General features: G+C 42.9%; 4 protein-coding genes and 3 pseudogenes across 4 annotated transcripts; all 7 read left to right on the top strand.

The window, feature by feature from the left end:
* The first annotated feature begins 3705 nt into the window (after positions 1-3705).
* LOC130022364 (olfactory receptor 18-like) lies at positions 3706-4635 on the top strand. The gene has a single exon (XM_056113110.1). The coding sequence runs from the start codon at positions 3706-3708 to the stop codon at positions 4633-4635; it is 930 nt and encodes a 309-aa protein (XP_055969085.1).
* Positions 4636-12784: 8149 nt separating this feature from the next.
* LOC130021937 (olfactory receptor 18-like) lies at positions 12785-13768 on the top strand. The gene has a single exon (XM_056112682.1). The coding sequence runs from the start codon at positions 12785-12787 to the stop codon at positions 13766-13768; it is 984 nt and encodes a 327-aa protein (XP_055968657.1).
* A 12206-nt stretch (positions 13769-25974) lies between these two features.
* On the top strand, positions 25975-27099 carry LOC130021936 (olfactory receptor 18-like). The gene has a single exon (XM_056112681.1). It carries the CDS (start codon positions 25975-25977, stop codon positions 27097-27099), a length of 1125 nt encoding a protein of 374 aa, XP_055968656.1.
* Positions 27100-37316: 10217 nt separating this feature from the next.
* Positions 37317-38283, top strand: LOC130022539 (olfactory receptor 18-like; annotated as a pseudogene).
* Positions 38284-40947: 2664 nt separating this feature from the next.
* LOC130022538 (olfactory receptor 7G3-like) lies at positions 40948-46914 on the top strand. Its single transcript, XM_056113300.1, has 2 exons — positions 40948-41069; positions 45969-46914. The coding sequence occupies exons 1-2, from the start codon at positions 40948-40950 to the stop codon at positions 46912-46914; spliced, it is 1068 nt and encodes a 355-aa protein (XP_055969275.1).
* Positions 46915-49801: 2887 nt separating this feature from the next.
* On the top strand, positions 49802-60191 carry LOC130022537 (olfactory receptor 18-like; annotated as a pseudogene).
* Positions 60192-68966: 8775 nt separating this feature from the next.
* Positions 68967-69913, top strand: LOC130022536 (olfactory receptor 18-like; annotated as a pseudogene).
* The last annotated feature ends 2176 nt before the right edge of the window (positions 69914-72089 follow it).

The raw sequence follows: 72089 nt of genomic DNA, 5'->3' as shown, positions 1-72089 counted from the left end.
ATGCCAGAGATCAGGTGCTGGTCGTCACATGCAAGACAAGCACCCTACCCACTGTACTCTATTTCTGGACCCCTGTCCTACTCTTTTAGGAATTCACACCAGCACCTGAGCCTCTCCTTCTCCCTTTATTTTGCTCCTTCCTTTCCCCTCCAGTCCTTCCACCTCTCTCTTATTTTTTATTATTAGTGGAGCAAACAGTTTAATTTAAAGTTTCCATTTATATCAAAAACATTTTTAATGAGTTTCAAATTTAGGAGGTCAAGGAAACAATTCAAAAGGCTAAGAAAATGCTTTGTGAGAGAGCCAGTTCAATCTCCAGCACTGCTGAGCACTGAGCCAGGAGTAACCTCTGAGCATCACTTGGTATAACCTTAAATTCAAAAATTAAATAACAACAAGAGTTTCCATTTTAGATTTATATAGCATTCCAAAAACAAATAAACAGATGTTACAGCTGTTATGGGTTTCCTTGTTCTAAAGGATGGATAGCTTCTCTAGAAAATGGTTTAGAATTGTGTAGTAATATATCATACTCATGTGAACATGATTTTATACTAGCTCAATCCACCCATGTTTGTATCATTGACAAGAGTGTTGCCTTCCACCTCTCTTTTCCCTCTCTTTTCACTTTCCTGAGGACCCATCCAGGTACCCAATGAACCTTTATCATCCCTCAGGATATATTCATTGTCCCTGAGTATCCACTGGGCCCCAAAGTGATCAACAAACAAAGGGGGGGAAGCTAAGATGATTTCCAATTTTCCCAGTGTTTGTCATCATTTAACTCAGAGTACAAATACATCTGATTGAGACACCAGACCCAGGGTCATATAAATGAAACCCTGATACCATAATCACATGCATCAGAGACAAATGTTTGACCTGTAAGTAAGGTCACTGATGTATGTGAGGGTAACCAAGGAAGCTCAAGGCTGCATACTACACGGTGCAGGTCACCAGCAGGCGACAGCTCCAAGAGGGAGGAGAATGTCAGCAGGAGGCAGGCCTGGCACAGACAGAGCAAAAGTAGGAAGATCCAAGATGGCAGCCCTTGTTCCAGCTCAGCCCATCAAGTAGACTCTGCCAAGGATAAAGGACCCACCCTCCCAAGTTAGCCTCATGTGGAGGCAGATATTGCCACACTGACAAGAGAAAAGAATCCCTACCGTGGCAAGCACAGCAAATCTTCTACAATTGTATGAAATACCAAGTGTGGAAATAAACTGCCTTGGTTTGTTTGATGGTGATTATGAAGATGAGAGTGCAGGGTAGGTCTCCTGTGTAGATTTACTGGCATTTACCACCAAAGAAAGGGCAACACAATAGTTCTTCTGTTTTTGTTGTTGTGACTTAAGCTAAGTCCCTGTTTATTTTTTTTATTCAAGGACTGTGATTTACAAAGTCATTGATAGTTGAGTTTGAGGCATATAATAGTTCAGCATCAATCCCACCATCAGTGTCCATTTCCCTGCCCCTGGTGTTCCCAGGCTCCATCCCCATCCCAACCCCCACCCAATTCCCACCTGTCACCCTGACAGGCCCATTACAAAGTTTTAGTGCTTTCAGCTTAGATGTCATTTTTTCAGTACTGTTGAATCTGTGTTTGGATATATGACTATACTTTACCCCTCACTCACATCACTAGTATAACTGAAGCCCTGAAGCCTGTTCGCCCATTACTTCCTGTTCTCTTTTTCCCTCCCCACCCACCTTGATTTCTTTCCTTCTCTGTTCTTCTCCTCTCTAAATACTGGAGGCCAGGGTGATCTAGGCATCCCTCTTTCACCACTATACATTTCCTCATCCAGTATTCTATATGCCACAGATAAGTAATATCATCCTGAAAACACAAAATTTCTTCTCAAATAAAAAAATGACTGAGAAAAAAAATGACTGAGATGACATCAAATTTTGCTCGAGGCCCTCCCGTTGTTGTCGATTTGCTCGAGTGGGCCCAGTAATGTCTCCATTGGAGACTTTGTTGTTACTGTGTTTGGCATATCGAATACTTCATGGGGAGCTTGCCAGGCTCGGCCATGCGGGCGAGATACTCTCGGTAGCTTGCCGGGCTCTCCGAGAGGAGCGGAGGAATCGAACTCGGGTCGGCCATGTTGGCTGCGTGCAAGGCAAACGCCCTACCGCTGTGCTATCGCTCCAGCCCGAGCCCGAGTTCAATTCCTCTGCCCAGCCCGAGTTTGATTCCTCCGCCCCTCTCGGAGAGCCCGGCAAGCTACCGAGAGTATCTCGCCTGCACGGCAGAGCCTGGCAAACTCCCCGTGACGTATTTGATATGCCAAACACAGTAACAACAAAGTCTCCAATGGAGACATTACTGGGCCCGCTCGAGCAAGACATCAAATTACTTCAGAAAATAACAAAGACTCGTTACTTCAATATAGTGCAAAATGATCAGCACTCAACTTCTTGTTAACATACAGCACCATAAATCATTGCAAAAAATTAACTACCTTGGATTTGCATTTATTGTGAGAATCTTTAAAAGCTATTTATATTTTGAAACACATTTACTGCAACACAGTAGTATTAATTCTTGTCCCTATGATGTCCATCTGTCCACATCAATGATTTATTTTACATATGAGGATTCAAAGTTTTTCTGAACTAGCTCAGGTGTTGGGTAGAGGGCAAAGTGACTTGGTTTAAATTTAAATGATACAGAAAATCACCGGGATGAAGCTCAATGCTAGAGCATTTGCTTTGCACATCTTAGGCCTGGCTCACTGTCCCCGATGTAGCACACACAGAATTGTTAGTGACAGTAATTTGTCAACAGTGTGATGGGTAAAATGGAACTAGACACATTACTATAATGTGTTCAAAAATATTCCACAGCAAGAAAATTAACTGCCTTGGATTTGCATAAAATCACATGTTCTTGTGAGTATTCTTTAGAGTTTTTTCTTTTAAGAATATTCGAACAAACAAAAAAAAAAACACTGTCCTTCCATTGTTCATCGATTTGCTCGAGGGGGCCCAGTAACGTCTCCATTTTGAGACTTATTGTTACTGTGTTTGGCATATGAATACGACACAGGTAGCTTGCCAGGCTTTGCTGTGTGGGTGAGATACTCTTGGTAGCTTGCCGGGCTCTCTGAGAGTGGCAGAGGAATCAAACCCGGCTCGGCCGAGCTGGCTGCGCACAAGGCAAATGCCCTACCGCTGTGCTATCACTACAGCCCTTTAAGAATATTAAGAATTTTATATTCTTTTGATTTTATTTAAAGGAGTATGTAGCTCTTTTGCTCTGAATTATAGTTTTGGAGATCTTTAAATATCGTTGTTCTTCAGTCTTTCCAGAATCAATGTATATGGCAATGAGATGGAGCAAAAGTCAATAACAAAAAAAAATCTAATAAGATTTTTGTCACAACCTAGAAATATAGATAAACATGTATAGGACTCATGCGTCATCACTGTATTTATTAGCTGTTTATGTACAAAATAAAGATGTAAGGATGAGAGCAATAGTAAAGCAGGTAGTGTGCTTGACTTACACGCAGCTAACCCAGGTTAGATTCCTGGCATCCCATGGGGGTCCCCTGAGCAACACCAGGAGTAACTTCCGAGCACCACTGAGCAAAGTCCAAAAAATAAATACATATGTATGCGTGTGTGGGGATGTTGATGAAGTCCTGTACATCTGTTATCCTTTCTCTTTAATTTTCCCAAAGGTGTCTCTGCTCCATGGACCCTCACAATGGAACAGGCACTGTGGAATTCATCCTCCTGGGGTTCTCAGATGACCCACAAGTCCAGCCTCTCCTCTTCTGCCTCTTCCTGTCCATGTACCTGGTCACCATCATGGGGAACCTGCTCATCATCCTGGCCGTCAGCTCTGACCCCTACCTGCACACCCCCATGTACTTCTTCCTCTCCATCCTGTCACTAACTGACATTGGCTTCACCTCCACCACGGTGCCAAAGATGATTTGGGACATTCAGACTGAGAGCAGAATACTCTCCTATGCAGGTTGCCTAATGCAATTGTCTCTTTTTTATCTTTTTGCAAATTTGGACAGTTTACTTCTCACAGTGATGGCATATGATCGCTTTGTGGCCATCTGTCACCCCCTGCACTATCCCATCATCATGAACCCCAAATTATGTTGCCTGTTGGCTCTTGTTTCTTTTTTTGTCAGTCTTTTCAATTCCCAGCTACATTGCTTCATGATATCACTGCTAACCTTTTGTACCCACGTGGAAATCCCTCATTTTATTTGTGACCCCCCTCAACTCCTAAGGCTTGCCTGTGGGAACACCTCCACTGAAAGCCTATTAATGTATTTTATCGGTGCGATCTTTGGGGGAGTGCCAGCCTCGGGGATCCTGTACTCTTATTCCCGAATTGTGTCCTCTGTTTTGAGAGTCTCCTCCACAGCAGGGCGGTCCAAAGCCTTCTCCACCTGTGGCTCTCACCTGTCCGTTGTTTGCTTATTTTATGGCACAGGCATTGGGGTGTACCTCAGCTCAGCTGTCTCTCATTCTCCAAATAAGCGCACAATGGCCTCAGTTGTGTACTCAATTGTTGTTCCCATGCTAAACCCCTTCCTCTACAGTCTGAGGAACAAGGACATCAAAAGGGCCTTCCAGAAGCTTCTCAGTAGAAGAGTCTAGTCTCAATCCTTACTTATATTGTTGATTTCTTTGGCTCTGAGATTCGAATTGATTAGAAAACCAATTGACTGGAATCAGCATGACTCCTGGACAGCTTACATTTTGTAGCTCCGGTTTTATATTATTTCTTAATCCATCCAAAATGCAAAATTAGTTTATTTAACCTGCTCTTTACTAGCAGTGGGGTGTATTCTGGGATATTTTAGGGGTCAAAATCACTAGAAAACTGAAATCTATGATCTCTGAGGATCACTGCATTTTTGTCACTTGTGACCCATATGTAGGAACATAGCACCCTATTCTAAAATACATAATTGTAAAAAGTATCATATTGTTATTAAACATCTTTTATATTGCTTATGAAACTATAGTCTTTGTTGAAATCTACTAATGAAAAGCTGTGGAAGGGTAAATATTACTGATACTGTTTCTTGACTCCATATAGAATCCTCGGGTTTATTTGAGGGGTACCAATCAATAGTCCTAGCCTGGGAGTATTGGGAGACTGTGAAGTGCCAGGTATTGAATTCAGACCTCCTGAAAACCATTGTAAACTATAGTACTTCAGTCATCTTCCTTGACCCCTATCAAGGGGTACAGGGCTTAAGGAACTTGTCTTGCAAAATATAGATGTAAGGATGAGAGCATCCCCAGAGTGGGCAATACATGGTTTTCGTCTTTAGTTTTTGCTTCCCATCTGCTCATTTGAGGCATTCAGAAGATTCGATTTCATGACCTCCAATCATGGATTTTAGTAGAATTTCCTGGGGAACTTTTACAAATATTGCTGAGTGGGATGTATTACTGAATATTCTGGCTCAGACAGTCTGATGTGTGATAACTTCTGTTGTTCGCTTTGAACACAGGGTTTCTTTTTCTTGGACTTCATTTTTTCATTCTCTAGACTCCCCAGGTGAGTGGTATTATTCAGTATTTGCATTTCTCATTATTTATTTGTAGAACCCCCTCAAGTTCCATTCATGTTGCTGCAAGTTCATGTATAGTTTCAGTTTTGTTTTATATGAATAAAAGATATCAATAAAATATCTGTCTGTGAATATTATCTGGCCATATTTAAAATTATTATGACACTAAATAATCTGTGACACATATTGTCATTTTAATCATTTTTAAGCAAGACAATATGGAACAATACTTTCAACATTACCACAATCAGTGAAAACTCAAGTGTAGTTTCTATACTTGCAGATTGCTCAATATTACAAAACAGAGGTATAGTGGGGAGATACTGAATAACCTGTGCATGCGGATTTATTTTTCAAAAAGTTGCTTCTGCTTCATGGGCCCACATAATGCAACTGGGGTCATGGAATTCCCCCTCTTGAGGCTCTCTATGATCTCCAAGTCCTGCCTCTTCTCCTCTGCCTCTTCCTGTGCATGTACCTGGTCACCATCATGGGGAACCTGCTCATCATCCTGGCCGTCAGATCTGACCCCCACCTACATACCACCTTATACTTCTCCTCCATCCTGCTATGGCTGATGTTGGTTCCATCACCAATGTCAAAGGGACTCTGTGTTATAAAGGAACAGAGTGAGGAATGAAAGAAACCCAAGTAGTGGTATGGCCACATTTCTGTTAGGGAAATACAAACCATTTCTTCTCTAAGAAATTTAGCTAAGAGCACTTCACTGTGATCAAATATGAATTAATTTGGGGAACAGGTCAGCAGAGTCCTGTGGGACTCAGAGATCAAAGTTTTGATATGGGTGAAGTCTGTATAGAGGGGAGATTCTAATTTTTCCCCATGTTACCCCTCTTCTGTGTCCTGATGAAGGCTCTGAAAGGGTTAATATTACTGATACTATATCTTGACTTCATATAGAATCCTCAGGTTTATTTGAGGGGTATCAATCAATAGTACTACCCCTGGGAGTACTGGGGGACTGTGTTCAAGGAATTTTGTAAATGACTCCCTGACTATATAATGGGTCCAAATATTCCAGAGAAGAAAAAAATAAGGGAAAATAGTTGAGATGATTCAGTCTCTCCCCTAACCTTTGAAGGTACTAAGAATCTCAGGCAGACATTTTTTTTTGTTTATTTCTTGTTTTTGTTTTTGCCTTTTTGGGTCACACCCAGCGATGCTCCGGGGTCACTCCTGGCTCTGCACTCAGGAATTACTCCTGGTGGTGCTTGGGGGACCATATGGGATGCCGGGGATCGAACCCTGGTCGGCCACGTGCAAGGCAAGCGCCCTACCTGCTGTGCTATCGCTTCAGCCACTCAGGCAGACATTTTTAAATAAAAGTACTGGGAGATGCTTTGGTTTCTTTGAGAGAAAGATCGGCTCTACGCTGGGGAAAAAAGGCCACATATCTTGACATTATATACAAATATAAAGGAAACAATTAAAATTGGGGTGTTATAAATAAGACCCTCTTAAAATATAAGTATAAAAACATTCTCTTAGAAACCAGCAGTCATTAGGAAAATGGAGATAGTTTTAAATTGCAGAAGAACACCTGTGTTTAAGTTTTTCAGCATGAACACGATTACTTTGTAGCAGCAACATCAAAAAGTCATAAATTTGCCTTCTTTTCAAGCCCGTATTTCCCTTTGCAAACACATCACTCTTGCTTCTTTGCTTGCTTATTTCTGTTTCTTTGCTTGCTTATTTCCAATCTGGAGAGGATTGTGTTCTCTTTTGAACACACACTTTGCTCTAAGTTGCAAGAAAAAACTTTTCTTGCATCCCAAAAGAAGCCATAAATGCAATTTAGGAGAGAATCACAAATTAAATTTGAGCGGTCTGAAATTGCATCTCAGAAGCCAACTTTCTCTGGGAACTCAAAGAACTCAAAAGTTTTAATACATTATTCACACCTTTCCTCCTCTGCATCTATCGGGGGTCCTCAGGGACTGGACTAAGGAGAAACGATGACTCTCGCCAAGAATCCTGTGTATTGATCCCTCATGGCCATAGGGAAGTAATAATAAGTCAGCCCTGCAGCCCTTGGCAGTATTTCAGTGAGGCTCCTACCTGAGTCCCCTATCACCACAATCACCTGTGCGGGTTCATGCCTGACTTCGCCTTCCTCCCTGTCCCAAGCACGGAGTCTCAGCTCGCATCACTCACGTGGGAGGAGAGAGCCGGGGGCCCCAGCTCCAAGCATGAGCCAGCAGAGACCAGGCAGAGAACAGTGAGTGGTGATGGGGGTGGTGGGTGGGGAAACAGGTCCTGACTCTTGTCTCCTCACCCGGACAAATTTGATAGAGACAGACATGGGTGGAGGAGGGGGGCACCACATGCATCGTTTCAATGCAGATACACGGAGAGCTCACGTTTGCTTTACCTGTTAGGGGAATCAACTCTCTCGTGAAGCATTTTGCTTTCCCAGCTAGCATTTCTAGCCTCCATTGGCTATGCAGAATGGAAAGGAAAGAATCTCCCCCAGACTATTTCCAAAAGTTTACAGGTAAGATTATGGTCATTACTCTGATCATGAAGCGAGTCACTGTCACTGTCCTCCCATTGTTCATCGATTTGCTCAAGTGGGCCCAGCAACATTGTGAGACTTGTTACTGTGTTTGGCATATCAATACAGTGTCAGGTAGATTGCCAGGCTTTGCTGTGAGGGCGAAATACTCTTGGTAGCTTGCCGGGCTCTCCGAGAGGGCTGGAAGAATCAAACTCGGGTCAGCCGTGTACAAGGCAAAAGCCCTACCCACTGTGATATCTCTCCAGCCCCCATGAAGAGAGTAACAACATAAAATATTAGATATTAGGGATGTTTCTTTGGGAACATCCTAACAGACAATGCTGTAGGCTTTTATATTTTTCTAATACATATTCACTCACAAGATGTGTGGGCAGCCAAGAATAGTTGAGATCAGCACCAGGAGGATTACTCCATAACTTAGAGGCCAGCCGGGTATTCTAGAGGAAAGGGCAGTTCAGATAGAGAAGGGAGCACCAAATAAAGGGTGTTTGGAGGATCCTCCCAGGAGGGGAGATGCATGTCGAAAATAGACTATGGACTGAACATGTTTGCCACTCAATGCCTCTTTTGCAGACCACAACACCCAAAAGGAGAGAGAGAACACAGGGGATTGCCCACCACAGAGGCAGGGGGAGATGGGGGGATGGGGGTGGGGGGATATTATCCATGCTGGTGGAAAATGGGCACTGGTGGAGGGATGGGTACCTGATCATTGTATAATCGAAACCCAAGCACAAAAAATTGTAAATCTACAACTGCACCTCATGGTGTTTCACTAATTAAAAAAAAAGATGTGTGGGCAGCATTAAATTTTTACATGTGAGCATTCGTAGTGGAAGAAAAAACACAATATCCTTTTCTTTTCTAATTGAGGTAACTTTCACAAGTAAGAGTATTATCATGGAGCGATAGCACAGCAGGTAGGGCATTTGCCTTGCACGCAGCCAAACCAGGTTCGATTTCCAGCATTCCATATAGTCCCCTGAGCACCTCCAGGAGTAATTCCTGAGTACATGAACTACTGGAGTAAGCCCTGAGCATCACCGGGTGTGACCCAAAAAGGAAAAAAAAAAAGTATTAGCATTTCCCTGTTTCAGTGATACAATTGTACCACACTGCCATTTTACCATTATTTAACATACCTCTCTATTTCACCGTCACCATCACTGTCCTCCCATTGTTCATCAATTTTGCTCGAGCGGGCCCAGTAACGTCTCCATTGTGAGACTTGTTGTCACTGTGTTTGGCATATCGAATACATCACGGGTAGCTTGCCAGGCTCTGCCGTGCGGGTGAGATACTCTCGGCAGCTTGCCGGGCTCTCCGAGAGGGGCAGAGGAACCGAACTCGGGTCGGCCATGTTGGCTGCGTGCAAGGCAAACGCCCTACCGCTGTGCTATCGTTCCAGCCAGCGAGGCTGTGTTTGGTTTGGGTCTGAACCGGGCACCCAGTTTTGTGTCCTACCAATTCAGTCTTTCCCATTCCACACTATCCCCCCAGGGCACTATCAGGTATAAAGGCTGTAGAAAACAGTTAACCGGTATTCACTGCCTTATTTATCCCATGGCTCAGGGAACTAAGGCAAAATATTCACTTAAAAACTATTTTCACTGGTGATAATTTTCATGAGTTCACAGAAGCACACTGAGACCGTACATTTCAGGTCTTCATGCTTTCTGACTTATTTCATTCTTCTGTCTCATGACACATGCATAATGCCTTTAAAATGAGCCTTTTAAGTCTTTTCCCATAGTAGCATTTAATATCATTAGCTTTAAAATCTTTTCCCAGAGTGACATTAAATATCCCTGATGAGAGGGTGGTATAAAACTCAAAAAGGGGGGCTGGAAAGATAGTACAGCAGGAAGGACTTTTGCCTTGCACACGGCCAACCCGGGTTCGATTCTCAGCATCCCATATGGTTCCCTGAGCACCACCAGGAGTAATTCCTGAGTGCAGAGCCAGGAGTAACCCCTGAGCATTGCCGGGTGTGACCCAAAAGTAAAAAAAAAAAGAATAAAATTCAAAACAAAAAATTTCCCATTTATTAAAACATCAAAGTTCAAAAAGTTGTTCATATGCATTTGTTACCGGCATTCAATATTTCAACACCAATCCCAACACCAGTGGACCATCCCTCTACCATTGTCCCCATTTTCCCAGCTACCACCATCCTCAAGACTGCACCCTTTGCGGGCACAAAATAATTTATTTTATATTGCTTTTAACAACAAAATGGCTAATGCAATCATTAAAAAATGCTGTGAATTTTGTTATATCTTACCATGGGCATATAAACTCCTTGTCTTAGGGTGAACTAAGCTGCTGTTCTAGCCGAGACTTCTCTATTAATGCAAAAATCTAATTTTAACCAAGTTTGACAGCAGTTGTTGAGAACATATGTCTCTACTATTTGGAATTAACACTTAAAAGTGTGTCAGTGCAAAATTGAGGCAAGACCAGATCTTCATGAAGAGATATGACTCTGAAGGTAGATGGTTGCAGTATTGAGTTAAATTGCAGGACACTGAGTCAATAAGGCAATGTTGATTGGTTGGGTAAAATAATGTGTCCATTAGATGACAAGAAATGCTAGAAAGAGAGTATTTCTTTAGAGACTCGTCATTGAGATGTGGACTCTCTCTCTTTCTCTCTCTTTCTCTCTCCCCTTCACTTTCTCTTCATTTTGTGTATTACTATAGTTTGCAATACAGGTACTAAAACATTATCATCTGTATCATCATCTGTATCTCTTTCAGCACTCAGTTCTTGTCGAGGGAGAAAATGAACTTTTTATTTAAAATTAAATTTAAATTTAATTAAATTAAAAATTAAAAACTTTTAAAATTAAGCTTTGTTTGATTGAGCTAACATTACATGATTTGGTGATGACAAAGATTTACAATTTCATTACATTTCAAAAATTATCACAGTGATAGTTAACTTGTAGCAACATAAATAATTGCAAAGATTGTGTTGTCATGGGAATGATGAATATTTGCCATTTTAGAGCTTTAAAACAGACTTAGGGAAGCAATGTAGCTTTACCTCTAGCCTCGTGATATATGTAAAGTCATGTGACTTATTTATTATCCATCAGATTACTCAAACATTTTTTTATTTTCATTTATTTTTGTTTGGGGGCCACATCCGGGTTGACCAGGGATTGTGATGTTGACTCATCACTCTACACTCAGGACTCACTTCTGATGGAGCTCAAGGGATCATATGTCATACCAGGAATCAAACTCTGGTTGACTGTGTGTAAGACAAGCACCCTCACCACTGTACTATGGCTCTGGTCCTTCAAACATTCTTTATATCCAAACAAAGTGCTGAGTCAAATAGTGCTGAAACAAATGGAGAAGCAAAAGGAACAATACTTAAAATGTTTACAGAACAGAGACTGGTAATGTAGTGAGGTGGTAGAGTAATGTGTGAACTTTGCATGTGTGAGACCCTGGGTTTGATCCCAGAGTAGCTACACAGTATTGTTAGCTGAAAATGTAACCAAACACTGCAAGTGAAAAATTGAAGCCATTCACTTGAGGTTATGCCATTTATACATGGCCCAGAGATAAGGAATTAGTTGCCTTGCAGTTGAGTGAATGTTCATACAGCTTGTTAGTGCTCATTTCATCCAACAACTTTCTCCTAAAGATATTCAGACCAGGGGCTGGAATGATAGTACAATGGGTAGGGCATTTGACTTGCACGTGGCCAACTCGAGTTTGATCTCCAGCATCCCATATGGTCCCCCAAGCAGTGCCAGGAGTGATGCCTGCGTGCAGAGTCAGGAGTAACCCCTGAGCATCGCTGGGTGTGACCAGACAGGGCTGAAAGTAGATGAAAGGAAAAATATAACCTTTAAATATCTGCATTGCAAAACATAATGCCCAAAAGGAGAGAGAGAGAGTGAGAGAGAGAGAGAGAGAGAGAGAGAGGAGAGAGGAGAGAGATAGAAGAAAATAAGAGGCAGATTCAGGTTGGGGGAAAAACTGGGGACTGAGGGCAATGGTGGTAGGAAATGTATACTGGTGAAGGGATGAATGTTGGAACATTGTATGACTGAAACCCAACATGAACAATTTCTTTAACTGTGTATCTTATGGTGGTTCAATAAATAAAAAAAATAAAGATATTCATAGCATGTCTAATTCCTTTGGTTTACTTTATTTGTCAACCAAATAATTTATAATGTAAAGTATTTTGTACCACACCCTGTGGTGCTCAATGGCTACTCCTGACTTAGTGCTCTGTGGTTGATCTTGGAGAGGGCAGGGGACCATGTGCTGGCAGACATTGAATTGGGTCTCCTCGATGCAAACCATGTACTCATATGAAAGTATATGATTTGCATAAAGGAGAACAGATTCGTTCAAAGAGGACCAGACCTTTGAGTTGATATAACACTCTCCCAATTTTGATCCCCTTAATTGAGCGAACAGCTCTTTAGTGCAACTTTGGATTTTGATAATCTTTAAATATGCTTTTATTTTTCCTCGCAAATGTTTCAAAAACCCAGTCTTCCCAAAATGAATCCAGCAGAAAATGGAGAAAATTCAAAAGGAAAGGTTTGAAAAGAATGTCGGACACAATCAACAAAGTATAGCTAAGAAATGCTTAGGATTCAAGTGCAGTTACTGTATTTGTGAATTGCTTACAAACAAATAAGGACCTAGTGATGAGGAGATGTCTATCTGTTCCCACTTTCATGTTTTCCCCCAAAAGGTGTCTCTGCTCTGTGGATCCACACAATATAACAGGGACCGTGGAATTCCTCCTCCTGGGACTCTCCGATGATCCACAAATCCAGCCTCTCCTCTTCTGCCTCTTCCTGTCCATGTACCTGGTCACCATCACCGGGAACCAGCTCATCATCCTGGCCGTCAGCTCAGACCCCCACCTGCACACGCCCATGTACTTCTTCCTCTCCATCCTTTCCGTGGCTGACATTGGCTTCACCTCCACCACAGTGCCAAAGATGATTTGGGACATTCACACTCAGAGTAGAACCATCTCTCATGTGGGCTGCCTGGCGCAATTATCTCTTTTTTACCTGTTTGCATGTTTGGACAGTTTACTTCTCACGGTGATGGCGTACGATCGCTTTGTGGCCATCTGTCACCCCCTGCACTATCCCGTCATCATGAACCCCCGTCTCTGTAGCCTGTTACTTCTGGCATCTGTTTTCATGAGCCTGTTAGTCTCTCAGCTGAATTGCATGATCATGTCACTGCTTAGTTTTTGCGCCCATGCAGAAATTTCTCACTTCTTCTGTGAACTCCCTCAAATCCTCAGGCTTGCCTGTGGGAATACCTTCATTGAAACTCTGTTAATGTATCTGTTTATTGCTATATTTGCTGGAGTGCCAGTCTCGGGGATCCTGTACTCTTATTCCAGAATCGTGTCCTCTGTTTTGAAAGTCCCGTCCACGGGAGGGAGATACAAAGCCTTCTCCACCTGTGGCTCTCACTTGTCTGTTGTTTGCTTGTACTATGGGACAGGCATTGGGGTGTACTTCAGCTCAGCTGTCTCCCCTTCACCCAGGAAGGGAGCAGTGTCTTCACTGGTGTACACAACTATTGTTCCCTTGTTGAACCCCTTCATCTACAGCCTGAGAAACAAGGACATCAAGAGGGCCTTCCAGAAGCTTCTCAATAAATAGCATAACCTAATCACTTTTCTTGTGTTATTTGTTTTTAATTGTGACCCTGGCCATTACTTTAAAACCTACCATCTGAGACTGGTTCAAGAAACTTTGGTACATCTACAAAATGAAATACTATGCAGTTGTTAGAAAAGATGAAGTCATGAAATTTTCAAAAAGGTGGATCAACATGGAGAGTATCATGGGTTTTTTTTTATTAGTGAGACACCATGAGGTACAGTTGTAGACTTACAAATTTTTGCGCTCGGGTTTCAATTATACAATTTTTTCACTGATATCTTTGATGGAGTGCCAGTCTTGAGGATGATGTACTCTTATTCCAGAATCGTGTTCTCTGTTTTTGAAAGTCTAATCCACCGGTGGGAGGTACAATGCCTTCACCACCTGTGGCTCTCATTTGTCCGTTGTTTGCTTATTTTATGGAACAGCTTTTGGGGTGTACCTCAGTTCAGCTCTTTCCCAGTCCCCAAAGAGGGAGCCAGTGTCTTCGGTGGTGTATACAACTATTGTCCCATGCTAAAATCCTTTCTTCTACAGCCTGAGAAATAAACATGTCAAGAGGTTTTCCAGAAGCTTCTCAGTAGAAGACCCTAATCTTAGTGCTTGTACTTCAATTTTGAACTACAGGATTACAGTGAGTGCAAAAGAAGCCATCTGAAGTCAGTAATTAGTAAATTGCCAATAATTTTTATAACTTTTAACATCTCCATTTGTACTACCTGAAAATTGTAGATTGATTATTGTAACTCATTACAATACATGCATTGTCTAGAAATGTTACATGCATTGTCTAGAAATGTTATGAAATCATATTTATAACCAATTCTACAGCACAAGTGAAATCTATCATCCCTCAGAATCTACTAGATATCTTTTGAAATGCAGAATTGTCCTTTGAAGCATAAATAAATAGGCATGACATTGTTATCAGCTATTTTTATGGCCCATGTCTATTTTTCTGTGTCTTTACGCTCATCAAATAGACGGATACAGGTTGTGTGAGAAGACACACAGTAGTGTTTCTTAATCTTGTCTTCATATAGAAAAGTGAATGGCTTTGTTGACTATAAGCGACCTGTGTTAGAGATAGTGAATAACTTCATGTGAAAACAAATTTCATACCTCTTATTCCTTTCTCAAAGATAAACTGTGCATATACCTAAAGATGTGTTACAGGATACAATTCTATTCCATTGGTTGGAACATTGGTCCTTCTTCCAACACCACACTGATTGGATTACTACAGCTTTATAGTATAGTTTGAGGTTGGGGAAAGAGAGCTGTCCTATTTTATTTTTCCTATGATTGCTATGAATATTGGAGTAGGGGGAGGTGTATAAATATCCAAGGACAGATGACTTCATAAATAAAATATATTGCACACAGTGGAATGCTACTTAGCTGTAAGAAAAAAGTGAAATCAGGGGCCAGAACAAAAGAACAGTAGGTAGGGCCCTTACCTTCCATGAAGTCAACTTAGGAGCATTGCTAGGTATGACCCCAAAACAAAACAAAGCAAAACAAAGGTGAAATCATGCAACTTGCTGCTATGTTCATGAATCTGCAGAGTATCACACTGAGTGAAGTTAGTCAGAAAGAAAGTGACAGACACAAAATGAGCTCTCTCACATGTGGGATTCAAAAAGTGTGGCAATTCACCCTTTAAAAAGTCAAATGAGGAGGCGTTCCCCCCCCACACACACCGGGAGACAAAGCAGATCTAAGCCTCTCTGCCTCTCCCTTTCCGCCGCCAAGGCCAGCTGGTCTCTTCTCCCCACCCAGTCTTTACTCCCCGGACACACACCAGGTATCTGTGGGGGTGTGGCCACTTTAGAAGTGGGCGTGGCTTTTTTAAAGTGGGCGTGGCCTAATTTTGGGCCTGCAACCACAAGTAATTTACCCAAACCAAGAAATCTGAGCCCAACACCTACACACCAACATAAAGAAACAACGCAAATCCCCGCCACAGGGAGAGGATGAGGAAACAAGTCCAGAAGCCTCAGTAGGTGCCAGCCACCTTAGGAACCTCTCTGACAAAGAATTCAGATATGAAGTCATTAAGAAGTTCAATCAACTCAATGAAACAGTCTGACAGATATCCACTAAATTGAAAGAGGACATGAAAGAAACAATCGATCGCACAATCGACAAAATACAGCAAGAAATGAGAGCGGAAATTGGAAAGCTTCGCACAGAAATGGTACGGATCACAGATTCCATAGATGAAATAAAAAACTCACTCTGTGCCCTCAAAAATAGAATGACCACAGCTGAGAAAAGAAACATTGAACTGGAAGATCAGCTGCACCAAGCCAACATGCAACAACAAACAGTGGCAAAAAACCTCAAAATAGCTCTACAGAGAATCAGAGTCCTAGGAGACGATTCCAAAAGAAACAATGTTAGAATCATTGGACTACCAGAAGCTCATGGAAACAATCCCAATGAAAAAACCATGGTTCAACAAATTATCGCAGAGAAATTCCCAGAGCTCCACAATACAGCCATTCAGATTCAAGAAGCCCAAAGGGTGCCAGCTAAAAGAGACCCAAACAAAAACATTCCAAGACATATTATAGTTAGAATGATCTATGCTGCCGATAGAGATACAGTACTGCAAGCAGCAAAAGGAAATCACATACAAAGGAGCACCTCTTAGATTCACAGCAGACCTATCAGAGGAAACCCTACAAGCCCGAAGGCAGTGGCGAGATATAATAAAAAAAAAACTCACTGAAATGAATGCTTCACCAAGAATACTCTATCCGGCTAAACTCTCACTCAAAATGGAAGGAACGCTACACTATTTTCTAGATAAACAGCAGCTCAGGGACTTCATAGACTCAAAACCAAACCTAAAACAAGGCCTAAAGGGGTTACTATTAGACAAGACAAACCCTACAACCACAACACACCCGCACAGAAACATGACACAAAACCCCATAATCATACTCTCTCAATGTCAACGGTCTAAATTCACCATTTAAGAGACACAGAGTGGCAAAATGGTTACAGAGACAGAACCCAACATTCTGCTGCCTACAAGAAACTCATCTCAACAGTCAGAGCAAACACAGACTCAAAGTCAAAGGATGGAAAACAATCCTGCAAGCAAATAGCTCCTGAAAAAAAGCTGTGGTGGCCATAATAGTATCCGACAACATTAATTTCACCTTTTTCAAAGACTAGAAGGGACAGTGAAGGCTATTTTCTCTTCATCAAGGGATACTTACAACAGGAAGAAATCACACTCTTAAATGTATACGCACCTAATGAGGGAACAGCTAAATATTTAAAACAACTGCTAACCGATTTTAAGGAGGACATTGCTAGCAACACAATAGTACTTAGAGACTTCAACATTGCCTTATCACCTCTGAACAGATCGACAAGAACAAAACCCAGCAAGGAATCATTGACTTTGAAAGAAGAAATAGAAGAGAAAGGGCTTATAGACCTATACAGGGCATTACACCCCCAAAAGAAAGAATACACATTCTTCTCCAGTGCACGTGGAACATTTTCCAAAATAGACCATGTGCTAGGACACAAAACATACCTCAACAGAATCAGGAAGATAGAAATAGTGTCAGCCATCTTTTCAGACCATGATGCACTGAGGATAGAAGTGAATCACACAGACACGGAGAACCAAATCAAACACCTGGAAATTAAATAACTCAATGCTGAACAACGAGTGGATCAGGAACGAAGTCAAGGACGAAATCAAAAGATACCTGGAAACAAATGAGAATGAAGACACGAGCTACCAGAACCTATGGGATGCAGCGAAAGCCGTATTAAGGGGAAAATTTATAGCTCTGCATGCATATCTTAGGTCTGTAGAAACGATGCACATAAACAACTTGACCTCACAGCTCAAGACCTTAGAAAAGCATCAACAGAAAGAGCCTAAATCAGGCAGAAGGAAAAAGATCATAAAACTTAGAGCAGAAATCAATGACATGGAAACCAAAGAAACAATCCGAAAGATCAATGAAACGAAGAGCTGGTTCTTCGAGAAAATAAACAAGATAGATAAACCACTAGCAACACTCACAAAGAAACAGAGAGAGAGAACCCTAATAAACTGAATCAGAAATGAGAAGGGGGATATCACAACAGAAACCAAAGAAATCCAAAAGATCATCAGAGGCTGTAAAATCTTATCACGCCGAAGGTTGTGTGTTCACGGGCTCACTGGATGGCACTGTCTCACCGCCTGTGTTCGGTGCTCTTGAGCCGCTGTGTTAGGCCTGGATCGGAATGGCTGTTGGCCAAGGGCAGACGGAAGAAGAAACGAGGGCCAGGCCAGTCTATATCAATAGTAGTTTATTCCAATCCTCTTCACTCCTGTCTTTCTCTGCCTCCTTATCTCCTGGGCCCCAATCTTGGAACCTCTCTCCTTCTGGCTCTGACTCTGGATCTCTGGAGCCCGAGCTCTCTCGCTTCTGACTCTCCCCTCTCTGAGCTTACGTCTTAGTTTATATAGCAGTCACATAAGGCGGTGACATAAAGGTGGGTTGAATACTGACGAATCAACAAAGAGAGGTAAGACTACTCCTCCAGGAGATTAACTCAAGGATAAAATCTCATCTACAGAGATTACTTCATATTACTAGGAGATCCACTCAAGGGTGGGATCCCAACAAGGGTGTGTTCTTCCCTCAGTTAGTAATCTACTTAAATAGTTGTAATAAATTTACTTCTAATATTTCTAGCAATGTCATTCTGTATGAGCACAGTAAGAGATATAAATTTAGTTTGGTTCTTCCTGAGAACATCTCACTATACATTCCACAGTCCTGAGGCCAGGTTAATCTTCCTCGCTCCAGCAGGGTCCTAGTCTTGCCGTTACTTACTTTTGGATCATGACAACATTTGTCCATGATCATGCCCTCAACTTATAGTTGAGTATCGTGGCTCTTTGGCCTGACCCATTTCGATGCCAGGGTAGCTCACAGCTTGCCCTGGGTCCATTCAGTCCCTCTTCGGGACCCTGCTTTTGGGGTGCTATGAACTAAGGGCAACTGAGTCAAGAAATCAGATGCCCAGGAGTAAATATTATTCGGAGTCAATCAACTACCAAGCTACAAAGCATAATATTAACTGTCTTCCTGTGTCCACACAGAAATGACATTGCTTAAAATACAAGTTCAGTGTCCTTAGATGGGTGTGACCTGACAAACCTAAGCTACCTGAGGAAGGACAAAAGAGTGTTATCCTACAAGAGACTGCTTTGAAAGTCTGTATGCCATGAAACAAGAGAACCTAGAAGAAATGGGCAAATTCCTGGACTCCTATAATCTCCCAAAGCTGAATCAAGAAGATCTGGAGTATCTAAACAGACCTATTAACATCAACGAAATAGAAACTGCAATCAAAAGTCTTCCCAAAAACAAAAGCCCAGGTTCAGATGGATTCACTAGCGAATTTTTCCAAACATTTAAAGAGGACCTGCTGCCAGTCCTTCTCAAACTTTTCCAGGAAATTGAAAAAACCGAAACTCTCCCAAACAGTTTCTATGAAGCCCATATCTCTCTAATACCAAAAGGAAACAAAGACACCACGAGAAAAAAAATACAGGCCGATATCCCTGATGAACACGGATGCGAAGATTCTCAACAAAATACTAGCAAATAGAATTCAACTACTCATCAAAAAGATTATACACCATGACCAAGTAGGATTCATCCCGGGGATGCAAGGCTGGCTTAACACTCGGAAATCAATCAACATATTCCACCATATCAACAAAAGAAAAGATAAAAATCATATGATCATATCAATAGATGCTTCGAAAGCATTTGACAAGATCCAGCACCCATTTATGATGAAAACCCTAGCCAAAATGGGGATAGAGGGGACTTTCCTCAATATAGTTAAAGCCATCTACCACAAGCCTACAGCAAGCATTGTCCTCAATGGGGAAAAACTGAGATCCTTCCCTCTAAGATCAAGGAAGAGACAAGAATGTTCACTCTCTCCACTGCTGCTCAATATAGTACTGGAAGTACTTGCAATAGCGATTAGGCAAGAAAAAGATATTAGGGGCATCCAGGTAGGAAAGGAAGAAATCAAGCTTCCACTATTCGCAGATAATATGATACTATACTTAGAGAATCCAAAAACCTCTACCAAGAAACTTCTAGAAACAATAGGCTTGTATAGTAAAGTTGCAAGCTATAAAATCAATACCCAAAAGTCCATGGCTTTCCTATATGCAAATAGTGAAAGAGAAGAAAGTGACATGAAGAAAACAATCCCATTTACAATTGTGCCTCAGAAAATCAAGTACCTAGGAATCACCTTAACTAAGGAAGTAAAGGACCTGTACAAAGAAAACTACAAAACGCTACTTCAGGAAATAAAAGAGGGTACGAGGAGATGGAAAAATATCCCCTGTTCATGGATCGAGAGAATTAACATTGTCAAAATGGCAATACTTCCCAAAGCACTGTATAAATTCAATGCAATCCCTATTAGGATACCCATGACATTCTTCAAAGAAGTGGAGCAAACACTCCTGAAATTTATATGGAACAATAAACCCCCACGAATAGCTAAAGCAATTCTTGGGAAAAGGAAAATAGAAGGAATCAACCTCCCTAACTTCAAACTCTACTACAAGGCAGTAATAATTAAAACAGCATGGTACTGGAACAAAGGCAGAGCTGTAGACCAATGGAACAGGGTTGAATATACTGACATCTCCCCCCAAGCATACGAGCATCTAATCTTCCATAAAGGGACAAGAAAAGTGAAGTGGAGCAGGGAAATCCTCTTTAACAAATTATGCTGGATAAACTGGACGGCTACATGCAAAAAAAATGGGCTTAGATCTCTGCCTAACTTCATGTACAAAAGTAAGATTTAAGTGGATTAAAGACCTCAACATCAGACCAGAATCTATAAGGTACATTGAGGGAAAATTGGCAAAACCCTCCACGACAAAGAAGCTCATGGTGTCTTCAAAGATGTCACACCGCTGGCCAAGCAAGTGAAAACAGAGATAGACAAATGGGACTATCTTAAACTAAGAAGCTTCTGCACCTCCAAAGAAACAGTGACCAAAATACAAAGACAGTCTACAGAATGGGAAAGGACATTCGCCAAATACACATCTGATAAGGGGTTAATGTCAAGAATATACAAAGTACTGGTTGAACTCCACAAAAAGAAAACATTCAACCCCATCAAAAAATGGGGCAATGAAATGAATAGAAACTTTCATAAAGAAGAAATCCGAATGGCTAAAAGGAACATGAGAAAATGCTCCACATTATTAATCATCAGGGAGATGCAGATCAAAACCACAATGAGATATCATTTCATACCACAGACTGGCCCATATCCACAAGAACTAAAGCAACCGGTGCTTGTGCGGATGTGGTGAGAAAGGGACACTCCTTCACTGTTGGTGGGAATGCCGACTGGTTCAGCCCTTTTGGAAAACAGTATGGACGATTCTCAAAAAATTAGAAATTGAGCTCCCATTTGATCCAGCAATACCACTCCTGGGAATATATCCCAGAGAGGCAAAAAAAATATAGTCGAAGTGACATCTGCAATTGTCTGTTTATTGCAGCACTCTTTACAATAGCCAGAATCTGGAAAAAAACTGAGTGCCCGAGAACAGATGACTGGTTAAAGAAACTTTAGTACATTTACACAATGGAGTACTATGTAGCTGTTAGAAAAGACGAAGTCACGAAATTTACGTACAAGTGGTACTACATGGAAAGTATCATGTTAAGCGAAATGACTCAGAAAAAAGGGATAGACATAGAAAGATTGCATTCATCTGGGGAACATAAAGTAACAAAATAGGAGACTAACACCCAAGAATGGCCGAGATTAGTACCAGGAATTTTACTCCATGGCTTGGAGGCCAACCACACATACTAGAGAGCTCAGATAAAGAAGGGAACACCAAATAAAGGTGTTGGGAGTATCCTCCCAGGATGGGAGAAGCATGCGGAAAGTAGACTATAGACTAAACATGATTGTCACTCATTGCCTCTTTTGCAAACCACAACACCCAATAAGAGAGAGAGAACAAAAGGGAATGCCCTGCCACAAAGGCAGGGTGGGTTGGGGGGGTTGGGGGTGGGAGGGATACTGGGATCCGTGGTGGTGGGAAATGTGCACCGGTGGAGGGAATGGGTGTTTTATCATTGTATAATTGAAACCCAAGCACAAAAATGTGTAAGTCTGCAACTGTACCTCATGATGTCTCACTATTTAAATAAATAAATAAATAAATAAAGTCTTAAGAGCATGACAAAAAAGTCAAATGAATTAGAACATTCAAACTCAAACATTCAAATTCAAAATTCAAACATTCATAGTCAATAAAATATTGCTTCCTGGGCCTGGCTCCCAACATGTAAGCCATTGTTTAAGTTGACAGAGAAAATGAGGACAGTTACTGAGCACATAGAAATGCAGTGAGTACCGGAAGAGCAGAGGCAAGGTTTTTCACTCAGACCATCAGTGGGCACCCTGAACCGTTTCCTACTCTGGTTTTGCCTGTTGCTATCTAAGTCAAAAAGACCCAAACCTGTTTTAATCTGTCTTTTTCTGATACAGAACCCAAATGTACAGGTGATTGTTCTCTGGGAAGGAGGTCTCATGCATAATTACACTCAATTCCCCTCTTCTCTGTGACTTTCTATTAAGAGGTCCTCAGGGACTGGACTAACAAGGAGCACTGGCTCTCACCCAGAGTCCTGTGTGTTGATCCCTCGGGGTCATGGAGGAGTAATAAGGAGTCATCCTCACAGTCTGGAGGGTATTTCTCAGTGAGGCTACTACCTGTGTCCCCTTTCACCGCCGTCACCTGTGTGGGTTCATGCCTGACTTGGCCTTCCTCCCCGTCCTGAGCACGGAGTCTCAGCTCTCATCACTCACAAGGAAGGAGAGAGCCAGGGGCCCCAGCTCCAAGCATGAGCCAGCAGAGACCCGGCAGAGACCAGTGAGTGGATAAAGGGGATACTGGCTTGGGGACGTTGATCATGGCTCTTATCTCCTCACCCAGACAACTGGAACCTGGGAACACATATGGGGGTTACCATGTGCACTATTTCCATGCAGACACATGAGAGCTCGTGTTTACTTTTCCCATTCGGGTGGTTCAGATCTCTCGTGAAGAATCCTGTTCTCCCTGCCAGCATTTCCAGCCTCTGTTGGATTTTTCCTGATGAACAAAAAATAATCCTTACAAAATCTGTCCCAAGCACACTAAACTCATGAATCTGCTGATGTTCATCATTACGATGAGAAGGAGAATAACAATAATATAACATGCTCTTACCAGTCATTTTCTGTACCAGTCTTTGATGATAAAACTGTGCAGTTTGGCACTTTTATTTTGCAAAATCAGTCACGAGATGGGTGGACAGTGTTATCTGGTTTATACGAGCATTTTAGAGTTGAGAAAAAGAATGTGTAGTTTTGTCTGATTGGATCAACAATGTTTTGTTTGTGGGTACGTGAAAGTACATTTTAATGGTACAATGTTCACACACCACCATTTATTCTTTTTTTATTTTTATTAGTGAAATACCATGAAGTACAGTTGTGGACTTACAAGTTTTTGTGCTTGAGTTTCAGTTATACAATGATCGAGTACCCATCCCTCCACCAATGCCCATTCTCTACCACCACTGATCCCAGTATCCCTCCCACCCTTCATCCCCCCAATCCCACCCTGCCTCTGTGGCAGGGAATTCCCTTTTGTTCTCTCTCTCCTTTTGGGTGCTGTGGTTTGCAAAAGAGGCATTGAGTGGCAATCATGTTCGGTCTATAGTCTACTTTCAGCACACATCCTGGGAGGATCCTCCCAACACCCTTTATTTAGTGCTCCCTTCTCTATCTGAGCTCCCTTTTCCTCTAGCATGTGTGGTTGGCCTCCAAGTCATGGAATAAACTTCCTGGTACTTATCTCGTCTATTCTTGGGTGTTAGTCTCCTATTTTTTAATCATCAGGAAGATGCAGATCAAAACAACAATGAGATATCATTTCACACCACAGAGACTGGCCCACATCCAAAAGAACAAAAGCAACCGGTGTTGGCGCGGATGTGGCAAGAAAGGGACCCTCCTTCATTGCTGCTGGGAATGCCGAATGGTTCAGCCCTTTTGGAAAACAGTATGGACAAGTGACCACCATTTATTCTTTTGCAAGATTCTAGGATGTAAAACATGAGATGAGCTTCAATGGGCCTGAGCAGGCACCTGAGTGATGTCCTAACCATCCTTTTACTTCCCAGGGTTCATCCAGGTTCAGTGTCTGCAGGAAAACAACTTACTGGCATCCATTAGCGACTCCCCTCCACCTACATGGTGTGGGCATGTTGCAGTGACAAAAACAAACCCTGTACTGAGAAACTCTAGTGAACACGACTGATTTTCATGAGTTCAGAGTAGCACACTTGGGCAATATGCCTTCTGTTTATGACACATCTTTGTTCCTGTGATTTTCTTCATCTTTGAAAGTCCCTTTTGTCTAAACACATATAGAAGGTTTTCTCATCTCCCTTGGACCCCTTCCCCATCCTGACATGTACCTTGTTCCTGAGGAAGTGGTGTGGAAAACTCAGGTCTGTAGCCAAGTTTGAGAGCTGATGTTGGTAATGTGGGAGTCAGCTGCTTGGAATTGGCATCTGAAAGTGGGGTGAGGGCAGAGCCCTGGAGAGACAGAGCCTTTAATTTGGGGTGTGACTCTGCAGGCAAATAGAGCCATTACTGAGTTCAACATCAGGGCACTCAGCTCGTCCATGAAAGTAGGCAGTGGGGGGACTTGTCATCTGGGTGGCAAATATATGACAACTTGCTTTGTGTAGAGGTAAAGAAAGCTCATGGGGTGGATGGGGGTGGGGGGGCGAGGAACATCAGGATGAGGTGCTCTGTCTGAGGTCAAAGGCATTGCAAGGCTGGTTTATGGCTCAGAGATTAAATGTTCAATGTCCACTACTGGTGTTTTGGGAATTCAAGAGAATTATTGCAATGGGGCTCTGAGCAGGAGAACAGTCACCTTGTAAAAGCCAGATAAGTTTATTTGTCCTCTAATTGATCTTGAAATAAATTCCATTATATATGTTCTACAAATCGTGTCTGTAAATTTGAAGTTGAATTCTAGTTAACTGGTATCTCTATATCAATTGTATCTTATATCAATTATAATAATCTGCATCTCCCTGAATATTTTGTTGCCAAGGCAACATTTAGAAGTCAGGAGGATATTCTGTCCTTATAGAATATTGGCAGGGACGGAGGGGAGGGTCATATCTAGTGTATCTCAGAACTTACTCCTGATTGTGCATTCAGTGATAACTCCAGGCAAGTTCAGTGAACCACATGGGGTGTCAGTGATTGAAGCCGGGCTAGGAATGTGCAAGGCAACTGCCTTACCTGAAATACTATTGCTCTGAGCTCAGCTTATAGAACTTTGAAACATGCGTTTACGACCTATTGCATTAACTTGAGTCACATGATATAAAACAGTCACAGAAAATGTCTCTTCCATCAGAGTATTCGAACATTCTCTAAATCAAGCAGTTGTTAAGCAGATCTGGGGCATTGTGTAATAAAGCTGAAAAAATACTGCAGAATAGAGACAGTTTATGTTGAAGGGACGTTTGAGCTCCAGCGCAGCTAAACAATATTATTAGCAACAAAGAGCATGAAAAACTACTGAGTGAAAACCTGGAGCAACTTGCTATAGTAAATAGTATTTATTAATGGACATATGAGGAATATACATTTCTTTCAGTTGAGCAAAACATCAGTGAACTACTGATTATTAGTGTTTGTTAATAAGAACAATATTTTTATTTATTTTTAGAACAATATTATATTTTTAAGGATATTCAGAATATGTCTAATTCCTCTTGTTCATTCAAATTATATGTATGGTTTTGGTAACATCCACAGTTGCTAGAGAACTGCTTCTGGCTCAATGCTCAGTGATCAAATCTTATCAAGGGTTCAAGGGACCATATGGTGTCAGACACTGAGTCTGGTCCCCTGATGAAAATCATGTAATTCACCGCTTTGACCAATATTTGTCCTCAATTTTGCTTACTTCCACATAGGGGACAAATATTGAGTACAACTTCAGACATTCAGAATTTTTAACACATTTTCTTTGACACCTGCATTTAGCTCAGTTTTTCTTAAATTACAAAACCACAGAAAATATGGAGCTAAAGTCAAAGACAAAAGACTTATACGAGCATGTTTATCACAACCAGTCAATAACGCAAAACGTGGTAAGGATATTAGTTTTTGTATGGTATTTCTGTATTGCTTACAACCAAGATAAAGATACGGTGAGGAGAAATTATATGCCTGAACCCATGCTCATGTTTCCCCCAAAAAGGTGCCTCTGTCCTGTGGATGCACACAATGGAACAGGGATCGTGGAATTCCTCCTCCTGGGACTCTCAGATGATCCCCAAGTCCAGTCGCTCCTCTTCTGCCTCTTCCTGTCCATGTACCTGGTCACCATCACCGGAAACCTGCTCATCATCCTGGCCATCAGCTCCGACCCGCACCTGCACACTCCCATGTACTTCTTCCTCTCCATCCTGTCCACGGCTGACATTGGTTTTACCTCCTCCACGGTACCAAAGATGATTTGGAACATTCACACTCAGAGCAGAACCATCTCCCATGCAGGCTGCCTGGTGCAGTTGTCTTTTTTTTATGTTTTTGGTTGTTTGGACAATGTAATTCTAGCTGTGATGGCATATGATCGCTTTGTGGCCATCTGTCACCCCCTGCACTACCCCGTCATCATGAACCCCCGCCTCTGTAGCCGGCTGCTTCTGCTGTCTGTTTGCATCAGTCTGATGGAGTCCCAGGCACATTGTCTGATGATGTCACAGCTCACCTTCTGCACCCACGTGGAAATTCCTCATTTCTTCTGTGACATTCCTCAACTCCTCAGGAAATCCTGTGGGGATACCTCCACTGATAACCTATTAATGTATTTTATTGCTGCTATTTTTGGGGGAGTGCCAGTCTCAGGGATCCTGTACTCTTATTCCAGAATCGCGTCCTCTGTTTTGAGAGTCTCATCCACAGGTGGGAGATCCAAAGCCTTCTCCACCTGTGGCTCTCACCTGTCCGTTGTTTGCTTATTTTATGGGACAGGCATTGGGGTGTACCTCAGCTCAACTGTCTCCCAGTCCCCCAGGAAGGGGGCAGTGTCTTCTGTGGTCTACACAACAATTGTCCCCATGCTGAACCCTTTCATCTACAGCCTGAGAAACAAGGACATCAAGAGGGCTTTCCAGAAGCTTCTCAGTAGGAGACCCTAATATTAAAGCTTGTATTTGTCTTTTGATCACAGGAATACAATGACTGAAAAAGAAATCATCTGAAATCAGTAATCAGGACTCGTCCTCACTAATTTTGTGACTCTTTAACAGCTCCTTTCATCCTATCTGAAATTTGGAAAATTGCTTATTATAGCTAATCATTTGTAGTGTCGGGTAAGACTATCGAACCATATCAATGCTACTGTACAACTGAAATCTTTCATCCCTCAGAATCTACTAGATATGTTTTAAAAGCAGAATTGTCCTTTAAAACATAAATAGACATGACTTTGTTATCAGGTATTTTGATGACCCATGTCTTTTTATGTGCCTTTACTCTCAACAAAAATACTGATACAGTTATGTGACAAGACACACAGTAATGTTTCTTAATCTTCTCTTCATATAGAAATCCTAAGCTTTTGTTGAATATTAAATACCTCTTACAGATAGCAAATGAACGCATATGAAAAACAAATTTCATACTTTTTGCACCTTTCTCGAAGATTAACTGTGCATATACCTGATACTGTGTTTCGGGACTCTCAATTCTATTCCATTGCTTTGATCATTGGTCCTTTGTCCTGCACTGTACGGTTTTTTGGGGTTTTTATTTTTTTTTTACTTTTTGTGTCACACCTGGCGATGCACAGGGGTTACTCCTGGCTCTGCACTCAGGAGTTACTCCTGGAGGTGCTCAAGGGACCAGATGGGATGCCGGGAATCGAACCCGGGTTGGCTGCGTGCAAGGCAAACGCCCTACCCGCTGTGCTATCTCTCCAGCCCCAGCGCACTGTTTTTTATAGTAAAATTTGAGGTTGATAAAAGAGAACTGTCCCATTTTCTTTTCTTCTGAGTTTTCTTTGACTATTGAGGTGGTAGTCAAAACTAAAATGCATAAATTTCCAGGGACAGATAACTGCATAAAGAAACCTTAGTATGGGACTGGAGTGATAGCACAGTGGGTAGGGCATTTGCCTTGCATGCGGCCGGCCTGGGTTCAATACCCAGCATCCCATATTGTCCCCCAAACACTGCCAAGAGTAATTCCTGAGTGCGTGAGCCAGGAGTAACCACTGTGCATCGTCATGTGTGATCCAAAAAGCAAAAAAAAAGAAAAGAAAAAGAAACTATAATACAGACAATGGAATGCTACTTGGTTCTAGAAAAAGGTTAACTCAATAGTACAGTGACTAGGGCACTTGCCTTGCATACGATCAACCCAGGTTCAATCCCTGGCACTTCTTGTGGTCCTGGAGTCCTTCTACACGTGCCCACTAAGTGAAGAACCTGAAGAAAATTCTGAGCACTGCTACGTGTGACCCAAAACCCAAACAGAAAAAAGTTGAAATCATGCAATTTGCTGCTTCATGTGTGGATCTGGAGATACCATGCTGAGTGAAGGTAGTCAGAAATAAAAGGACAGACACTCTCATATGTGGGATTAAAGGTTGTGACAGTGTTTTCTTATAAAGTGGATTGGCACTGTCAACCTTTGGCTAGAAGTAGTCGGTGGTAGAGAAACAAACACACAAGGACTGCCCAAGTACTTGGGTGGCCTGGGCAACCATAAGAGAATTCACAGGCTGGCCATTTGTTCAACAAAATATCACTTCCCCAGTCTGACTCCCAAGACATAAGCCATTTTTTAAGTTGACAGAGTCATGGAGGACAGTTGGTGAACACATCAACATGCTGCCATGAGTACCAGAGTGGAGAGGCTGGCACACAAATAATCAGCGGGCAGTTTAACAGAGCAAAGTAGTAATGGTTCCCTATTCTATGTTACCCTCTATTCCATGTTAGTCTCTACATATAACGACTCAAAAATATTAAAAATTTAAATAAAAATTTCATAGTGTGAGACTAATACGCAGGGACAGTAGAAACAAGGCCCAGGAGGACTCATCCACTTGGAAGTTGGCCACAAGTGGGTGTGGGGACAATTAGGACAGAGAATGAACCACTATGACAATGATAGTTGAAAATGACCACTGCGGACAAGAACTGAGTGCTGAGAAGAGGTAGAGTGATTTACATGATAACCTTTCAGTACCTGCACTGCAAACCATAATGCCCAAAAGGAGAGAGAGAGAGAGAGAGAGAGAGAGAGAGAGAGAGAGAAAAGAGAGAGAGGGAGAGAACCTGCCTTCACTAGGTTCAGAATGGAGGCAGAGGGAGCAGGGAAACTGGGGACATTGGTGGTGGGAAATATGTATATTGGTGAAGAAACCAGTGTTGGAACATTGTATGACTGAACCCCAATCATGAACAACTTACTAACTGTGTATCTCATGGTGTTTCATAAAAAAAGTAAAATATTAAAAAATGAAAAGACCCAAAACTGTCCTTCACTGGGCACAGAATAGAAATGTCCAGGTGATCACTTTCAGAGAGAATAAAGTCTCATGCATAATTACATTCAATTACCTCCTTGTTTATGACTATTAAGAGGTCCTTGGGGACAGGACTAACAAGAAACACTGGCTTTCACCTTGAGTCCTGTGATTGATCCCCCAAGGCCATGAAGGAGTAACAAGGACTCAACCACACAGTCATAAGGCTGTTTCTCAGTAAGGCTCCTACCTGTGTCCCTTTCATCACCATCACCTGTGCGGGTTCATGCCTGACTTGGCCTTCCTCCCGGTCCTGAGCACAGAGTCTCAGCTCTCATCACCCACAAAGAAGGAGAGAGCGGAGGGCCCAGCTCCAAGCATGAGCCAGCAGAGACCCAGCAGAGACCAGTAAGTAGTGAGGGGGTCCTGAGAGGGGGAGGCTAGTCCTGACATTTGAGTCCTCTACCTCACAAGTGGGACATGGAGGCAGACATGGGGGTCACCATGTGAATAGTTTCCATGCAGACCAACAGGGAGGTCATATTTGCTTTCTGCTGGGGAGTTCAGATCTCTCATGAAAACTTCTGCTCTCCATACCAGAATGTCTAGATTCTGTCGACTTTGTCTGATAAACAGAAAAAATAATCCATTCAAAATCTCTTCCAAGCACACTGAAATGTTCATGAAACTGCTGACACTCGTCATCGTGATAAAGAGAGTAACAATAATATCACAAAAGGTTGCGATGGTTCCCTGTAATGGTCTTTGATGATGATACTGGGTTTCCTGTAATGGTCTTTAATGATGATACTGTGAAGTTTTATACTTTTCTTTTGTAAAATTAGCCACGTGCTGGGGGGAATTCATGATCCATTTTCCACTGGAGCATTATAGAGATGAAAAGAGAATATATGACTTTTGACCTAACACCTCCAATGCTTTCTAGTAATGTGAATGTCCAGTGTTTCGTGGTATAAACCATCATGTATTCTTTTGTCAGATCCCAGAATAAAAAACTTTAGACAGAGCCTGGTTGGGCTTGAGCAGGCTTGAGTTTTTGTGTCCTGACAACTCAAGTTCCCTTTTCTTCCCCACATCGTCCAGGTTCAGTGTCTGCAGAAAAACAACTTACTGGGCCTATTAGCAAATCCCCTCCACCTACTCAATGTGAGCGTGGTGCAGTGACCAAGAAAAACCCTCTACTGAGAAACTCTAGCGAACGCAACCGATTTTCATGAGTTCAGAGGAGCACACTTGGGCGATATGTCTTCTGTACATGGAACATCTTTGATCCTGTGAATTTCTCCATGTTTGTAATTCCCTTTTGTCTAAACACACATAGAAGATTTTCTCATCTCCCTTGGACCCCTTCCCCATCCTGACATGTACCTTGTTCCTGAGGAAGGGGTGTGGTATGCTCAGATCTGTAGCCAAGTTTGAGAGCTGATGTTGGTAATGTGGGAGTCAGCTGCTTGGAATCAGCATCTGAAAGTTGGGTGAGGGAAGAGCCCTGGAGAGATGGGGTCTTTAAATCGGGTGTGACTCTGCAGGCAAATAGAGTCATTACTGAGCTCTAAGGCAGGGCACTCAGCTCAGTCATGAAACATTGAGATGGCAGTGGGGGGCTTATCATCTGGGCGGCAAATATATGACAATTTGCTTTGTGTAGAGGTAAAGAAAGCCCACCGGGGGGAAATCTAGGTGAGGTGCTCCATCCGAGGTCAAAGGCATTGCAAGGCTGGCGTATGGCTCCGAGACTGAATTTTCACTATCCACTTCTGGGACTTTGGGAATTCAAGAGGTTATTGCAACGGGGCTTGGAGCAGGAGGATATTCACCTTGTAAAGGCAGGTAGGTTTATCTGTCCCCTAACTGATCTTTAAATAAATTCCATTATTTTTGTTCTACAAATTGTGTCTGTAAATTTGGAGTTGAAATGAGGCATGTGGCATCCCTCGTTTTCAGTTCTTTTGTTTCTCTCCCAGGGTTAGGTTTCTATTCTTTCTTATTCATTTGCTATATATATATCACTGTCACTGTCCTCCCGTTGTTAATCAATTTTCTCCAGCCGCCCCAGTAACATCTCCATCGTGAGACTTGTTGTTGCTGTGTTTGGCATATTGAACACATCATGGGTAGCTTGCCAGGCTTTGCCATGTGGGCAAGATACTCTCAGTAGCTTGCCAGGCTGGAGCAATACACAGTGGTAGGACGTTTGCCTTGTGCACAGCTGGCCCAGCTGAGCCCGGTTTGATTCCTTCACCCCTCTCGGAAAGCCCGGTAAGCTATACATATATATCACAATCACAAGCATCCTGTTGTTCGTCGATTTCCTCGAGCAGGCACCAGTAACGTCTCCTTCGTCCTAGCCTTGAGATTTTAAAAGAGCCATTTCAGTGCTCTTTCAGGATTAGGAGAATGAGACCCATCATTGTTACTGGTATTTGGCATATTGAGTACAACACGTGAAGTTTGCCATACTCTGCCGTGCAAGCAGGATACTTTTGGTAGCCCGCCAGTTTCTCCAAAGAAAAAAATAAGATAATAAGATGTCGCGCGGCCACGAATGCCGCGCATCCAGGAGCTGGGTTTTATAGTCTCTGCGTCTTGGCCATTGATGGGCCCAACCTGGCACTGGCGGCAGCTGGTAGGTGTGATGCCTACCTACTGGAAGATGGAGGGTCTAAGGTGGAGAAGGCCCAGTCCCAATCTGAGTAGGCTTGGAGACCTCAGCCCTGGGACTAGCATGCCTGGGTTCCTATGCCAGTTCTTTCATGCATGAGGCCCATCCGGACGTGTGGAGAGTGGTTCCAGCATGGCCGTGGCTGGCTCCGCAGGTCCTCAGCTCCTGGGGCTCAGCTCGGGACGCTGGGGGGGGGGGGGAGAAAGAAACTCAACCCTCCCCCCTCCAAGAGGCCCCAGTGAGGATAGCCAGGCGTGGGGGCAGGAGACTCTGCGCTGTTCTCCTCCGGGAGCTGGGTTTTATACTCTCTGCATATTGGCCGTTGATGGGACCAACCTGGTGCTGGCAGCAGCTGATGGGTATGATGCCTACCTAATGGAAGATGGGGGGTCTGGTTGGAGAAGGCCCAGTCCCAATCCGAGTAGGCTTGGAGACCTCAGCCCCAGGACCCGCATGCCTGGGTTCCTCTACCAGTTCTTTCATGCATGAGGCCCATCCGGACGTGTGGAGAGTGGTTCCAGCATGGCCATGGCTGGCTCCGGAGGTCCTCAGCTGCTGGGGCTCTGCTCGGGGCGGGGGGGAAGGGGGAGAAACTCAACCCTCCCCCCTCCAAGGTGCCCCGGTGAGGACAGCCAGGCACGGGGGCAGGAGACTCTATATAAATAATATATATAGATATATTTTCATTTTCATCATTTGGTATGTTTCCAAAGAGGATCTCTCTCTCTTTCCCTCTGTCTCTCTCTCCCTCCTTCCCCCTCTCTCTGTGTCTCTCTTGCTGTTCCCTCACTCAAATTTGCTAATTTATTTCTCTCATATGCTTCAATGTTAAACACCTTCTCAAGGATAATGTCATTCAGAGGATGTGTCACCTCAGTTTCAATAAGGTTGTAATTGAAACCTTTACTGTGTCCCAACAAGGATCTTGTGTATATAATCTCTAACTCTGGACTTTTTCTGTGACAAAGACATGACAGCAGTATCAGAATGTCAATCCTGTCAATTTAGGTTCTTGTCAAGATAAACAGCCCCACAATAAGAAGAAAAATGAAGTCCATGTACTCGGAGAGCAAAGCAACTTTTCTAAGAGCTTTTTAATTAACAGAAACATAGAGAAACGATATGAGTTATCTTTCTTACCTAGTAATGATGCTAAGTTTTCAGAGTGAGATTTTCTGCATAAGTGCATTTGCTCTTGCCATAATCAATAGAGAAGAAGTTCTTTTCTATTTATTCATGTTAATATAGAAATAAGTCGCAAATATTTATACAGTTCTAGAGTTCAAATTGACTAGTAACAAAGCACCAATACCAGGATCAATCAGTATAAAATGAATTTTATGTGAAAATTATTATATATGTCATGGGACTGTAAATTCCTCGTGTGAGAATTTGCAACACTGTATGTTGTGATTGACCCTTTTGTGTTATTATTTTTTGTAGTTGAGTTTGGTTAGCTTCTGTGTCACTTTCCCATCTAATTTGGTGTGCCCCCACTGGAATTTCAGTATTATATAATTAGGAGGAGTTGCATTGCCACTTATGTGGCCTGTCATTTGTTCAGAGACTTCAGGATCTACAGTCTGGGCACCAGGGTACCTGAAATTATTCGCAGTTAAAATCTCTGTAGAGGATTTTAGTGAAGCAGTGAACTAGTCCTTAGCATGGCTGTAGATATAAGGTGTGGATGTAGCTGTCAGGGCTTTGGCACGGTGGGTACTTGGTCGACCAGCATCCCAAGGAACCCCCAGATTTTTTAGCCATGAGGATGATTGTGTCCATGAATTTTAACTTCTTGGCTTGCACTTCTCAGAGATTTAGTTAGATATCAGTAGACACATTTGATGGGGTTCAAAGTAGGAGGCAACGAATACTCTAACCAACCACCCTTGGAGGAATATATTTTTTACAGATATCACTTGATCACTTGATACCCCGTTACTCATTGATTTACTCGAGCGGGTGCCAGTAACGTCTCCATTCATCCCTGTGGTGTGCTAGCATAGCCCAATGGCATCTGCTCGTTGTAGGAATATGCAGAGCCTCAAACTGATCATTCAGGGTCTTGACGAAGAACTCTGACCATCTTGTAGGTGGGCGTCCACGCGATCTTTTGACGTCCCGTGGAATCCAGTCAGTAATGGCTCTAGTCCAGCGGTCATCTTTAAACCTCATTAAGTGTCCAGCCCATCTGATTTTTGATGCCTTGGCAAATGAGACAGCGTTCCTGTTCTTGAGCATTGACGGAGATCGAAACTCCAAATTCTATCTCTCATTTGAGTGAAGCGTGATATTCTAAGCATAGCTCTTTCGATTCCTCTTTGAGAGACCTGAATAGCGTTCTCATCCTGTTTTCATAGGGCCCAGGTCTCTGAAGCATATGTTAACGCAGGAAGAACAGTGGAATCGAAGAGATGTGCTCAGAGCTGGAGATTCTTTGTCCTCTTAGTTATTTCTTCAACACTCTTGAAGGCATTCCAAGCCGCCCTCTTCCTCCTGTGTAACTCAGGTGCCAGGTTATTCATCATGTTGATATCTCGACCTAGGTATATATAACTGTTGCATTCAGAGATAGTGGTTCCGTTAAGAGTGAATGGAACATCAGGAACAAGACTGTTTCCCATGACACTGTCTTTGTGAGAATCAGTTGTAATCCGACCTTTACACACTCACGGTCGAAGTCGGTTAGCATTTGTGCCGTTTGGCTGATGTTTGGTGTTATTAAGAACGATGTCATCAGCAAAGCAGAGGTGGTGTAATTGCCGACCATCTATCTTCACTCCCATTCCTTCCCATTCCAGATATATATACATATATATATATACATATATATATGAGCACAAGGCTCAACCTTTAACAACATGTTAGTGATCTCTTATAGAAGGGCTGGAGCAATAGCACAGTGGGTAGGGCATTTGCCTTGCACGCGGCCAACCCGGGTTCGATTCCCAGCATCCCGTATGGTCCCCTGAGCACCGCCAGGAATAATTCCTGAGTGCAGAGCCAGGAGTAATCCCTGTGCATTGCCGGGTGTGACCCAAAGAGAAAAAAAAAATAAAAAAGAAGGGCTTAATGGCCCCTGGATGAAGTACAACAATCTTTATACTCTTTCCTCTAGGGAAACTTTTTTGTAGCATTTTCAGCAGTTTTCATAGCAAACAAAATAAAATATATTATTTCGGCTCTGCTTGGGACTGGCATTGAAGTTCAGGATGGAAACATCCAAAATATGGTGGTTGGAAGGTGCAATGGTCATGGCATTGGTGTTTGAATATAAAATGTAATCAGATATTGTGAACTACTTTACAAAATCTGTCCTGTCCCGTCCTCCCGATGTACATCAATTTGCTCAAGCAGGCACCGGTAATGTCTCACAACAAATTGTGAGACTTGTTGTTACTCTTTTTGGCATATCAAATAGGTCACAGGAATCTTGCCAGGCTTTGCCTTGCAGGCAAGATACTCTCGGTAGCTTGCCGGGCTCTCCGAGAGGGGCAGAGGAATCAAATCTGGGTTGGCCGCATGCAAGGCAAACACCCTACCCACTGTGCTATCGCTTCTGCCCTGCTTTACAAAACAAAAAAATTTAAGGTAGAGCAGGGCAGATGGTGAGTCGACAACAAAAACAAGTTGTTTAAATTAAAATATTCTGTCCCTTTTCTGTTAAAGAGGCAGGCCGGAGGGTAAGGGGGAACCTGGGGGGCATTGGTGGAAGGAAATTGATACTGGTGGTGGATTGGTGTTGGAATATTGTGTTCTTGAAATGCTGTTATAAACAAGCTTGTAAATCATGGTGGCTTAATAAAAAAATATTTTGCGATACATTATGTGTTCAGGTGACAACAAAGACTTGCTATTTCAGTATATTGCAAAATGATTACAACAGAAATTCTAGTTAACTGGTAGCACTGCAAATAATTGCAATTTTTTGTTGTCATGGCAACATTTAAGTCAGGAGAATGTTCTGTTCTTATAGAATATTGGTCGGGGGTAGAGGAGGAGAGGGTCACAGTTTCTCAGGACTTACCCCTGCTTGAACACTCAGTGATCATTCTGGGAAAGTTCACAGTACCATATTGGGTGCCAGTGATTGAACTCGGGTTGGCCATGAGCAAGGCAATGGCCTTACCTGAAATACTATTTTTCTAAGCCCCGCTGCATTGACAACCTACAGCATTAACTTGAGTCACATGATATAAAACAGTCACAGAACATTTCTGTTTCATCAGAATATTCGAGTTTTCTCTAAATCAAGCCAGTTGTTAAGCAGATCTGGGGCATTGTGTAATAAAGCTGAAAAAATACTGCAGAATAGAGACAGGTGATGTTGAAAGGAGGTTTGAGCTCCAGCACAGCTAAACAATATTGTTAGCAATAAAGAGCTTCAAAAACTGTTGAGTGTGGGGCTGGAGCTATAGCATTGCGGGCAGGGTATTTGCCTTGCAAGTGGCCGACCTGGGTTCAATTCCCAGCATCCCATATGGTCCCCCGAGCACTGCCAAAAGTAATTCCTGAGTGCAGAGCCAGGAGTAACCCCTGTGCATCGCCGGGTGTGACTCAAAAAGAAAAAGAAAAAAAACTGCTGAGTAAAAACCTGGAACCACTCGCTTTAGCATATACTATTTATCAATAAACCATATCGAGGAATATATTGCCCTAAAGTTGAGTAACATAAACTACTGACAATTTGAGTTTATTAGTTAGAACAATATTTTAGTTTTAAGTATATTAAAAATAGGTCTAATTCCTCTTGGTCATTCGAATTATATTTGTGTTTTGGGGCACACACCGCAGTTGCTAAAGAACTTCTACTGACTCAATGTTCAGTGCTCATATTTGGAGGGCTCAGGGGAATACATGGTGTCAGACACTGAGCCTGGCCCCCTGATGCAAATCAGGTAAATCACCACTTTAACCTATAATACGCCCAAATTTTGCTTACTTTCACGGAGGGGACAAATCTGAGTACAACTTCAGGTTTTGAGAATCTCTTACATTTTCTCTTTATGAAAAGTATTTAGCTCAGTTTTTCTTAAATTACAAAACCACAGAAAGATGGAGCTAAAGACCAAAGACTTAGAAGAGAATGTTTGTAAATAATGCAAAACAAGGTGAGGACATAAGTTTAGATACTGTGTTTGTGTACAGCATACAACCAAAACATAGATACAGTGAGGAGAGATTATATACCTGAATCCATGCTCATGTTTCCCCCCAGAAGGTGTCTCTGCTGTGTGGACCCAGGCAATGAAACAGGGATCGTGGAATTCCTTCTCCTGGGACTCTCAGATGATCCCCAAGTCCAGTCGCTCCTCTTCTGCCTCTTCCTGTCCATGTACCTGGTCACCATCACCGGAAACCTGCTCATCATCCTGGCCATCAGCTCCGACCCGCACCTGCACAACCCCATGTACTTCTTCCTCTCCATCCTGTCCACGGCTGACTTTGGCTTTACCTCCTCCACGGTGCCAAAGATGATTTGGAATATTCACACTCAGAGCAGAAGCATCTCCCATGCAGGCTGCCTGGTGCAGTTGTCTTTTTTTTTATGTTTTTGGTTGTTTGGACAATGTAATTCTAGCTGTGATGGCTTATGATCGCTTTGTGGCCATCTGTCACCCCCTGCACTACCCCGTCATCATGAACCCCCACCTCTGTAGCCGGCTGCTTCTGCTGTCTGTTTGCATCAGTTTGATGGAGTCCCAGGCACATTGTCTGATGATATCGCAGCTCACCTTCTGCACCCACGTGGAAATTCCTCATTTCTTCTGTGACATTCCTCAACTCCTCAGGCTGTCCTGTGGGGATACCTCCACTGATAACCTATTAATGTATTTTATTGCTGCTATTTTTGGGGGAGTGCCAGTCTCAGGGATCCTGTACTCTTATTCCAAAATAGCGTCCTCTGTTTTGAGAGTCTCATCCACAGGTGGGAGATCCAAAGCCTTCTCCACCTGTGGCTCTCACCTGTCCGTTGTTTGCTTATTTTATGGGACAGCTACTGCGGTGTACCTCAGCTCAGCTGTCTCCCAGTCCCCCAGGAAGTGGGCAGTGTCTTCTGTGGTCTACACAACAATTGTCCCCATGCTGAACCCTTTCATCTACAGCCTGAGAAACAAGGACATCAAGAGGGCTTTCCAGAAACTTCTCAGTAGGAGATCCTAATATTAAAGCTTGTATTTGTCTTTTGATCACAGGACTACAATGACTGAAAAAGAAATCATCTGAAATCAGTAATCAGGACTTGTCCTCACTAATTTTGTGACTCTTTAACAGCTCCTTTCATTTTATCTCAAATTTGAAAAATTGCTTATTATAGCTAATCATTTGTAGTGTCAGGTAAGACTGTTGAACCATATCTATTATCAATGCTACTGCAAAACTGAAATCTTTCATCCCTCAAAATCTACTAGATATTTTTTAAAATGCAGAATTGTCCTTTAAAACATAAATAAATAGACATGACTTTGTTATCAGCTATTTTGATGACCCGTGTCTATTTTTATGTGACTTTACTCTCATCAAAAATACTGATACAGTTATGTGACAAGACAAACAGTATCACTGTCCTCCCATTGTTCATCGATTTTGCTCGAGCAAGTCCAGTAACGTTCCCATCATGAAACTGTTACTGTGTTTAGCACATCGAATACGTCACGGGTAGCTTGCTAGGCTTTGCCGAGTGGGCGAGTACTCTCGGTAGCTTGCCAGGCTCTCCGAGAGGGGCAGAGGAATCAAACGGGTTGGCCATGTTGGCTGCGTGCAAAGCAAACACCCTACTCACTGCTCTATCGCTCCAGCCCAAGACACATAGTAATGTTTCTTAATCTTCTCTTCATATAGAAATGCTAAGCCTTTGTTGAATATAAAATACTTCTTAGAGATAGTGAATGAACACATATGAAAAACAAATTTTATACTTCTGGCTCCTTTCTCAAAGATTAACTGTGCATATACCCGATGTTGTGTTTCAGGACTCTCAATTCTATTTCACTGCTTTGATCTTTGGCCCTTTTTCCTGCACCGCACTGATTTTTGTAGTAAAATTTGAAATTGATGAAAGAGAACTGTTCCATTTTCTTTTTCTTCTAAGTTTGCTTTGACTATTGAGGTGGTAGTCAAAACTAAAATGTATAAATTTCCAGGGACAGATAACTGCATAAAGAAACCATAGTATGGGACCGGAGTGATAGCACAGTGGTAGGGCATTTGCCTTTCATGCAGCCGACACGGGTTCGATTCCCAGCATCCCATATGGTTCCCCAATCACTGCCAGGAGTAATTCCTGAGAAAATGAGCCAGAAGTAACTCCTGTGCAGCGTCAGGTGTGACCCAAAAAACAAAAAAAAAAACTATAATCACAGAATGGAATGCTACTTGGTTCTAGGAAAAGGTGAACTCGATAGTACAGTGGCTAGGGTACTTTCCTTGCATACGATCAACCCAGGTTCAATCCCTGGCACTTCATGCAGTCCTGGAATCCTTCTACAGGTGCCCACTGAGTGAAAAACCTGAAGGAAGTCCTGAGCACTGCTACGTGTGACCCAAAACCCAAACAGAAAAAAAGTTGAAATCATGCAATTTGCTGCTTCATGTGTGGATCTAGAGATACCATACTGAGTGAAGGTAGTCAGAAAGAAAAGGACAGACACTCTCATATGTGGGATTAAAGGTTGTGACAGTGTTCTCTTATAAAGTGGATTGGCACTGTCAACCTTTGGCTAGAAGTAGTCGGTGGTAGAAAAACAAACACACAAGGACTGTCCAAGCTCTTGGGTGGCCTGAGCAACCACAAGAGAACTCACAGGCTGGTCATTTGTTCAACAAAATATTGCTTCCCCAGTCTTACTCCCAAGACGTAAGCCATTTTTTAAATTGACCAAAAGTCATGGAGGACAGTTGGTGAACACATCAACATGCTGCCATGGGTACCAGAAGAAAGGAGGGATCTTTCACACAGATAAACAGTGGTCACTGTAATGAACAAAGTCATAGTAGTTTCCTATTCTAGTTTTGCCTATATTGCCCTCCACATCCAAAGACCCCAAAATATTAAAAATTTAAATTAAAAAAACATAGTATGAGACGAATACGCAGGGACAGTAGAAACAAGGTCCAGGAGGACTCATCCACTTGGAAGTTGGCCACAAGTGGGTGTGGGGGCAGTTAGGACAGAGAATGAACCACTATGACAATGATAGTTGAAAATGATCACTCTGGACAAGAACTGAGTACTGAGAGGAGGTAGAGGGATTTACATGATTACGTTTCAGTATCTCTATGGCAAACCATAGTGCCCAAAAGGAGAAAGAGAGAGAGAGAGAGAGAGAGAGAGAGAGAGAGAGAGAGAAGAAAAGTGCCTTCCCTAGATTCAGGCTGGGAGTGGAGGGAGGAGGGAAACTGGGGACACTGGTGGTGGGAAATATACATTGGTGAAGAGACCAGTGTTGGAACATTGTATGACTGAACCCCAACCATAAACAACTTACTGTGTATCGCATGGTGTTAAAATAAAATATTAAAAAATGAAAAGACCCAAAACTGTTCTATTCTATCCTTCACTAGCACAGAATATAAATGTCCAGGTGATCACTTTCAGAGAGAATAAAGTCTCATGCATAATTACGTTGAATTAGCTTCTTGTTTACGACTATTAAGAGGTCCTTGGGGACTGGACTAACAAGAAATACTGGCTTTCACCTTGAGTCCTGTGATTGATCCCCCAAGGCCACGGAGGAGTAATAAGAAGTCAACCCCACAGTCTTAAAGGCTATTTCTCAGTAAGGCTCCTACCTATGCCCCTTTCACCACCATCACCTGTGCGGGTTCATGCCTGACTTGGCCTTCCTCCTCAACCCAAGCACGGAATCTCAGCTCTCATCACTCACGAAGGAGGAGAGAGCCGGCGGTCGAGCTCCAAGCATGAGCCAGCAGAGACCAAGCAGAGACCAGTAAGTAGTGAGGGGGTCCTGGGAGGGGGAGGCTAGTCCTGTCATTTGAGTCCTCTACCTCACAAGCTGGACATGGAGGCAGACATGGGGGTCACCATTTGGATAGTTTCCATGCAGATCAACAGGGATGTCGTATTTGCTTTTCTGCTGGGGAGTTCAGATCTCTCATGAAAACTTCTGCTCTCCTTATCAGAATGTATAGATTCTGTCGACTTTTATAAACAGAAAAATAATCCATTCAAAATCTCTTCCAAGCACACTCAAATGTTCATGAAACTGCTGACATTCGTCATCGTGATAAGGAGAGTAACAATAATATCACAAAATGTTGCGATGGTTTCCTGTAAAGGTCTTTGATGATGATACCGTGAAGTTTTATACTTTTCTTTTGTAAAATCAGCTGCTCGCTGTCAGGAATACATGATCCATTTTCCACTGGAGCATTACAGAGATGAAAAGAGAATATACGACTTTTGACCCAACACCTCCAATGCTTTCTAGGAATGTGAATGTCCAGTGTTTCGTGGTATGAACCATCATGTATTCTTTTGCCAGATCCCAGAATAAAAAACTTGAGACAGAGCCTGGTTGGGCTTGAGCAGGAACTTAAGTTGTGTCCTGACAACTCACATTCCTGTTCCTTCCCCACATCTGTCCAGGTTCAGTGTCTGCAGAAAAACAACTTACTGGGCCTATTAGCAAATCCCCTCCACCTACTCAATGTGAGCGTGGTGCAGTGACCAAGAAAAACCCTCTACTAAGAAACTCTAGCGAACGCAACCGATTTTCATGAGTTCAGAGGAGCAAACATCTTTGATCCTGTGAATTTCTCCATGTTTGTAATTCCCTTTTGTCTAAACACACATAAAAGATTTTCTCATCTCCCTTGGACCCCTTCCCCATCCTGACATGTACCTTGTTCCTGAGGAAGGGGTGTGGTATACTCAGATCTGTAGCCAAGTTTGAGAGCTGATGTTGGTAATGTGGGAGTCAGCTGCTTGGAATCAGCATCTGAAAGTTGGGTGAGGGAAGAGCCCTGGAGAGATGGGGTCTTTAAATCGGGTGTGACTCTGCAGGCAAATAGAGCCATTACTGAGCTCTAAGGCAGGGCACTCAGCTCAGTCATGAAACATTGAGATGGCAGTGGGGGGCTTATCATCTGGGCGGCAAATATATGACAATTTGCTTTGTGTAGAGGTAAAGAAAGCCCACCGGGGGGAAATCTAGGTGAGGTGCTCCATCCGAGGTCAAAGGCATTGCAAGGCTGGCGTATGGCTCCGAGACTGAATTTTCACTATCCACTTCTGGGACTTTGGGAATTCAAGAGGTTATTGCAACGGGGCTTGGAGCAGGAGGATATTCACCTTGTAAAGGCAGGTAGGTTTATCTGTCCCCTAACTAATCTTTAAATAAATTCCATTATTTTTGTTCTACAAATTGTGTCTGTAAATTTGGAGTTGAAATGAGGCATGTGGCATCCCTCGTTTTCAGTTCTTTTGTTTCTCTCCCAGGGTTAGGTTTCTATTCTTTCTTATTCATTTGCTATATATATATCACTGTCACTGTCCTCCCGTTGTTAATCAATTTTCTCCAGCCGCCCCAGTAACATCTCCATCGTGAGACTTGTTGTTACTGTGTTTGGAATATCCAATACGTCATGGGGAGCTTGCTGGGCTTTGCCATGTGGGCGAGATACTCTCGGTAGCTTGCCAGGCTGGAGCAACAGCACAGTGGTAGGGCATTTGCCTTGCACGCAGCCAGCCCGGAGGAGCCAGGTTTGATTCCTCCGCCCCTCTCAGAGAGCCCGGCAAGCTATACATATATATATATATATATATATATATATATATATATATATGGGCTGGAACGATAGCACAGCGGTAGGGCGTTTGCCTTGCACGCAGCCAACATAGCCGACCCGAGTTTGATTCCTCCGCCCCTCTTGGAGAGTCAGGCAAGCTACAGAGAGTATCTCACCAGCACGGCAGAACCTGGCAAGCTACCCGTGATGTATTCGATATGCCAAACACAGTAACAACAAAGTCTCCAATGGAGACATTACTGGACCCGATCGAGCAAATCGATGAACAACGGGAGGACAGTGACAGTGATATATATACATATATATATACATATATATCCATTTTCATCATTTGGTATGTTTGCAAAGAGGATCTCTCTCTTTCCCTCTGTCTCTCTCTCCCTCCTTCCCTCTCTCTGTGTCTCTCTCGCTGTTCCCTCACTAAAATTTACTAATTTATTTCTCCCATGTGCTTCAATGTTAAACACCTTCTCAAGTATAATGTCATTCAGAGGATGTGTCACCTCAGTTTCAATAAGGTTGGAATTGAAACCTTTACTGTGTCCCAACAAGGATCTTGTGTATATAAACTCTAACTCTGAACTTTTCCTGTGACAAAGACATGACAGCTGTATCAGAATGTCAATCCTGTCAATTTTGGTTCTTGTCAAGATAAACAGCCCCACAGTAAGAAGAAAAATGAAGTCCATGTACTCGGAGAGCAAAGCAACTCTTCTAAGAGTTTTTTAATTAACAGAAGCATAGAGAAACTATATGAGTTATCTTTCTTACCTAGTAATGATGTTAAGTTTTCAGAGTGAGATTTTCTGCATAAGTGCATTTGCTCTTGCCATAGACAACAGAAAAGAAGTTCTTTTCTATTTATTCATGTTAATATAGAAATAAGTCACAAATATTTATACAGTTCTAGAGTTCAAATTGACTAGCAACAAAGCACCAATATTAAGATCAATCAGTATAAAATGAATTTTATGTGAAAATTATTATATATCTCATGGGGTTGTAAATTCCTCGTGTGAGAATTTGCAACACTGTAAGTTGTGATTGACCCTTTTGTGTTATTATTTTTTGTAGTTGAGTTTGGCTAGCTTCTGTGTCACTTTCCCATCTCATATGGTGTGCCCAAATGTCAGTATTAAACAATTAGGAGGAGATGCACCACCACTTATGTGTCCTGTCATTTGCTCAGAGACATCAGAATCTATGGTCTGGGCACCAGAGTACCTGAAATTATTCGCAGTTCGGCATCTCTTTAGAGGATTTTAGTGAAGCAGCGAGCTAGTCCTTATAGTGGCTATAGACATGGGGTATGGATGTAGCTGTCAGGGCTTTGGCACAGTGGGTACTTGGTCAACCAGCATCCCAAGGGAGCCCCAGATTTTTCAGCCATGAGGATGATTGTGTCCATGAATTTTAACTTATTGGCTTGCATCTTCTCAGAGATTTAGTTAGATATCAGTAGACACATTCGAAAGGGTTCAAAGTAGGAGGCAACGAATTCTCTAACCAACCACCTTTAGAGGAACATATTTTTTACAGATATATATATAAATATATATACATATATATATATATGAGCACACAGGCTCAACCTTTAACAACATGTTATTGAACTCTTATAGAAGGTTTTAATGGCCCCTGGATGAAATACAACAATCTTTACACTATTTCCTCTAGGGAAACCTTTTTGTAGCATTTTCGGCAGTTTTTCATAGCAAACAATATAAAATATATTATTTTGGCTCTGCTTGGGGTTGGCATTGAAGTTCAGGATGAAAACATCCAATAAATGGTGGTTGGAAGGAGCAATGTTGGTGGCATTGGTATTTGAATATTAAATGTAATCAGATATTGTGAACTACTTTACAAAATCTGTGCTGTCCTGTACTCCCGTTGTACATCGATTTGCTTGTGAGGGCACCAGTAATGTCTCACGACAAATTGTGAGACTTGTTGTTACTGTTTTGGCATATCGAATAGGTCACAGGGAGCTTGCCAGGCTTTGCCGTGCGGGCAAGATACTCTCGGTAGCTTGCCGGGCTCTCCGTGAGGGGCGGAGGAATCGAACCCGGGTCGGCCGCATGCAAGGCAAACACCCTACCCGATGTGCTATCGCTCTCGCTCTGCTTTACAAAATTAAAAAATATATATAGGCAGAGCAGGACAGGTTGATGAGTCAACATCAAAAATAAGTTGTTTAAGTTAAAATATTCTGACCCTTTTCTGTTAAAGAGGCAGGCTGGAGGGTAAGAGGGAACCTAGGGGGCATTAGTGGAAGGAAATTGATACTGGTGGTGGGATACAATTCCCAGTATCCCATATGGTCCCCTGAGCACTGCTCAAAAGTAATTCCTGAGTGCAGAGCCAGGAGTAACCCCTGTGCATCACCGGGTGTGACCCAAAAAGAAAAAGGAAAAAAAACTGCTGAGTAAAAACCTGGAACCACTCGCTTTAGCATATACTATTTATCAGTAAACCATATTGAGGAATATATTGCCCTAAAGTTGAGTAACATAAACTGCTGACTATTTGTGTTTATTAGTTAGAACAATATTTTAGTTTTAAGGATATTAAAAGTAGGTCTAATTCCTCTTGGTCATTCGAATTATATTTGTGTTTTGGGACACACCCCGCAGTTGCTAAAGAACTTCTCCTGACTCAATGCTCAGTGCTCATATTTAGAGGGCTCAGGGGACCATGTGGTGTCAGACACTGAGCCTGGCCCCCTGATGCAAATCATGTAATTCACCGCATTGACCAATATTTGTCCCCAATTTTGCTTACTTTCACAGAGGGGGCAAATCTGAGTACAACTTCAGATTTTGAGAATCTCTAACATTTTCTCATTATCAAAAGTATTTAGCTCAGTTTTTCTTAAATTACAAAATCACAGAAAGATGGAGCTAAAGACCAAAGACTTACAAGAGAATGTTTGTCACAACCAGAAAATAATTCAAAACAAGGTGAGGACATATGTTTAGATACTGTGTTTGTGTACAGCTTACAACCAAAACATAGATACAGTGAGGAGAGATTATTACCTGAATCCATGCTCATGTTCCCCCCCCCCCCCCCAGAAGGTGTCTCTGCTCTGTGGACCCAGGCAATGAAACAGGGATTGTGGAATTCCTCCTCCTGGGGCTCTCAGATGATTCCCAAGTCCAGTCTCTCCTCTTCTGCCTCTTCCTGTCCATGTACCTGGTCACCATCACGGGGAACCTGTTCATCATTCTAGCCGTCAGCTCCAACCCCCACCTGCACACCCCTATGTACTTCTTCCTCTCCATCCTGTCCACGGCTGACATTGGCTTTACCTCCTCCACGATGCCAAAGATGATTTGGTACATTCACACTCAGAGCAGAACCATCTCCCATGCAGGCTGCCTGGTGCAATTGTCATTTTTTTATGGTTTTGGTTGTTTGGACAATGTAGTTCTAGCTGTGATGGCGTATGATCGCTTTGTGGCCATCTGTCACCCATTGCACTATACCGTCATCATGAACCCCCACCTCTGTAGCCGGCTGCTTCTGCTGTCTGTTTGCATCAGTCTGATGGAGTCCCAGGCACATTGTCTGATGATGTCACAGCTCACCTTCTGCACCCACGTGGAAATTCCTCATTTCTTCTGTGACCTTCCTCAACTCCTCAGGAAATCCTGTGGGGATACCTCCATGGACAACATGTTACTCTATTTTATTGTTGCTATTTTTGGTGGAGTGCCAATCTCAGGGATACTGTACTCTTATTCCAGAATTGTGTCCTCTGTTTTGAGAGTCTCATCCACAGGGGGCAGGTCCAAAGCCTTCTCCACCTGTGGCTCTCACTTGACTGTTGTTTGCTTATTTTATGGGACAGGCATTGGAGTGTACCTCAGCTCAACTGTTTCCCAGTCCCCCATGAAGGGAGAAGTGTCTTCTGTGGTCTACACAACCATTGTCCCCATGCTGAACCCCTTCATCTACAGCCTGAGAAACAAGGACATCAAGAGGGCCTTCCAGAAGCTGCTCAGTAGAAGACCCTAATATTAAAGCTTGTATTTCTCTTTTTGACCACAGGACTACAATGACTAAAAAAGAAACCATCTGAATAATCAATTCAATAATCAGAACCCTTATCACTAATTTTGTAATTCACTAATAACTCCTTTCGTCCTATCTGAAAATTGCAAAATTGCTTATTGTAGCTAATCATTTGTAGTTCAGGTAAAGGCAAAGGCCCTCCCGTTGATCGTCGATTTGCTCGAGCGGGTCCAGTAACGTCTCCATTGGAGACTTTGTTGTTACTGTGTCTGGCATATCGAATACTCTCGGTAGCTTGCCGGGCTCTCCGAGAGGGGCGGAGGAATCGAACTCGGGTCGGCCATGTTGGCCGCGTGTAAGGCGAACGCCCTACCCACTGTGCTGGAGCGATAGCACAGCACATTTGTAGTTCAGGTAATATTGTGGAATCATATCCATTATCAATGCTACTGCACAACTGAAATCTTTCATTTCTCAGAATCTACTAGACATCTTTTGAAATGCAGCTTTGTCCTTTAAAACACAAATAGGCATGACATTGTTATCAGCTATTTTTCTGGTCCATGTCTATTTTAATGTGCCTTTACTTTCATTTGATACAGGTTGTGTGAGAAGAAACTCAATAATATTTCTTAATCTCATCTTCATATAGAATAGCTAAGCCTTTGTTGAATATAAACTACCTCTGTTAGAGATCATGAATGACCTCATATGATGAACAAATTTCATACTTCTTGTTCCTTTCTCAAAGATTAACTGTGCATATACCTGAGGTTGTGTTTCGAGACTCTCAATTCTATTTCATTGGTTTGATCATCAGTCCTTCTTCCAGCACCACACCGTTTGGATTACTACAGCTTTATAGTACAATTTGAGGATGAAAGAGAAGTGTCCCATTTTTGTTTCTTCTATGATTGCTTTGACTAATGGGGTGGTGGGGTGTATAGTTTTCAAGGACAGATGACTGCATAAAAAAACTATAGTACACACAAAGGAACACAACTTGGTTCTAGGAAAACATGAAGTCAATAATACAGTGACTAGGGTACTTGCCTTACATACGATCAACCCAGGTTCAATCCCTGGCACTTCATGTGGTCCTGGAGTCCTTCTACAGGTACCTACTGAGTGAATAACCAGAAGGAAATCCTGAGCACTGCTAAGTGTGACCCAAACCCAAACAAAACAAAGGTGAAATCATGCAATTTGATGTTACATGCATGGAACTGGAGAATAGCATGCTGAGTGAAGGTAGTCAGAAAGAGAAGGACATACACCCTCCTATGTGGGATTAAAGGTTGTGACAATGTTTTCTTTTTTTAATAATGTAGGAGTACTACTATTTGTTCAGCCATTGATTAAGCTGATTGAATTGGGCATGAACTCCACATTACATTTTTATTTCATTGTATCACTGTGAGATAGAATTACAATGCTTTCGTGCTTGAGATTCAACTATACAATAATGGAACACCCATCCCTCCACCAGTGCACATTTTCCACCACCGATGTCCCAAGTATCTCACACACACACACACACACACACATACACACACCACATCACAATCCTCACCCTGCCTCCATGGCAGACAATTTCTCCAATACTCTCTCTCTAATTTTGGGCATTATGTTTTGCTCGAATTTTTCCACCACCATTCAAGCCTATCTGCCAGGGGCATACACTAGATAATATATTTTCCATAGCTTATTTTGGATATCATGAGAGCTTTCGCAACCATAATTGTAAATGTAAATTTATAGATTGTTAATAGTTGGGTTCCAGAGACATCTCTGTATGGCACTAATCCATTTTGGGATTCAACTGGGAATTTCTGGACCAGGGCTGTTGGTGTGCTAAGATGGCCTCTGGAGGCAAATTGTATAAAGTCAAATGGATTGGCCCATATAGCTACAGGTGGTCAGTCGTAGAGAAACAAACATACAAGGACCGTCCAAGCTTTACGAAGCCCTGGGAAGCCACAAGAGAACTCACAGGCTGGCCATTTGTTCAATAAAATATCACTTCCCTAGCCTGGATCCCAAGATGTAAGCCATTGTATATATTAACAGAGTCATGGAGGACAGTTACTGAACACATCAAAATGCTGCCGTGGGTACCAGAAGAGGAGAGGAGGGATCTTTCACACAGACAATCGGCGGGTAGTTTAACGAATAGAATAAAGTTGTAATAGTTTACTATTCTAGTTTTGCCTATGTTGCCCTCTATTTCTTAAAACCCAAAAATATTGAAAATTTAAATTTTAAAAAATACATAGTATGAGACTAATACCCAGGGACAATAGAGGACTCGTCCACTTGAAAGCTGGCCACAAGTGGGTGTGGGGGAAGTTAGCTTGGAGAATGAATCACTATGACAGTGATAGTTGAAAGTGATCACTCTGGAAAAGAACTGAGTGCTGAGAGGAGGTATAGTGATTTGCATGACAATGTTTCGGTACCTGTACTGCAAACCATAATGCCCAAAAAGAGAGGGAGAGAGAGAGGAAGAGAGAGAAAAAGAGAAAGAAGAAAAGTGACTGCCTAGATGAAGGCTGGGTTTGGGTTTGGGTTTGGGGCTGGGAGGAAAATGGGGGGGCATTGGTGGTGGGAAATGCACATTGGTGAAGAGACGGTTATTGGAGCATTGTATGACTGAACCCCAACCATGAACAACTTACTGTGTATCTCGTGGTGTTTCGTAAAAAATAAACTAAAATATTATAAAATGAAAAGACCCAAACTGTTTTATTCTGTCCTTCACTGGGCACAGAAATTAAATGCACAGGTGATCACTCTCAGAAGAAAGCTCATGCATAATTACACTCAATTCCCCTCTTCTTTATCAAGAGCCCTCAGAGACTGAACTAACAAGGAAACACCTGCTCTCGCCATGAGTCCTGTGACTGATCCCCCAAGGTCATGGAGCAGTAATAAGGACTCAGCCCTGCAGAGTGGAGGGTATTTCTCAGTGAGGCTCCTACCTGTGTCCCCTTTCACCACAATCTTCACCATCATCGCAGGTTCATGCCTGACTTCGCCTTCTTCTTGTTCTGAGCACAGAGTCATCACTCACGAGGGAGGAGAGAGCCGGGGATCCCAGCTTCAAGCATGAGCCAGCAGAGACCCAGCAGAGACCAGTGAGTGGGGGGGGGGGCGGGGTTCTGGGAGGGGGACACCAGTCCTCACTTTTGTGTCCTCTACCAGACAAGTGGGACATAGAGACATAGACTGGGGCGGGGGGTCACCATGTGCATCATTTTTTTTGCAGACAAAGAGGGAGGTTGTATTTGCTTTCTTGTTTGGGGGGTTCAGTCTCAGGAAAACTTCTGCTCGTCTTATCACCAATTCTAGCTTCTATCTCCTTTGTCTGATGAACAGAAAAATAATCCCTCCAAAATCTCTTGCAAGCACACCCAAATGTTCATGAACCTGCCGAACTCGTCATTGTGATAAGGAGAGTGACAATAACATCACAAAATGTTACGATGGTTTCCTGTGATGGTCCTTGATGATGATACTGTGAAGTTATCCATTTTTCTTTTGTAAAATCAGCCGTGAGCTGGGTAATAAACATGATGCATTTTCCATGGAGCATTTTTTTTATTTTTATTAGTGAAACACCATGAGGTACAGTTGTAGACTTACAATTTTTTGTGCTTGAGTTTCAGTTATACAATGATCAAGTATCCATCCCTCCACCAGTGCCCATTCTCCACCACCACTGATCCCAGTATCCCTCCCACCTCCCCATCCCCCCATCCCTCCCTGCCTCTGTGGCAGGGCATTACCTTTTGTTCTCTCTTCTTTTGGGTGCTGTGGTTTGCAAAAGAGGCATTGAGTGGCAATCATGGAAGCCAGATGCACATGCTGGGGGAAAAGGCAGCTCAGATAGAGAAGGGAGCACCAAATAAAGGGTGTTGAGAGGATCCTCCCAGGATGGGAGATGCACGTTGAAAGTAGACTATAGACAATGGAGCATTTTAGAGTTGAAAAAAGAGTATATGACTTTTCACCCAACACCTCCAATGCTTTCTAAGAATGTGAATACTCCAATGATTCATAGTATAAACCATCCATGTATTCTTTTGCCAATCCCGGAATAGAAAACTTGAGATGGAGCCTGGATGGGTCCAAGCAGGCAACTGATTTGTGTCCTGACAACTCAACGTTCCCTTTACTTCCCCACACCCCTCCAGGTTCAGTGCCTGCAGGAAAACAACTTACTTGTGTCCATTAGGGGTTCCCATCCATCTACACAGTGTAAGCATGGTACAGTGACTAAGACAAACCCTGTCTGAGAAACTCTAGTGCGTTCGACCAGTTTTCAAGAGTTCAGAGGAACACACTTGGGCCATATGCCTTCTGTTTATGGCATATCTTTGTTCCTCTGAATTTCTCCATCTTTGTAATTCCCTTTTGTCTAAACACATGTAGGTTTTCTCACCTCCCTTGGACCCCTTCCCCATCCTGACACGTACCTTGTTCCTGAGGAAGGGGTGTGGGATGCTCAGATCTGTAGCCAAGTTTGAGAGCTGATGTTGGTAATGTGGGAATCAGCTGCTTGGAATTGTCATCTGAAAGTGGGGTGAGGGTAGAGCCCTGGGGAGACAGGGCCTTTAATTTGGAGTGTGACTCTGCAGGCAAATAGAGCCATTACTGAGTTCAAGTGCAGGGCACTCGGCTCGGTCATGAAACATTAAGTTGGCAGTGAGGGAATTAGCATCTGGGTGGCAAATATATGACAACTTGTTTTGTGTAGAGGTAAAGAAAGCTCACCACTGGGGGAAGATCAGGATAAGGTGCTCTGTCCGAGTTCAAAGGCATTGCAAGACTGAATGTGGCTCAGAGACCTGAATGTTCAATGCCCCTATAGTAAACTAAGATGAATAAATTTTTGAAATATATATTAAATATCTATTATGAGAATTAAGGAGTCTGTTACAATGAGGCTCTGAAGCAAGAGAACAATATCCGGGGCTGGAGCAATAGCACAGCGGGTAGGGCGCTTGCCCTGCATGCAGCTGAACTTAGTTCGATTCCCAGCATCCCATATAATCCCCTGAGCACTGGCACGGGTAATTCCTGAGTACAGAAACAGAAGTAACCCCTGCGCATTGCCAGGTGTGACCCAAAAGCAAAAAAAAAAAAAAGAGTATAGTTTCCAATGTAAAGATCAGGTAGGAATATTTGTCTTTTAACTGATGTTTAACTACAGTTAATTTTTTTTAAGCTTGGCGGATTTTATTTATTTATTTTTGGTTTTTGGGTCACACCCAGTGATGCTCAGGGGTTACTCCTGGCTCTGCACTCAGGAATCTCTCCGGGCGGTGCTGGGGGACCATATGGGATGCCGGGGGTCGAACCCAGGTCAGCCGCATGCAAGACAAAGGCCCTACCCGCTGTACTATCGCGCCAGCCCCAATTATTTCTTTTTTAAATTTCTTACCACTATTTTATTTAATTGTGTCACATGTATTTTCTTTTTTTCATTTTTTTTTTATTTTTATTAGTGAAACACCATGAGGTACAGTTGAAGATTTACAAAATTTTTTTGCTTGGGTTTTGATTATACAATGATCAAATACCCATCCCTCCACCAGTGCCCATTTTCCACCACCATGGATCCCAGTATCCCTCCCACCCCCATCCCTCCCATCCCACCCTGCCTCTGTGGCAGCGCATTCCCTTTTGTTCTCTCTCTCCTTTTGGGTGTTGTGGTCTGCAAAAGAGGCATTTAGTGGCAATCATGTTCGGTCCATAGTCTACTTTCAACATGCATCTCCCATCCTGGGAGGATCCTCCAAACACCCTTTATTTGGTGCTCCCTTCTCTATTTGAGCTGCCCTTTCCCCTAGAATGCCCGGCTGTCCTCTAAGCCATGGAGTAATCCTCCTGGTACTGATCTCGGCTATTCTTGGGTATTAATCTCCTATTTTGTTACTTTATGTCCCCCAGATGAATGCAATCTTTTTATGTCTATCCCTCTCTTTCTGACTCATTTCGCTTAGCATAATACTTTCCATGTAGTACCACTTGTATATAAATTTCATAAGTTCATCTTTTCTAACAGCTACATAGTACTCCATTGTGTAGATGTACGAATGTTTCTTTAACCAGTCATCTGTTCTTGGGCACTCAGGTTTTTTCCAGATTCTGGCTATTGTAAAGAGTGCTGTAATGAACAAACAAGTGCAGATGTCACTTCGACTATACATTTTTGCCTCTCTGGGATATATTCCCAAGAGTGCTATTGCTGGGTCAAATGGGAGCCCAATTTCTAATTTTTTGAGAATCCCCCATACTGTTTTCCAAAAGAGGCCCCAATTATTTTTTGTTCTACAGATTGGGTCTGCAAATTTGGAGTTGAAGTGAGGAAGTGGCATCCCTCTGTTTTCAGTTATTTTGTTTTTCTCTCGTCCAGGTTTTGATTCTTTCCTTACCCTTGTTTATATATTTCCATTTTATCATGGGTATGTGTTGTAGGCGGGTCTCTCTCTCTTCTCTTTCTTCTCTCTCTTTCCCTGTGTGTGTCTCTCTCATTCTCTCTCACTCCAATTTACAAATTTATTTCTCCCAGATGCTTGAAATCAGGTTCTTCAGTGGTTAAATACCTTCTCAAGGATAATGTAGTTCAGATGATGTGTCACCTCAGCTTCAATCAGGTTTGAATGGAAACTTTTCCTGCGTCCTAACAAGAATCTTATTTATATAGTACTCCGAATCTAGACTTTTCTTGTGACAAAGCCATGGCAGCAGTATCAGATTGGGTTTGCTAATGTATTGTTCATGTTAATTTAGCTTCTTGTCAAGAAAAATAATGCCACTCTGAGAAGAAAATTGAAGTCCATATACTTGGTGAGCCTTGTAAGCTTCTTTGAATTAGCCGAAGTGTATAGAAATCGAATGGTTTCTCTTTCTTACCGTGGCAATGATGCTAAGGGTTCATAATGGGGTTTTCTGCATCTGTGCATATGCTCTTCGACCAGACCAAGAAAATCTGTTCCTTCAATGAAAATATTTTGACCCTTTTTTGTTAAGGTGGCAGGCTGGAGGGTATGAAGGAACCTGGGGCTATTAGTGGAAGGAAGTTGACATTGGTGGTGGCACCGGTGTTGGAATATTGTATTCTTGAAATGTTACTGTGAGCAAATTTCTAAATTATAGTCACTGTCACTGTCACTGTCCTCCCGTTGTTCATCGATTTGCTAGAGCAGGCCCAGTAACGTCTCCATCGTGACAATTGTTACTGTGTTTGGCATATCAAATATGTCAAGGGCAGCTTGCCAGACTTTGCCATGTGGGCGAGATACTCTCAGTAGCATATTTCTTAATTTTTGAGATGACGTATATACTCAGATGATAATAAAGACTGCTATTTCAATATACTGCAAAATGATCCAATAGAAATACTAGTTAAGTGGAAACACTATAAATAATTTCACATATTTTATTGTCTTGGGCACATTTAAGGTCTATTCTAATAGAATTTTTTCTTTTGGGGATCGATAACATCTGGCAGTGCTCAGGGCTTACTCCTGGCTCTGCACTCCTCACTTCCGGAGGGCTTGGGGAACCACAGTGGGTGTCAGGGATTAAATCAGTTTTGCCATGTGCAAGGCAAGTGCCATCCCTCCCATACTATCACTCCAGCTCCCGTTATAGAATTGTGAAACATAGATTTATAGCAGCTGTAGCATTAACTGAAATCACATGATATAAGACAATCTACGTAACATTTTTCTTCCATCAGAGTCTTTGTGCATTCTTTAAATCTAGCCAGGGGTTGAGCAGATGGAGGGGATTTTGTAATAAGGCTAAACAGTGTTACAGAATAGAGACAGATAATGTAGCAAGACAGTGACAGATAATGTAGCAAGACAGTGTCTTGTCCCTGTGAGGCACTGGTGTGAGCTCCAATGTAGCTTACATAGTTTTGATAGCAACAGAGGGTTGTTCTGTTGCGTAACTCTCATCAGAGATATTTGCTCTCATCAATCACTGCTGAGTGAAGGGCAGGAGCCATAGGACAGCGAGAAAGGTATTTGCCTTGCATGCGGCCAACCCAGGTTCAAAGCCCGGCATCTCGTATTGTACACCGAGCATCACCAGGAGTAATTCCTGAGTGCAGAGCCAGGAGTAACCCCTGAAAGTCATGAGGTGTGCCCCCGCAAAGTAAAAACTACTGAGCAAGAAATTGTAGTCACTCACTCTAGTATATACCTTTTATCAAACCACATCTAAGGAATTAAATTGCCCTGCAGTTGAGTAAAATAAAGTACTGGTTGTAGTGTTCATTGATTAGAATAATATTTTACTTTGTTTGTTTTGGGATCACACCTTGAAGTGCTTAGGGCTGAGTCCTGGCTCTGTGTTCAAGGATCACTCCTGGCAGTCTCAGGGAACCATATGGGATGCAGGGATCAAATCCAGGATGGTCGCGTGGAAGGCAAATGCCCTACTGCTATACTATGTCTTCAAACCCATTTTTTCTGTTATTTTATTTTTATAATTTTTTTCACAATAATTCATTACATTTAAATTTCAAAGACCAATCCCAACACCATTGCACTTCCCACCACCAGATTTTGAATGTTTCCACCCCAAATCCCAAATCGCACCCCCCAAAGTTTGGTACATCAGTGGTGTAGAGTATAAGAGGTCATGCGCTCCAGGAATTCTAAAATTTTTAACTGAATTTTACAGCAGATTCACTCATGGGTGAGGCCTATGTTGCTGTCTTCCAGGAGTTTCATTTCTGAGTCTCCAGATCATGACCGTGGATGAGATTATATGGGGCCTGGGATACTTTTGTGCATGTGACTGCCAAGCTATTGGAAAACTTGGGAGATGGGAGGGGGTGGAGGAGGCCCATTCCTGCTCCAAGTGAGCATGGAGATTTCAGTCACGGGTCCCAAATATCTGGGTTTTTCTACAGGTTCTATCACGGATTAGGCCAGTCCAAGCCTGTGGAGAACGGCCATGAACATGGCGGTGATTGGGTTCTGGGGGGGTTTGGCTGCTGGGGCTCTGTTGGGGCTGGAAAGGAAACTCAAAGGAAACTTCTCCAAGTTGCCGCAATAAAGGCAGCCTCGCGTGGAGTCTGAACATTCTACATTGCTCTCTTCTGGAGGTGCTATTTCTAACTCTCCTTCAACCCCATTTTTAAGGATATTCAGAATATGTCTAATTTTTCTTGTTCATTCAATTTACGTGTTTGTGTTTGACTACACCCCAAGGTTGATAAAGAACTGCTCCTGGCTCAGTGCTCAGTGGACAAATTTGGAGGATCAGAGGACCACGTGGTGTCAGACACTGAGCCTGGCCCCCTGATGCAAATCATGTAATTCAGGGTTTTGACCAATATTTGGCCCCAATTTTGCTTACTTTCAAGGAGGGGACAGATCTTGAGTACAACTTCAGACTTTGGAAATCTTTAACATATTCTCTTTGTCTATGCATTTAGCTCAGTTTTTCTTAAATTACAAAACCACAAAAAGATGGACCAAAGTCAAAGACAAAAGACTGAAGAATGTTTGTTGCGACCGGTAAATAATGCAAAACATGGTGAGGATATTAACTGCTTACAACCAAAATATAGATACAGTGAGGAGAGATTATATAACTGAATCCATGCTCATGTTTTCTCCTAAAGGTGTCTCTGCTCCGTGGACCCACAGAATGGAACGGGGGCAGTGGAATTCCTCCTCCTGGGGCTCTCAGATGATCCACAAGTCCAATATGTCATCTTCTACCTCTTCCTGTCCACGTACCTGGTCACCATCACAGGGAATCTGCTCATCATCCTAGCCATCAGCTCCGACCCCCACCTCCACACGCCCATGTACTTCTTCCTCTCCATCCTGTCCACAGCTGACATTGGCTTTACCTCCACCACTGTGCCAAAGGTGGTTTGGGACATTCACACTCAGAGCAGAACCATCTCCTATGCAGGCTGCCTGATGCAATTGTCTCTTTTTTACCTTTTTGCATGTTTGGACAGTTTGGTTCTCATGGCGATGGCATATGATCGTTTTGTGGCCATCTGCCACCCCCTGCACTACCCCGTCATCATGAACCCCCGCCTCTGTAGCCTGTTACTTCTGGCGTCTGTTTGTATCAGCTTGTTTGACGGCCAGCTACATGTCTTGATGATGTTACAGCTCACCTTCTGCACCCACGTGGAAATTCCTCATTTCTTCTGTGACATTCCTCAACTCCTCAGGCTGTCCTGTGGGGATTCCTCCACAGATAACATATTAATGTATTTTATTGCTGTTATTTTTGGGGGAGTGCCAGTCTCAGGGATCCTGTACTCTTATTCCAGAATCGCGTCCTCTGTTTTGAGAGTCTCTTCCACGGGTGGGAGGTCCAAAGCCTTCTCCACCTGTGGCTCTCACCTGTCCGTTGTTTGCTTATTTTATGGAACAGGCATTGGGGTGTACCTGAGCTCAATCGTCTCCCAATCTCCCAGGAAGGGGGCAGTGTCTTCTGTGGTGTACACAACTATTGTCCCCATGCTGAACCCCTTCATCTACAGCCTGAGAAACAAGGACATCAAGAGGGCTTTCCACAAGCTTTTCAGTAGAAGACCCACATCTTAAGGCTTGTATTTCTCTTTTTGATCACAGGATACAGCAATTAAAAAAATAAACCATCTGAAATCAGTAATCAGGACCCTTGTCACTAAATATGTAATTCTTTAATAGCTCCTTTGTCCTATCTGAAAATTGCAAAATTGCTTAGTGTAGCTAATCATTGGTTGTTCAGGAAAGATTATGGTGTCATATCTATTATAACATTTTTCCTTTGGAGAATCTGGCAGGCTACCAAATGTATCCTGCCCGCACGGCAGAGTCTGGCAAACTGCCCATGTCGTATTCAATATGCCAAATACCGGTAACAATGATGTATCTCATTCTCCTAACCCTTAAAGAGCATTGAAATGGCTCTTTTAAAATCTCAGGGGTAGGAAGAAGGAGACGTAACTGGTGCCTGTTCAAGGCAATCGACGAACAACAGGATGATCGTGATCGTGCTCTATTATTAATGCTGCTGCACAATGGAAATCTTCCATCACTCAGAATCTACTAGACATCTTTTGAGATGCAGAATTGTCCTTTAAAACATAAATAAATAGGCATGAGATTATTATCAGCTAATTTTATGGCCCATGTCTATTTTTATGTGCCTTTGCTCTCATCAAAAATACTGATACACTGTATTGCAGACCATAATGCTCCAAAGTAGAGAGAGAGTATGGGGGAAATTGTCTGCCATGGAAGCAGGGAGAAAGTGGAAAAGGGAGGGGGGGCGGGTATACTGTGGAGATTGGTGAGGGGGAATGTGTGCTGGTGGAGGGATAGGTGTTTGATCATTGTATGAGTGTAACCCAAACATGAAATCATGTAAGTGTATCTCAAGGTGATTCACTGTAGCACTGTCCACCCATTGTTCATTGATTTGCTGGAGCAGGCACCAGTAATGTCTACATTGTGCGACTTGTTGTTACTGTTTTTGGCAGATAGAGTATGCCATGTGGAGCTTACTAGGCTCTGCCTTGGGGGAAGGATACTCTCGGTAGCTTGCAGGGCTCTCTGAGAGGGATGGAGGAATCAAACCCGGGTCGGCCACGTGCAAGGCAAATGCCCTACCCACTCTGCTATCACTCCAGCCCACTTATACATAAGTAAAAACGTAAGTAAAAATAAGGTGATTCAATTTTTAAAAATGCACCTTGTGGGAGCCCTGAACCACTGTAGAGTTATTTGAATTGAGAAACTGTTATAAAAGAGCTATATGTCTCTAACTTAGTCTTTTTCCTTATTTCTCTGCCTGACCTTGAGTGCTCCAGACGCTGTTCTCATATTCTCATTTAAGAAGTGAAAAAGAAAAGAGATACTTTGTTAACAAAATAGGAGACTAACACCCAAGACTAGCCTAGATTAATACCAGGAGGTTTGCTCCATGGCTTGGAGATCTGCCAACATGCTAGGGGAAAAGGGAGCTCAGATAGAGAAGGGAGCACCAAATAAAGGGTGTTGGGAGGATCCTCCCAGGATGGGAGAAACATGCTGAAAGTAGACTATAGACCAAACATGATTGCCACTCAATGCCCCTTTTTCAAACCACAACACCCAAAAGGAGAGAGAGAACAAAAGGGAATGCCCTGCCACAGAGGCAGGGTGGGATGGGGGGAGGGGGGGGAAATCAGGGTTGGGAGAGATACTGGGATCAGTGGTGGTGGAGAATGGGCACTGGTGGAAGGATGGGTACTAGATCACTGTATAACTGAAACCCAAGCACAAAAATTTGTAAGTCTACAACTGTCTCTCATGGTGTTTCACTAATAAAAATTTTTTTAAAAAAATTGAAAAAGAAAAGAGATACTTTGAAACTAACAAAAAACTGATACAGGTTGTGTGAGACACAAAGTCACTTGATCCCTTGATCCCCTGTTATTCATCGATTTACTCGAGAGGGTGCCAATGACGTCTCCATTCATCCCTGTTGCGTGCTAGCGTAGCCCAATATCATCTGTTTGTTTTAGGAACATGCAGAGCCTAAAACCGATCATTCAGGGTCTTGACGAAGAACTCTGACCATCTTGTAGGTGGGCGTCCACGCGATCTTTTGACGTCCCGTGGAATCCAGTCAGTAATGGCTCTAATCCAGCGGTCGTCTGTAAACCTCATTACGTGTCCAGCCCATCTGATTTTTGATGCCTTGGCAAATGAGACAGCATCCCTGATTCTTGAGCGTTGACAGAGATCAGAACTCCGGATTCTATCTCTCATTTGAGTGAAGCGTGATATTCTAAGCTTAGCTCTTTCGATTCCTCTTTGAGAGACCTGAATAGCATTCTCATCCTGTTTTCATAGGGCCCAGGTTTCTGAGGCATATGTTAATGCAGGAAGAACAGTGGAATCGAAGAGATGTGCTCATAGCTGGAGGTTCTTTGTCCTCTTAATTATTTCTTCAACGCTCCTGAAGGCATTCCAAGTGGCTCTCTTCCTCCTCTGCAACTCAAGTGCCAGGTCATTCATCATGTTAATTTCTCGAACTAGGTATATATAACTGTTGCATTCAGAGATGGTGGTTCCGTTGAGAGCGAATGGAGAGTCAGGAACGAGGCTGTTTCTCATAAACATTGTCTTCGTAAGATTCAGCGGTAGTCCGACCTTTCCACACTGACGGTCGAAGTCGGTCAGCATTTGTGCCGCTTGGCTGATGTTTGGTGTTATTAGAACGATGTCATCAGCAAAGCGGAGGTCGTGTAGTTGCCGACCCTCTATCTTCACTCCCATTTCTTCCCATTCCAGTTGTCGCATGATGTTCTCGAGGGTGGCACTGAAGAGTTTTGGTGAAATGGTATCACCCTGCCGAACCCCTCTCTTGATATGGATGATTACTTCTTTGTAGAATGGTGAGATCCTGGTAGTGAATCCATAATAGAGCTCATGGAGGATCCTGATGTATTGAGTTTGTACGCCCTGATTGGCTAGGGCTTCTATGACCGTTTCCGTCTCAACAGAATCAAAGGCCTTCTTTAAATCAATGAGCATTAGACAGAGCAGCATCTTGAACTCCTGAGAAACCTCAATGAGCTTAGTAATCGTGTGGAGACAGACAGTAATGTTTCTTAATCTAATCTTCATGTAAAATAGCTAAACTTTTGTTGAATATAAACTACCTCTTTAGAGATAGTGAATGACCACATATGAAAAACAAATATCATACTCTTCTGCCTTTTTCAAATATGAACTGTACATATACCTGAGGTTGTGTCTCAAGACTCTCAGTTCTATCCCATATCAGTCCTTCTTCCAGAACCACACTCTTTGGATTAGTACAATTTTAAAGTATCATTTGAGGATAAAGAAGAACCGTTCCGTTTTCTTTTCCTCCAGGATTGCTTTGACTATTGAGATGGTAGTCAAAACTAGTAAGTAAGTAAGTAAGTAAGTAAGTAAAGGCCCTCCCATTGATCATCGATTTGCTCGAGCGGGCCCAGTAACGTCTCCATTGGTCAAAACTAAAATGTATAAATTTCCAAGGACAGATGACTGCATAAAGAAACTACAGTACACACAATGGAATGCTACTTGGTCCTAAAAACGGTGAACTCGATAGTACAGTGACTCGGGCACATGCCTTGCATACGATCACCCCAGGTTCAATCCCTGGAGCTTCATGTGGTCCTGGAGTCCTTCTACAGGTTTCCACTAAGTGAAGAACCAGAAGGAAGTCCTGAGCACTGCTAAGTGTGACCCAAAACCCAAACAAAACAAAGGTGAAATCATGCAATTTGATGCTACATTCATGGATCTAGAGAGTACCATGCTGAGTCAAGGTAGTCAGAAAGAGAAGAACAGGCACTCTCCTATGTGGGATTAAAGGTTGTGACAATGTTTTCTTATAAAGTCAAATGGATTGGCACTGTCAACCTTTGGCTAGAGGTGGTTGGTTGTAGAGAAACAAACACACAAGGACTGCCCAAGCTCTTGGGTGGCCTGGGCAACTGCAGGATAACTCACAGGCTGGCCATTTGTTCAATAAAATATCGCTTCTCCAGCCTGGCTCCCAAGATGTAAGCCATTGTTTAAATTGACAGAGTCATGAAGGACAGTTGGTGAACACATCAACATGCTGCCATGGATACCAGAGGGGAGAGGCTGGATCTATCACACAAATAATCAGTGGGCAGTCTAACCGAGTAAAGTTGTAATAGTTCCCTATTCTAGTTTTGTCTATGTTGCCCTCTATAACTACTCAAAAATATTAAAAATTTAAATTAAAAATTACATAGTATGATACTAATACTCAGGGACATTGGAAACAAGGCCCAGGAGGATTCGTCCACTTGGAAGCTGCCCAAAGGTGGGTGTGGGGGCAGTTAGGACAGAGAATGAACCACTATGACAATGATAGTTGAAAATGATCACGACGGACAAGAACTGAGAGAGAGAGAGAGAGAGAGAGAGAGAGAGAGAGAGAGAAGAAAATTGACCGCCTAGATGAAGGCTGGGATGGGGTTTGGTGATGGAAGGAGGGAAACTGGGGACATCAGTGGTGGGAAATGCACATTGGTGAAGAGACCGGTATTGTAACATTGTATGACTGAACTCCATCCATGAACAACTTACTGTGTGTCTCATGGTTTTTCATTTAAAAAAAAAGTAAAATATTAAAAAATGAAAAGACCCAAAACTCTTTTATACTGTCCTTGAACTGGGCACAGAATCTAAATGTCCAGGTGATCATTCTCAGAGAGAAGAAAGGCTCATGCATAATTACATTCAATTCCCCTCTTCATCACAATTAAGAGGCCCTCAGGGACTGGACTAACAAGAAGCACTGGCTCTCACGTTGAGTCCTGTGATTGATCCCCCAAGGCCTTAGAGGAGTAATAAGGACTCAGCCTGGCAATCTGGAGAGTATTTCTCAGGAAGGCTCCTACCTTTGTCCCTTTCACCACCATCACCTGTACCAGTTCATGCCTGACTTCGCCTCCCTCACCGTCCTGAGCACCGAGTCTGAGATCTCATCACTCACAAGGGAGGAGAGAGCCGGGGGCCCCAGCTCCAAGCATGAGCCAGCAGAGACCCAGCAGAGACCAGTGAGTGCTGACGGACAGGGTTTCTAGGAGGGGAAAGCCGGTCCTGACTCTGTCCTCTTCCAGACAAGTGGGACATGGAGGCAGACATGGGAGCCTCATGGCATCATTTCCGTGCAGACAAACGGAAAGGTCATATTTGTTTTTCTGTTGGGGGGGTGGGGGAGTCAGGTCTCTCATGAAAAACTCTGCACTCCACACCAGCATTTCTAGCTTCTGTTGGCTCTGATTAACAGAAAAATAATCCATCCAAAATCTCTTCCAAGCACACCCAAATGTTCTTGAAGCTGCTGACACTCGTCATCATGATAAGGAGAGTAACAATAATATCACAAAATGTTGCGATGGTTTCCTGTGATGGTCTTTGATGATGATCCTGTGAAGTTTTACATTTTTCTTTTGTAAAATTAGACACGATTTGGATGCAAAACATGCTCAATTTTCCACTGGAGCATTTTAGATATGAAAAAAAGAATATGTTACTTTTGACCCAACACCTCCAATGCTTTCTAGGAATGTGAATGTTCCAATGTTTCATGGTATGAACCATTGTGTATTTTTTTTACCAGATCCCAGAATAAAAAACTTAAGACAGAGCCTGGTTGGGCCTGAGCGGGCACCTGAGTTGTGTCCTGACAACTTAACATTCCCTTTTCTTCCCCACATCAGTTTAGATTCACTGCCTTGCACGAAAACAACTTAGTGGCATCCATTAGCGATTCCCCTTCACCTACACAGTGTGTGCATGGTGCAGTGACTAAGACAAACTCTGTACTGTGAAACTCTAGTGCGTTCGACCGGTTTTCATGAGTTCAGAGGAATACACTTGGGCCATATGCCTTGTATTTAAGGCACATCTTTGTTCCTCTGAATTTCTCCATCTTTGTAATTCTCTTTTGTCTAAATACACAAAGGTTTTCTTATCTCCCTTGGACCCATTCCCCATCCTGACATGTACCTTGTTACTGAGGAAGGGATGTGGGATATTCAGATCTGTAACCAAGTTTGACAGCTGATGTTGGTAATGAGGGAGTCAGTTGCTTGGAATTGGCATCTGAATTGGGGTAAGGGCAGAGCCCTGTGGATACGGATTCTTTAATTCAGGATCTGGCTCTGCAGGCAAATAGAGCCATTACTGAGTTCAAGGGCAGGGCACTCAGCTCGACCATGAAACATTGAGATGGCAGTGGGGAGACTTATCATCTGGGTGGCAATTATGACAAGTTGCTTTATGTAGAGGTAAAGAAAGCTCATGAGGGGATGGGGGGAACATCAGGGTGAGGTGCTCCATCCAAGGTCAAAGGCATTTCAAGGCTGGTTTATGGCTCAGAGATTGAATGTTCTATGTCCACTACTGGGCCTTTGGGAATTCAAAAGGTTGTTGCAATGGGGCTTGGAGCAGGAGGATAGTCACCTTGTAAAGGCCAGGTAGGTTTATTTGTCCTCAAACTGATCTCTAAACAAATTCCGTTATTTTTTTCTATAAATTGTGTCTATAAATTTGGAGTTGAAATGAGGCAAGTGGTGTCCCTCATTGTCAGCTATTTTCTTTCTCTCCCCTGTTCAGGTTTCTATTCTTTCCTATTCACTTGCTCTCTATCTCTCTCTAGATAGATAGATAGATAGATAGATAGATAGATATAACGCCCACATACTGGAATGTGGGGGATCTGGGTGGAGGAGGCCCCAGTCCCAATCCGAGCAGGCCTGGAGATCTACACCCCGGGTCCCACACACCTGGGTTCCTCTGCCTGTTCCTTCATGCGTGGGGCTCATCCGAACATGTGGAGAGTGGTCTTAAGCATGGCTGTGGCAGTATGTAGGTGTTACACCCACCAACTGCCCCCGGCGCCTTGTAATCCCATCAAGAGCCAAGACCCAAAGACTATAAAACCCTGCTCCCAGAAGAGAACAGCACAGAGTCTCCTGCCTCTATGCCTGCCTGTCCTCACCGGGGCCCCTTGGAGGAGGGTGGGTTGAGTTTCCCTCCCCACCCCGAGCAGAGCCCCGGCAGCTGAAGACCTCCGCTTCCAGCCACAGCCATGCTTAAGACCACTCTCCACACGTTCGGATGAGCCTCACACATGAAGGAACCGTCAGAGGAACCCAGGTGTGTGGGACCTGGGGCGTAGATCTCCAAGCCTGCTCAGATTGGGACTGGGGCCTCCTCCACCAGATCCCCCACCTTCCAGTAAGTAGGCATTACACCCACCAACTTCCCCTCCCCCCCAGAGCGCCGTGTAATCCCATCAACGGCCAAGACCCAGAGACTGACTATAAAACCCATCTCCCAGAAGCAACATCTTGTTATCTACTTCTTTCTCTGGAGAACCTGGCAGGTTACCAAAAGTATCCAGCCCACGCAGCAGAGTCTGGCAAACTCCCCATGGCGTATTCAATATGCCAAAAACCAGTAACAATGATGGGTCTCATTCTCCCGACCCTGGAAGACCCTCGAATGTGGCACTTTTTAAAGGCTAGGACGAAGGAGCCTGCTCGAGGCAATCAACAAACAACAGAAAGACAGTGATACAGTGATATATATATATATATCTTTTATATATATACATATATATATATATATCTTTCCATTTTCATCACTTGGTATCAAGGTATGTTTCCAAGGAGGCTCTATCTCTCTTTCTCTCTCTCTCTCTCTTTCTCTCTGTGTGTGTCTCTCTCACTCTCTCTCACTACAATTTACAAACATATTACTCCTATATGCTTGAAATCAGGTTCTTCAGTGTTAAACACCTTCTCGAGGATAATGTCATTCATATGATATGTCACCTCAGCTTCAATCAAGTTTGAATGGAAACTTTTCCTGCGTCCTAACAAGAATCTTGTGTATATAATATTCTAAATTTAAACTTTTCTTGTGACAAAGCCATGGCAGCAGTATCAGATTGTGTTTTCTAATATATTGTTCATGTTAATTTAGCTTCTTGTCAAGACAAATAATGCCACACTGAGAAGAAAGTTGAAGTCCATGTACTTGGCGAGCAAAGAAAGCCTTGTGAGATTCTTTGAATTAGCCGAAGTGTACGGAAACCAAATGACTTCTCTTTCTACCATGGCAATGATGCTAAGGGTTTAGAGTTTTCTGCATGGGTGCATATGCTCTTTGACCAGACCAAGAAAATCTGTTCCTGCAATGAAAATATTTAACCCTTTTTTGTTAAGGTGGCAGGCTGGAGGGTGTGAAGGATCTTAGGGGTATTAGTGAAAGAAAGTTGACACTGGCAGTGGGACCGGTGTCGGAATATTATTTTTTTGAAATACTATTATGAACAAATTTCAAATCATAGTGACTTAAAAATGTTTTTTAATTTTTGAGATGACATATATACTCAGATGATAATAAAGACTGCTATTTAAATATACTGCAAAATAATTCCAAAAGAAATAGTAGGTAAGTGGTAACACTATAAATAATTGAGAATATTTTATTGTCTTGGGCACATTTAAGATCTACTCTAGCAGAATTTTTTGTTTGGGGATCAATAACATCTGGCAGTGCTCAGGGCTTACTCCTGACTCTGCACTCCTCATTTCCGGGGGGTCTTGGGAAATCACAGTGGGTGTCAGGGATAAAATCAGGTTGACCGTGTGAAAGGCAAGTGCCTTCCCCACTATACTATCACTCCAACTCCCTTTTTAGAATTGTGAAACGTAGATTTACAGCAACTGTAGCATTAACTAGAGTCCATTGATATGACAGTCACATGACATTTCTCTTCCATTAGAGTTCTTTGCACATTCTTTAAATTTAGCCAGGGTTTGAGCCATGGAAGGGATTGTGTAATAAGGCTAAACAATATCACTGTATACAGACAAGTAATGTAGCAAGGCTGTAGAGCAATTGTCTTCCCCTTGTGTGACCTCTAGTGCAGCTTACATAGTATTTCTAGCAAAAGAGAGTTGTTCAGTTGAGTAACTCTCAACAGAGTTGTTTGCTCTCATTAAAAACTGCTGAGTGAAGGGCTGGAGCCATAGGACAGTAGGAAGGGCATTTGCCTTGCATGCAGCTAACCCGGATTCAATCCCCAACATCCCATATATTTCCTCAAGCACTGCCAGGGGTAATTTCTGAGTGCAGAACTAGGAGTGACCCCTGAGCATCGCCAGTGTGAACCCCCCCCAAAAAAAACTGCTGAGGAAGGGGGGCATTCCGGTCCATCCTTCACGCCCTACCGAGGTCACCAGTTGCCCCCACGAGCGGCTCTCCGGCACAGCCACGGCCCCAGAAGCACAAGGACTGAACACAGAAAACCAGCCGTTTGGAGCAGAAAAGCAAATGGACTATGTGTTAAACCGCGCCAGCATGCCTGCCAGGAGGGGAAAGGGTGTTGCCCCAGTCGCCCTCTCCTCTCTGGAAAGAAAGATGGCGGCCGCACGGGAGCCTTGTGGACAGCAGGTTTGAGCCGGGGGTGGGGGCGGCAGGGACCTCATGGGAAGGGAGGCGTTCTGGTCCGTCCTTCACGCCCTACCGAGGTCACCAGTTGCCCCCACGAGCGGCTCTCCGGCACAGCCACGACTCCAGAGCACAGAAACCAATCTCCTAACTATCTAACTTTTAATAGAAATACTTCCAGGGTTAATAAGTAAAATAGCAGAAATCCAAAATCAGACATCATTTAATTCTTAAAACCCAGCTGTAGAAAGCAAATCATTTCACAACGCTTTTTCAGCATGTCTGATTTGGTGGGGGGGAGGGGGTGGTCGTAGACTCTAAATAATAATGGTGCATCTTTTATCGAAACAACGAATCTAGTCAAAGTAGATAGAGTGTTAACTAGAACTCATCTGCCTCACAGGAAATTGGGAGGGGTGGGAGGTGGGGTTCTATTGGGGTTCACGGTTAAAAATAAGTATTGGTAAAGGGAAATGTGTTTGATATTTACATGACTGAGACCTAAACCTGAAAGCTCCGTAACTTTTCCCACAGTGATTCAATAAATAAATTATTTAAAAAAAAAAACTGCTGAGCAAAAAACTGTAGTCACTCACTCTAGTATATATGATTTATCATATGACCTTCGAGGAATTTATTGCCCTGCAGTTGAGTAAAATAAAGTACTGGTTGTAGTGTTCATTGATTAGAACAATAATTAACTTTGTTTTGGGGCCACATCTTAAAGTGCTCAGAGCTGACTCCTGGCTCTGTGTTCAAGGATCACTCCTGGCAGGCTCAGAAACCATATGGGATGTCAGGGATCAAACCCATTATGGCCACGTGCAAGGCAAATGCCCTATTGCTGTACTATCTCTTCAAACCCATTTTTTTCCTAAATGTTATTTCATTTTTATAAAGTTATTCACAATAATTCCTTAGATTTAATATTCAAGCACCAGTCCCACCACCATTGCATCTTCCCACCACCAGATATCAAATGTTTCCACCCCAAGTCCCAAACCGTGCCCCCCCCCAAGTTTGGTACATCAGTGGTGTAGAGTATGAGAGGTCACACGCTCAAGGAATTCTAAAATTTCAAATAGGGTTATACAGCAGATTCACTCATGGGTGAGGTCTATGTGGCTGTCTTCCAGGAGTTTTATTTCTGAATCTCTGAATCATGGCTGTGGATGAGATTATATGGGGCCAGGGGCAGTTTTGTGCATGTAACTGTCAAGCTACTGGAAAACTTGGGAGATGGAGGGGAGGAGGCCCATTCCTGCTCTGAGTGAGCTCGGAGATTTCAGTCACGGGTCCTGCACACCTGGGTTTTTCTGCAGGTTCCCTCATGGGTGAGGCTCGTCCAAGCCAATGGAGAGCAGCCATGAGCATCGCAGTGGTTGGGTTCTGGAGGTTTTTGGTTGCCGGGGGTCTTTTGGGACTAGAAAGGAAACTCAACTCACCTCTCCTCTGAGTTGCAACCAATGAAGACAGCCTCGGTGGGGTCTGAATATTCTACATTGCTCTCTTCCAGACGCTTTATTTCTGAGTCTCTGCTTCAACCCCATTTTAAGGACATTCAGAACATGTCTAATTTCTCTTGTTCATTTCATTTATATGTATGTGTTTGGCCACACCCCATGGTTGATAAAGTACTGCTCCTGGTCAGTACTCAGTGGTCATATTTAGAAGGTGCAGGGGACCATGTGGTTCAGACACTGAGCCTGACCCCCTCACATAAATCATATAATTCACCACTTTGAGTAATATTTGGCCCCAATATTGCTTACTTTCACAGAGGGGACAAATCTTGAGTACAACCTCAGATTCTGAGACTAACATCTTCTCTTCATCGCATGTATTTAGCTCAGATGGAGCTAAAGACTTGTAAGAGAATGTCAGAATCAGTAAATAACACAAAACATGTCTACGACATAAGTTTAATTACTGTATTTGTGTACTGCTTACAACCAAAATATAGAAACAGTGAGGAGAGATTATATACCTGAATCCACACTCGTTTTCTCCCAAAGGTGTCTCTGCACTATGGACCCACAGAATGGAACAGAGATTGTGGAATTCCTCCTCCTGGGGCTCTCAGATGACCCACAAGTCCAATATGTCATCTTTTGCCTCTTCCTGTCCATGTACCTGGTCACCATTACTGGGAACCTGCTCATCATTCTGGCCATCAGCTCTGACCCCTACCTGCACACCCCCATGTACTTCTTCCTCTCCATCCTGTCCACGGCTGACATTGGCTTTACCTCTTCCACGATGCCAAAGATGATTTGGGACATTCACACTCAGAGCAGAACCATCTCCCATGCAGGCTGCCTGGTGCAATTGTCATTTTTTTATGGTTTTGGTTGTTTGGACAATGTAGTTCTAGCTGTGATGGTATATGATCGCTTTGTGGCCATCTGTCACCCATTGCACTACACCGTCATCATGAACCCCCGTCTCTGTATCCGGCTGCTTCTGCTGTCTGTTTGCATCAGTCTGATGGAGTCCCAGGCACATTGTCTGATGATGTCACAGCTCACCTTCTGCACCCACGTGGAAATTCCTCATTTCTTCTGTGACATTACTCAACTCCTCAGGCTGTCCTGTGGGGATTCCTCCACAGATAACATATTAATGTATTTTATTGCTGTTATTTTTGGGGGAGTGCCAGTCTCAGGGATCCTGTACTCTTATTCCAGAATCTTGTCCTCTGTTTTGAGAGTCTCTTCCACGGGTGGGAGGTCCAAAGCCTTCTCCACCTGTGGCTCTCACCTCTCCGTTGTTTGCTTATTTTATGGAACAGGCATCCAATGGTACCCCAGGTGTACCTCAGCTCAATCGTCTCCCATTCTCCCAGGAAGGGGGCAGTGTCTTCTGTGGTGTACACAACTATTGTCCCCATGCTGAACCCCTTCATCTACAGCCTGAGAAACAAGGACATCAATAGGGCCTTCCAGAAGCTTCTCAGTAAAAAAACCCTAATCTGAATATTTGTATTTCTCTTTTCGACCACAGGATTAAAATTACAGTTTGTGTAAAACGAACCATTTGAAATCAGCAATCAGGACTCCTTGCTAATAATTCTGTAATTCTAATGTCTCCTTTACCACTCTAAAAATGCTAAAATTTCTTATTTTAGTTTATCCTTCATAGCGTGAGGAAATATTATGGAACCATATCTGCTTTCAAAACCACTGCACAATCAAATTCTATCACCCCTTAGAACTTATTATATTTGTCACCTGTTATGCAGACAATGTTTGAAATGCAGAATTGCCTTTCAGATATATAAATAAATATGTGTTTATGGGCTAATTTATGGCCCATGTATGTATTTTTAATTTTAATATTGATTAAAATATAATGATTTACAAAATTGTTCATAATACAGTTTCTTCTGGAATACAATGTTACCACAACAATTCCTCCATCAGTGTGATCTCTTCAACAATGTTCCAGTTTCCTCCCACCCCCCATTGGAAGGCACATAAGAAATTCATTTCATATTGCCTGATGCAACAAAACTTTAAAAAATAAAAAATGGGATTATTATAAAATAAAAAAATAAAAGTCAACATGCCCCAATTGAATATAATATAATTTTAACCAAAGTAAATAAATTCAAAATTTTTAATCCAATATAGTCTGTTGTGTGCTCTCCTTTCTATAAATAAGTTTGCAATTCTGGCATCTAAAACATTGCATTAAATTTTATTTTGTATCTGAATCTCGGTGTATCTAGAGAAAGAGAAGCAGAAGAATCAGAAGAGAATGGTGAGAAGATTGGAATAAATTGCAAATGATACTGACCAGCCTGGCCCTCACTCCTTTCTTCACCTGCCCATCACCATTGGTCTCCCCGGGGTGGGGAAAGTGGAGACCTCCAAAAACAGGTGGTGAGAGAGAGAGAGTGCCGCAGCCCTTTAGTATATACACACAATCCTTCAAAACTGCTTGCATCTGTAACCTGTCTAGTTAAATAGCACTGTCCTGTAGCACTGTCCTCCCGTTGTTCATCGATTTGCTCGAGCAGGCCCAGTAATGTCTCCATTGTGAGACTTGTTGTTACTGTGCTTGGCATATCGAATATGTCATGGGTAGCTCGCCAGGCTTTGCCGTGCGGGCGAGATACTCTCGGTAGCTTGCCAGGCTCTCCAAGAGGGACGGAGGAATTGAACCCGGGTCAGCCGTGTGCAAGGCCCTACCTGCTGGTCTATCGCTCAGTCTAGCTAAATAGTTAAATAGGCCAACAACAACAACAACAACAACAACAAAAATAACAGAAAGAGAACCAAAGGATATTAAGAGAACAGAAGAGAAAAGAACGGAAGAACAGGACAGGACAGAATAGGACAGAACCGAACAGAAAAACAAGATTAGACATTGGGGAAGGAAAACAGAACTACTCTGAAATGAGGCTCCGGGACTGGATTCTGGGAAGGAGATATTGGGAGATTTTGGGAGGGAGATGAAGACTAGACACTGAGGACTAGATATTAAGGATGAGAAGGTCAACAACCAGATGTTGAAGATCTGGTTGTTGACCAGAAGTAAAAGAAGATGTTGAAGATCTGGTTGTTGACCAGAAGTAAAAGATCTTTCTCTTCTTTTACTGGAAACTTACACTTTACCAACACTTAAATTATTTAATTATTTTGGTGGGGGGGGGCACACCTGGCAGTGCTTGGGGCTTACTCCTGGTTCTGTACTCAGGGATCTCTCCTAGGGCCTGGGGGCAGATCTGTATGTGGTGCCATGGATTGAACCAGGGTGACCCACAAGACAAGTAGCCTACCCATTGTACTATATCTGGCCACAACAATTTTATTTATCTATTTTGGGGTCACACCTGGTGGGTCTCAGTTACTCCTGACTTTCTACTCAGGAATTACTCCTGGCGGTGCTCAGGGGACCTGGCTCGGGGATGCACAGAGATTGAACCCAGGTTGGCTGGGTGCAAGGCAAATTCCCTACCTGCTGTACTATTCCTTTGATCCCTGACACCAATAATTTATTAGTCTTTTATTTTTGTTTTTGACCACACCATCCTCTTCTCAGGGATCACTCTGGCAGGTCTTGTGTAACCATATATGGAATTAAATCCGGGTCAGTTGCATGCAAGGGGAGCTTCCTGTCCATTGTTCTCTCTCACTAAACCTTATT

This window comes from Sorex fumeus, unplaced genomic scaffold (genome assembly GCF_029834395.1).
Source record: "Sorex fumeus unplaced genomic scaffold, SorFum_2.1 ptg000019l, whole genome shotgun sequence".
NCBI classification, from domain to species: domain Eukaryota; kingdom Metazoa; phylum Chordata; class Mammalia; order Eulipotyphla; family Soricidae; genus Sorex; species Sorex fumeus.
Note: the sequence above shows the minus strand (reverse complement) of the source record. Positions and strands in the feature narration are given on the sequence as shown.

Coding starts and splice junctions, on each gene's coding strand:
- LOC130022364 (XM_056113110.1), top strand. CDS start 3,706: ATGGACCCTCACAATGGAACAGGCACTGTGGAATTCATCCTCCTGGGG.
- LOC130022538 (XM_056113300.1), top strand. CDS start 40,948: ATGCCTGACTTGGCCTTCCTCCTCAACCCAAGCACGGAATCTCAGCTC. Junction 41,070..45,968: donor CAGAGACCAAGCAGAGACCA/GTAAGTAGTGAG, acceptor CCCCCCCCCCAG/AAGGTGTCTCTGCTCTGTGG.
- LOC130021937 (XM_056112682.1), top strand. CDS start 12,785: ATGAGGAGATGTCTATCTGTTCCCACTTTCATGTTTTCCCCCAAAAGG.
- LOC130021936 (XM_056112681.1), top strand. CDS start 25,975: ATGGAGCTAAAGTCAAAGACAAAAGACTTATACGAGCATGTTTATCAC.